General features: G+C 37.3%; 1 protein-coding gene across 1 annotated transcript; it reads left to right on the forward strand.

Annotated features, from left to right (window-relative positions):
• Positions 1–2995: 2995 nt before the first annotated feature.
• Positions 2996–35546, forward strand: LOC131069428 (eukaryotic translation initiation factor 3 subunit C). Its single transcript, XM_058004850.2, has 4 exons — positions 2996–3204; positions 3757–4549; positions 4759–5840; positions 34328–35546. The coding sequence occupies exons 1-4, from the start codon at positions 3181–3183 to the stop codon at positions 35357–35359; spliced, it is 2931 nt and encodes a 976-aa protein (XP_057860833.2). The 5' UTR covers positions 2996–3180; the 3' UTR covers positions 35360–35546.
• The last annotated feature ends 36543 nt before the right edge of the window (positions 35547–72089 follow it).

The raw sequence follows: 72089 nt of genomic DNA on the forward strand, positions 1-72089 counted from the left end.
TTTCATTCATTTATATTTATGCATGCTAAAGATTTTTTAAATCTGAACCAAGAAGAAATGATGAAAGAGTGAATACACATAAATGCCGCATAATACAATTGTGGAGAGCAAATATAGATTGACAACTTGTTCTTTCCAAACATGTAGTAATCAAATATATTGCAAAGTATGCAACACAATAAGAAAAAACACATAAACATACAACCAGATGTCAATGCACTTTTCAAACATCAAAAACCCTGATAATTTGGTTGCATGAGCATATAGAAGGCTTTTAATAGAGACGGTTATATAAAAAGACATTGGAGCTCAAGAAACATGTCACATGCTATTGGAGCTTCCATTAGTAGAAAGATGGATATAATATTTGTTAATCTAAATGTTTCACGTGAAGTATTCAAACTTGTAGCTTTACAAATTGAAGAGAACAATGAAGAATAAACAATATCTCTCATCGATGGATATAAAACAAGTTTATTCTATGAAAGATTTCTAATTTATTGATGTAGCTAGATCATGGATATATAATCCTAAACGAAGAAGAGAACAAACGAGAGCCAAAGAAAAATGCATCTATTGTTAGAGTTTTCCCTAGGTTTGTATCCATTCCTCCACGTGAGTCAGATAAATGGATTGAAACTTGTCTATTAGAGTTATTATTATACAAACCATTCTATGACATAGGAAAGGATATTGGTCATAATAATGACTCCATTATAGCAAAGTGAGAACTATTAAACTACGATCCTTAACATGTGGTACAAACAATGGTTGTAGAAAATGTTGTAAATACCAAAGATTTTGAAATTGAAGATGATTAACCTGTTCAAAGAAATGCCATAGAGCATGAATGAGAGATTATATCTGGAGTGCATTATAGTCAAAATATACAAGTTTCTGAAATAGATATGTTGGGTAGAAGAGATATATATATATATATATATATATATATATATATACATATATATATATATATATATATACATATATATATATATATATATATACATATATATATATATATATATATATATATATATATATATATATATATATATATATATATATATATATATATATATATATATATATATATATATATACATATTGATCTCATAAATATCAAGGTGAAGAGTATATAATTAGAGCAATTAATTTCATAAGAAAAATGAGAGATCATGGATGTCTTAGGCATGATAATGTACCACAATCCATCAACTACACAAACCTCGGTGCTAAACAAAGAAAAGAAATCAACATAATTATGACACACTACCATACAAATCAAAATGGAGAGCCATTATTCATGATAATATAAGGAACAATAGGAACTGAAAAGTCATATTTAATTGGCGCCATTAGTCAAACTGTCAAAATGCAGCAATCCCATGTCGTTCTCCCCTTCTACTACTTGCACCAATAGGAGTTACAACATTCAATTTAGGAGCCTATACAATTCATTAAAAATTAAAAATCATAATATGAGATTTCGCTCGTCCAGAAGAAACAAGACTCACAATTTTTCAAGAAGAAATAACATACATCAAATATATTTTGATTGATGAAATGAGCTTCATTGATAAAAACATGTTGGAAAACATAGATTCTCGATTCCAATAAACATTGCCACAAAATGTAAATAGAAGTTTTGTAGGTACACCTTTCATTATGACTAATGAAAACAACTATTTTATATAATATCTAATGTAATTCATATCTATAAAATTTCTATAATATTACTTTATAGTTTCAAAGATATTTTTTGTCAATTATCTTTCAAGAATATTTATGATTTTGGTTGGAGTTTTGGGCAAGTTGTCTCCAGTCAATGATAGGCTGGTCTATGATAGGAACAGATGGGCAAAGTTACTGTAGGATGAATTCAAAACTGTGATTACGTTAGATAAAAAAATTCACACAAGATGGAGAAAACATGTACAATAACAAAGATTTTATTAACTTTTGGCAAATCTAAGAGATGCAAATCCAAAAATTGATGACTGAAGGTTGCTTATTACAAGAACCCCTTTTAGCATAGATGTTGCAAGTAATGTTGAGTTTAACAATACTATCTTTTTGTTCTCCACAAATGAAAATGTTCATAATCATAACAAGAAAATGTTATGTTCATTGAAGCATCTTGATGCAACAAAAGTAGGAAGTGCACATCCAACAAAAGATTGCTCAAATGATGAACTTGATCTAGAGATATTGATCAATAAGAATTAAAGGCTCATGTTGACTTTGAATCTTTGGATAAAAGGAGGACTTGTAAATGAAGGTCTCAGATATATTTGAAATATCATCTACAAACTAGGAGGTTCCCCACTTGAACCACCAACACATGTGATGATTGAGTTTGACAATTATTCAGGAATACCATTTGAAGATAACTATCCAAGTACAATTCCAATAATAGCAATACAAAGGGGAAAAACACATCAATTACCATAAAGATTGACACATGTATTGACAATACATAAATCTTGAGGATTGACTCTTTCAAAAACCATAATTCATATAGGACCAAGAGAAAGAACGAGATTGACATTTGTGGCAATATCTTTGGTAAAGTTTCTAAAAGGTCTAAGAATAATGTCGACATTCACATACAACCACTATGAAAAAATGAAAAAGGATAGATAGCTTGTCAAGTGAAAAATTGAAGAAAACAAATTGAAATTTTTAGAAGATAACTGATTAATATATTTTTCTCCAGATTTCCATCATAACTTAAGTTTTTAAATATAACATATTATACCTAATAACACCCTCTCAAAATATCTTTGGATCTTATACTTTATCATTGAATTTATAAATATTGTATATTTTCAAACTTGATATCTCTCCATATAATTTATGTTACTTAGATTTTTTTTAAAATATAAATATACTAATTATTTTTACCATTGCAATTATTTTAAAAATTTAATATCTTTAATATTCCCGATTCTTTAAAGTATTTTATTTCATCACAACTAAGAAAGGGTCGCTTAGCATAAAATGTGAAAAAATGTATGATGCGGTGTAAAAAAATAACTCTACCCTAAAAACCCTTGTGCTCTATTTTTGGTACTCATTCACTTCCATCGTTGCAGAGCTCTTATTTGCAGTTGTATACCCAAACCAGGCAAAGCGAATTTCCACAGGCATCTCGCAGGTTTTCAAATAAAGTTTACAATGGCTTCTCGTTTTTGGACGCAGGTAAGACCTGGTTTTATTTCCTCTTCCGTCCCTTTTTTTAGTAATGGAATCGATCGGTTTGTTTCGAACGGTCTTTGAAAGTTGAGGGTTTTGGAGTTTTACAGGCCATTACAAGCCATTTTGACCGAAAGGAAAGCCAAAATGGGCTTTAGATTTAGTATGTAAATTTAATGTCTTTTAGGGCAAACGGAGCTATAGAACTTCACGACTTAGAAAATGTTTAGAGGATTGTTTTCCATTTTGGCTTAAAGGGTTATAAATCTCTACAACAGTCCTGTAGGTCAAAATGGTTCGCAGAACTCATCATGCTAGAGAAGTGTATATTTACCTATTTAGGAATTTGTTTCACTCTGTGGTGAGGTCTGTAAATCTTTAACCCTGGCTAAAATTGTTTGTAGATAAAGCAAGTAAATGGTGAAACGGTCTTTAGTATTTATCGAAGCAGAAAATTGCATCTTTCGCTGGTTATTAGAATTGTAGTTTGGCCAAAAGGTCTGAAATTCATTTTATCATCTCATCTGCAAAATCGTATTTTTCTTTTAATGTTTTTAGGGCGATAGTGAATCTGAAGAGGAAGAGAGTGAAATTGAAGAGGAAGAGAATGAAGTTGAGGCAGGGGATAGAGATGGCGGCGATACTGCAGCTAGATCCAAGTATCTGTCAAAAACTGCAAGTGATAGCGATGAGTCTGATGATCAGCGGAGGGTTGTTAGGTCTGCAAAAGACAAGAGGTTTGAGGAAATGAGTCTTACTGTTGATCAGATAAAGAATGCCATGAAGATTAATGATTGGGTTAGCTTACAGGAGAGTTTTGATAAGCTTAACAAGCAACTGGAGAAGGTGATCCGAGTCACAGAGTCTGTCCAGGTCCCGAGGCTTTATATTAAGGCTCTTGTGATGCTAGAGGAATTTCTGGCGCAAGCCCTGGCTAACAAGGAGGCCAAGAAAAAGATGAGCAGTAGCAATGCCAAAGCCCAAAATACTATGAAGCAAAAGCTCAAGAAAAATAATAAACTCTATGAAGTTGATATTGAGAGATATAGAGCCAGTCCTGTGTCAGAAGACGATGTGGATAAGTCTGATGAGGATGATGACGAGGACGAGGATTCTGAAGTGGATGTTGAGGAGGACCCTGCCAAATTAGCTGCTTCATATAACACAGAGTCTGATGAAGATGAAGATGAAGAGGAAGGTCAAGATGAAGAGGGTGGTTGGGAGAAGAAGAAGAGTAAGAGGGATAAGTTGATGGATAAACAGTTTATGCGAGATCCAAGTGAGATTACATGGGAAATGGTGGACAAGAAGCTTAAAGAAATAATTGCTGCTCGTGGAAGAAAAGGAACAGGTATGTGTTAACTATTGTACTTAGAAGTGAAGATTTGTCTCAATTACTATGAATAAATTTGTTTTGCTGTGAACTAACTTAACTTTCTTTGGTTTAACCCATACAAAATCTTACGGGAACTGGAAACTTCTACCGTTATCCAAAAAGAATTTCTAGAGTCTAGACTTGTACTTCTAAAACTGTGTGCTTCTTTTGATTTCTCCTAACAGGTAGGGTTGAGCAAGTGGAACAACTCACATATTTAACAAGGGTGGCAAAGACCCCTGCACAAAAACTAGAGGTATTGGTAAATGTTGTTTCTGCACAGTTTGATGTGAACCCCAGCCTCAGCACCCATATGCCGATTCCAGTGTGGAAGAAATGCGTCCAGAATATTCTTGTAATGCTAGATATTCTGGCTCAGTACCCGAACATTGTCATTGATGATTCTGTAGAGCCTGATGAAAATGAAACCCAGAAAGGGGCAGATCACGAGGGAACAATCCGAGTTTGGGGTAATATTCTTGCATTTCTTGAACGAATTGATAATGAACTCTTCAAAAGTTTACAATGCATTGATCCTCACACAAAGGAGTATGTTGAGCGCCTGCAAGATGAGCCACTGTTTATGGCACTTGCGCAGAATGTTCAGGATTATGTTGAACGGATGCAAGATATGAAGGCAGCAGCAAAGGTTGCCTTAAAACGTGTAGAACTTATATACTATAAGCCTCAGGAGGTCTATGAGGCCATGAGAAAACTGGCTGAGATGCAAACCATGACAGATGCTGCTGCATTTGAAGCTGATTTAAATGGAGGTGAAAATGGAGACATGGAGGATGATTATGATAGCAAAGCTGCTAATGTAGAACCTAAGCCAAGTGAAGATTTTAGAGGGCCTCCAGCATTCATTGTTACTCCAGAGATTGTACCGCGTAGGCCAACATTTCCAGAGCATAGCAGGACCCTGATGGACATTCTGGTTTCTCTTATCTACAAGCATGGTGATGAACGGACAAAAGCAAGGGCCATGCTTTGTGATATCTATCACTTTGCTCTATTAGATGATTTTTCAGTTGCTCGAGATTTGTTGCTTATGAGTCACTTGCAGGATGGCGTGCAACACATGGATATTTCTACACAGATACTTTTTAATCGAGCTATGGCACAACTTGGTCTTTGTGCTTTTCGAGCTTCTTTAATCTCAGAAGCCCATGGGTGTCTTTCTGAACTCTATGCAGGTGGGAGGGTGAAAGAACTACTAGCCCAAGGAGTTTCACAAAGTCGATATCATGAAAAGACTCCAGAGCAGGTTTGCATTCTTCGGGACTGATGCCTTTGTAGGAGTCTCAAATGGTTTGATTTTATGAATTTGATGCATTTTATAGCAATTTGGAAATCCGGCTAATAGTTGCTAAGTTATTGGTTTGTTTGTTTTCAGATACCTTGATTTTGGTCATCTTTCTTTATACATATGCACGAACATTATCATGTATACTATGTTTTGTACCACATATATATAACTTTACTGTATATAACAATATGGATGCACAGATTTAAAATCTAATTTTTATATATCTTGTTGTATTACAATTTTTTTGGTCACCAAATGGAAGGTTCTAACCGTGATCCTCATTGAGTCACAATATAAAGTAGCTTACCACCCAGATGCTTATTTGTAACCTCAGTTTGCCCGTTGAACTGAAGGTGAGAATTGGTGTTAGTAATCAACATTATACTTGTATTTCTGAAAAACACCTTTGGTAATAAATTTTTCGGCCGTTAAAGATCATCTTGGGAAACCCAAGGAGTTGATAGGTTTTTTGCATAAGTAAATCTATTCAGCTCATTGCTTCATAAAACCTGGAATGAGTTACATACAAATAGATTAGCACTCTTATCGTGTGTTATATATATGCATGCCTATTTTTTAATTTTACTGAATTTAACAACACAAACTTAAATTGCACTATGGAAGGCTTGGAATTTATCTATGCTTTCCATAATTTTCTGTTTTGGGGATGACAGGGTATAACAGGATTTGTTTCTGGGACAGGTTTTTTGGGAGGCCATTTTTAAGGGATGACAAGGGATGGCTAATAAAAAGACGGAGAAAATTTTAAAATATAAGGAAATTTCAAATGTTCATTTGATATATTGATAAAGCATTCATCATAGAAATTATAGAACCTTAATACATAACATTGAACTTGAATTGACAAAATTTAGTTGCTTTTAGTTTTATTGTTAATGTGCATATATATTAAATAAGAACTATGTTATTGGTTCTGGTTTGGGTCTTTGTTTGGGTTTGTGAATTCGTTTTGTTGCTCAAGCAATTTATATAGGGTTTGGGTTCATTTATACAACAAATATGTAAAATTCATATATATATATATATATATATATATATATATATATATGTATGTATGTATGTATACACATACATATGCATATATGTATATATATGTATGTATAATATATATACATATACATAACTATTAGAATATTTAATTATATTTTAGTCACCTATATTGAGTTCCTTGTTTAATGGTCATTTAGCTTTTTAGTTAATTAGCTTTTAAGCTTTATTTAGCATTTAGCTTTTTCTTTTTAGTTAATTAGCTTTTAAGCTTAATTTAGCTTTTAGCTCTTTAATCTTTTACTTTAACGTTATGTTCTAATTATAGAACATCGTCTTGTAACCTCTATATATACGTGTGTATATCGTTCAATGTAATCATCCGATTATTGAATCATTCATTCAATTTATTTTTAATGGTATCAGAGCGGGTCGATGGGACTTTTAAAGTTTGGCGAATTTTTTAATAAAAATTCATACCCTTTTTTCTGGAATATTTTCCAATTTTTTTTTTAATTGTTTTTTAATTAAAAAACGATTTTGCTTTTTTAATTGGTTTTTGAGGGTTTCGAGGGTTTTTGCTTCGTGGGCGAATTTCTTTGTGCTGGGCAGCAGTTCATGTTTTTATTTAGCGTTCTGGAGATTTTCGGGCCTTCAACCTGGAGTTTTTTTTGCAGATTGAAAATTTTCCTAGGGTTTCTGCAATTTTCGACTAAGGTTTTGAACCTCTAGTTCAAGTCAAAATTTTGTTTTGTTTGCAGATTCTTGGTGGGTTTTTCGAGACCTCAACTGGGTCGTCGTAAGATTTTTCTAGTTGCATCGTTTTCCGTGCCTCAATTTTTGAGCCGTCGAATCTGCATTTTGATTTCAGATTCTTGGTGGGTTTTTCGAGAGCTTTTCTGGGTTGGTCTCAAATTTTTCTGGGTGCCTCGTTTTCTGCACCTCGAATTTTGTGCCAGCAAATTTGCCTTGGAATTTAAAAACAGTTCACAATTTCTGCTATTTCTGTGGATGTTTGGATTTTTGCTGTTTTTTTTGGGCACCATTTATGCTATTTTAAGTTTGCAGAAATTTTTTAATTTCTAAATTTCTTCCAAACCTCGAAATTTGCACTTTGGAATTTGTGCCAGAATTCTCCTCCAGGGTTTCAGATATTTTTGTGCAGTTGCTTCTATTCTGATTTTTTGAATCAGATTCTTCTGTCTCATGCTTTCACTAGGTTGACCTTGTTCAACCTCCCTTTTTGTGATGGCATCTTTGACCAATATCATGTTGGAACACAGTCAAAAGTTCAACAACTGCAACAACACCTGGAAACAGTGCATATTCATGATATCTGAATATCATTGCCTAGATCAGATTGATTTAGGCCAGACCTCGTCCTACAAGTCCCAGGGTTTTCACAAATTTTTCCTGAAAAATTGTCTGTCGGTTTTTTGATTTTTTCCACAAAAAATCATGGGAGGGTTTTCACGATTTTTTCCTCAAAAATTGTTCGCAGGGTTTATAATTTTCCCTAAAAAATTATCTCATTTGTAATCCGTGATATTCGCGTAAGATTTTAGTTATCTGGGTTTTACCCTTTTTTTCCACAAAAATGATTATTTGTAATCTCAGATTTCTTGGTTTTTCGATTTTCTCCTCAAAATCGTAAATACTCTTTTCAAGGGTTCCCATTTCAGGGTTTAACGGTTTTTTCCTCAAAAATCGTGCTTTGTTGGAGCACCTGCCAGGGCGAACATCTGCAACCATGGTATCTTGCAATCAGTTTTGGAGTTGGTACTCTTTTGCGAAAGGGTTTGCTGATTTTTTCCTCAAAATCATTGTTTCAGGCTTCAGTAATTCATGTGCTAGATCTCTAATTCGCGTGTGAAGGCTACATTAGCTTGGATGGCTTTTGGTATTCTTGGTCATTAACACTTTTCGGATCCAAGGAGGGTCTCCACCACAGCAGAGTGTTCTTTTCATTTGTGATCAAAAGACCTGCAGTGTCTTCTGTAGGGCAGTTAGTAGATAGAATGACCATTAAGGGAGGGTATTAGAATATTTAATTATATTTTAGTCACCTATATTTAGTTCCTTGTTTAATGGTCATTTAGCTTTTTAGTTAATTAACTTTTAAGCTTTATTTAGCATTTAGCTTTTTCTTTTTAGTTAATTAGCTTTTAAGCTTAATTTAGCTTTTAGCTCTTTAATCTTTTACTTTAACGTTATGTTCTAATTATAGAACATCGTCTTGTAACCTCTATATATACGTGTGTATATCGTTCAATGTAATCATCCTATTATTGAATCATTCATTCAATTTATTTTTCACTACATGTATATACAAAAAATTGTAAAAATCATACATATACAACACACACACACATGTATATATATGTATTTGTGTCTATATTTATTTATGCATGTGTGATTGTGTATATGTATATGCATATGTGTATATATGTGTATTTGTGTATATATATGTGTGTGTGTGTGTATGTATGTGTGTATATATGTGTGTGTGTGTGTATGAATGTGTGTATATGTATATGTATGTATGTGTGTGTATATATATGAATGTATGTGTGTGCATATATATGAATGTATGTGTGTGTGTATATACATATATACCGTGTCACAGGATTCGCCGAACTTCAACCATGGAATTTGAATTTTTACGGCCTCATATTCGTACAAAAAAACACATCGGCCTTTCTCATTTAAGTATATTTTTTTTAATAGTGTTTTTTAAGGTTTTCAAAACATTTTCTAGGGTTTTCGACCTATCTTTTAAACAATACTGCTCACAGGTCACTAGAAATGCACATGAATCTTCTGCCTTTGGAAGTCGGTTGACTCTTAAAAATTCTTCTGCATTTGGAAGTCTATGGTGGTTTCATTGAATCACGTTAACGACCAATCTTTTTCATAATGCATTGTTGATTTTATACTTTCAGATTAATGTAAAACTTAGAAATCAGAATTTAGTTTCTAATTAAATTGTTTGTTGTAAAACTTTAGAGATTTCTAGATTTAGGCATAGCATAGAAATGAACAAATAAGAACAAAAGACAATTATCTTGGGAAAACCTCCTAGGAAGAAAAACCCAGCAAGAAAAGATCCTCAGATCTGATTATGGATTATATTCATATAATGGTTACAACACTTATCTCAAGTACATGAAGAAATCACCAACAGGTCTGCACTTTCATGAGCATCAGGTCTGCCCTTTAAACACACCAACCAGCACTCAGGCTCATGCCCTAGATTTGCACTTTTAGTGCATCTTAGGTTTGTACTTATGCCTAAAACTGATCAGTAACCCTAGCACCTTGATTCTGGGACAGTTCGCACTTCTTTGTGACAGTATGAACTTGATGTTTGCTCCTTTAATGGCAGGTATGATTCGCATAAGTTCCTTCTTCAGCCTTGACATTAACCAAATCTATACTTCGCATCATTAGGCATATGTGTATTTCGCATCATTAGCAGATGGATATTTCGCATGAAGGATGTATTGATTGTATATATAATGAGGTGAAGATGCCCTTTATTTATATGGAGTGCAAAGACTAATTGAGTTGACTTTTACTTAATTGGTGGCTTTTAATTATTAATATTTCCTTTTACCGAAATGCCTTGTTAGAATAGGGTCGGCCCTATTTGTGGGAGCACGCTATCTTGGGTGTGGCGTGAAGATTTATTAAGTGCCGTGAGAGAGGGCCCAACCCTACACGCTGAAGGAGGGGCTAGACCTTTGGGCGGATTCCAATGTTGCCTAAGGCAATTGGAATCCGCCATTCCTACCTAATTATAATCAACATGCATTGCACCGGGTGTATATCCGTCGCTGCTATCTATCCACAACTCCAATGTGCTTAGGCCTCACACATCATTCACTTCCCGCACGCCATCCTTTCCTACATTGTTGTGCTTCAATTTGTGCAAAGTTGGAGAGTGGAGTGGGCAAAGTTGCAGTTGTTTCTGCCGCGTTCGTTCCTTATGTTGTGTTTGTTTTTATTCGTTTGTTTCTAGGGTTTTTTAATCTATACAATTTTGATATAGTTTACATACTATATTTATTAATACATGTTATAATAATATGTTGCCTTGATTTATGAAGCAAAAAAAAAAATATCGCATCTCAAGGCAATTTCTAATGTTTATCTTTATAAGACCCTGGCCAAAGTCCTAACTTTTGTGTTGAAAAGCTCGAAATCTTAACTTTTGCACTTTTGGAACTTCAAACTCCCAACTTTTGGGTTTATTTCTCCAAAACCTTAACTTTTGCGTGAATTTTTTGAAAACCTTAACTTTGCGCGCCTTTTTGCCCCAAACTATAAATTTCATGTTTTGAGAAGTCCAAACCTTAACTTTTCATGCGCTTGCATCTAAAACACAAAATTTAGCACTTTGAATCCTCCGAACGGAAACTCTTACATCATGCCCATCCCCAACTCGAAATTTTGCGTCCATTACTCCAAATTGCTAACTTCCAAATCTTTGTTTCAAGAATTCGTAACTGTTTTTCAAGAACCTTAAAAGAACTGAAAACTAAGGTGGTTGTGAGTACGTATTCTCTCGGAACCTGCAAATTGTACATTCCAATACCATTTTATTTTGCAAATGCTCTAGGAGATGTGCATGCTAATATGGAAAAATATAGAAGATGCATGAACTGGTTGACAATTTCCTGAAAGAGATGTCATCTCAAGGAGTGGAGTTCAGAGATTACAGAATCTGTGCATAATGGATTTCTTGAAAAGGCTTTAAAACTTTCAAGCAAATGCAATTGGCAGTAGTAAAACCAAATTCCACGTCCTATACCAGCATCTTGTGCGTATGGTAAAATGGAAAACAAAAATGCAAAGTGTGGAACCCGAGAAAGGTACAAACTTTTTAAAAGAAAGCCTCACACATCTCGTGAAATGTAAACTTGCAAGTTCTGCAAAAAAAATCTTTGTAAGCTTTCTATCCAAGTCTTTATATGCTTTCTATCAAAATGTTATTGAGCAAGCATGGTAAAGTTGGACAGACGGTATGGATAGTGTTTGAAGTGTATTCGCAGGTTTTGTCACATGTAATTGTGGAAGCCAATACAATGCATTCAAACTGTTTGTCAAAATGCCTCAAGGAGGCGTCATCTCAAGGAATGAAATGCAGTGATTGCAGGTTATAAGTAAAGTGAATTTGTTGAAAGGCTTTAGAAGCCTTTGAGCCAAGGCAGACGCACCATAATGTGAAGCCACAAATTCTATAAGTGAACGGTTTACAAAAATGCTTAAAAAAATGTGCTTTCATGAATGCAATTTGCACAATAGATCTTTTGTAATGTCTTGAGAAACTTTCAAACATATGCAATTGACAGGTGTAAAGCTGAATTCAATAACCTTTGTCATTATCCTCTCTACACAAAGTTGGGGAAAATTTGCTTGAGGACAGAATGCAGGTAAAGGTGTGCAAATTGTTTGACAAATTGCTTCAAAGAAATGTCATCATATGGAATGTGATTATTGCGCAGATAGTACACAAAATGGATAACTTGAAAAGGTTTTAGAAACTTCAAACAAGTGCAACTGGTAGAACATTGGAACAGAGTAAGGACGCTCATAGTGTCAAAGAAATTTTTGCCAGATATCATGATTGGAAATGCTTTGATAGGCATGTATGCATAATGCAAAAGTATAAACAAAAAGCACGTGAGCTGCTGAACAAAATGTCTCAAAGAAGTGTCTTTTCATCGAGTGTAGTCATTGCATGCTGCTCACAAATTGGATGTATTGAAAAGAGCTTTAGAGACTTTCGAGCAAAGACAATTCGACACAAGAAGAATATGGACGAATTATAGGTGCAAACTGTTGAGACATGGACCAGCTAGGACTCAAACCTAGGACCTTCCATATGTTGCTGGAGTGCTCTACCACTGAGCTACTGGCCCCTCTTGGACCAGTCCATTGCCGGTCCGGGTGTGGCTTATTTTCAACACCAACACCCCCTTAAGCCACACCTCTCGTGTGCTTGGGGTTCCTAGCCTGGACCTGGCTCTGATACCACTTGTTACAAGCTAGGGTTGCCGTTGCACCAAAAGATTGACCTGTCAATGCTCGATACAACCACTAGACTTATAGAATCCACAGGAGGTTGTTAAACCATGTCACGAGTCCTCGTGAGGGATGTTGGCTCACTGCCAACAATCCCCCTCCCAGTGTCACTCGCCGCGGCCTGCGTGATTCGAACCTATGACCAAGCTCTGATACCATGTTGATTCTAGGCAATCATTACTTAAATTATAAACTAACTTAGAATAAGCAAAAATAATAATAAAAGCACACAACACAAGATACAAGTACCCTGGGAAAACCTCCCTCTTGGAGGAAAAACCCATCATCAAAGATTTAGATCAGTTCCATTATTCATAAGCAGATTACATGAATCAGATTACTTATCTGATTGAGTTCCAATCTAGGGCATACTGAACCTAGTATATGCAGTTGTAGTATGTCTTCAGAGAGAGCAAAATATCAACACCACTTGAAGAAGGAGATCACTGAAGTGTAGAGCACCACCTTGCCCAGCAAGTTGTGCAATGGATTCGCTCAAGGATCAGATAGACTTGCAATAGCATGAAGATATGGATCGCTACCCCTAAGTTCGTTGACTGAATTTGCATAAGGCTAACGACACTTGATAAAGATATTTGTTGTGTAGAATGAATCTTGTTTATATGCAACATTCATGTTCAAGTTTTCCAAGTCGGCTTTAACCAAATTTCCTTTCTTTTACATATTTTAATTTGCACTTTTGGCGCCCAATTTGGGGCCTACATGACTTGTAAGTTGTGACACGTTTCCTTTTGGGCCCAGCCCTATTAGACATGAATTGCTTAACCACATGTTACATTTGGGCCCAGCCCTATTTGACATAAATCGCTTAACCTTATTACAATAAGATAATATTTTAATTGCCACAAGGCAACATTAAAATATGATCTGAACTAGCTAACCATTTCAACACTCCCTCTTAGCTAGAGAGGATTCTATGAATAATCAAGTCTCAAAGTGGCTACCACCATGGCTACTCCCATGGATGAAACACATATGTTCACAATAGCTACTCCCAGAGGGTGAATGAACTCATCATGGAATTTCTTCCATGATACCCACCATACCTACTCGCAGAGGGTGGGACCACCATGCCTACTCGCAGAGGGTGGAACGAAAACTATTACACAAAAGATGAGGCTTCCTCTGAAGCTGAAAGAAACTGGCTCCCTATGAGCTTGACAAGCTCCCTCTGAAGCTAAAGATGTCAAGCTCCCTCTAACATTTCCTCCTTTTAGAAAAGGAAGTCTTCATTTGACCTTTGCTCCTCCTGAGATGTCCCTATGCCAACTTCTGCAGAGGAAGCAAGAGGAGTGGACCTGAATTTGCAATCTCGAGCAAAATGACCATTTTTGTCACACTTAAAGCACTGGGTGTGAGATAAGTCCTTCTTCCTTTTTGATTTAGGGGCAGGATTTGAATCTCTGTCTCTATCCCACTTCCTTCCTTTGCCTTTAACCATATGCGAAGCAAGGATTTGATTGTCTACATCATAATGATCACGCTCAATTCCTCTTGCTATCAATTGTGACTCTTCTTGTATGCAATCTGCTCTCAAACGATCGAACTTGGGAAGATTTGGTCTTGCACTAATTCCTTGAATGTAAGACTCCCAAGATGCCGGAAGACCATTGAGAGCAAGCATGGTCAAGTCACTGTCATCAACAACCTTCCCAATGGATGAGAGCTGATCTCTCAAATCAGAAATCCTCATGAAGTATGCTATGACAGATTCACCTTTCATCATCTTGATGTGATGAAGCTACTGCTTCAAAGCTAGGGCACGACTGGTGTTGTTGATTTCGTACATCTCTTCCAATGTCTTGAACATTTCGTTGGCAGTCTTCAGCTTAGAGATGATAGGTACAATATGATCCTTCACGGAGTCAACCAGCATTCTCCGAGGTTGAAAATCTTTCTTCCTCCATGAAGTCTTTTCCTCTTCTGCCTCAGTCTTCAGCTTAGAGAAGTTGGATGCACCATCCAATCTATCTTCAACCCTGAGACAGTTCAACATTTCGAATGAAGTAATAAGAGCAAATTGAAAAGAGGAGGAACAACTACAATCAATCTGATTACCCCTAATTCGAACTTGGCTCTGATACCATGTTGAGACATGGAACAGCTAGGACTCGAACCTAGGACCTTCCATATGCTGCTGGAGTGCTTTACCACTGAGCTACTGGCCCCTCTTGGACTAGTACTAGTCCATCGTCGGTCCGGGTGTGGCTTATTTCCAACACCAACAAATCAGATTGGCATAATGTCTTAAAAGGTGAGGCTCCATGAAATGCAATGAATGCAAATATAGAAGATAAAACACGGTAAGTGAATTATTTGGCAAGGTCCCTCAATGTACCAAATTGGCGGCCTCGGGAGGATATACAAAACAGTTGATTTGTTTGACAGAATACCTCACAAATATACGCCTTCATGGCATGTTGCGACTACAAGATGTACATAAAAAAAATGGATTTGTTGAATCCGGTTTAGACAATTTCAAGCAAACGCAATTGGCAAGCATAAAGCCAAATTCCCCATGCCTTTGCCAACTCCTTGCCAACGCAAAATTGGGAGTTTTAGAACAGGTTATGGACATCCTTCAAAGCACGATGTAGGGATTTTTGTCAGATATATTTTTTGAAATACTAAGATAGACGTGCTTGCAAAATGTGGAAGCGTATACAAGTCTTGTCAATGGTTCTTGATAGAAATCCTCAAAGTTATGTCATCTCGTGAAATTCAAAGATATATATTGATTCAAATCCGTATCCAAAAATGTTAGCCAACACAGATAAAGATGTGAACGGTTTGAAATAACATGGTATATCGTGGCTTAAGATATGTGCAAAATTGATTGGCTGATAAGGATTTTAACAGTTTCAATTAAATGTAATTAGAGGCGTTGGTATGCCACGACAGGATGTTCTTTTACATCACAATCTCAATCATTTGTTGCAAGGCCATTATTGAGATTGTCTTATAGTTTTATATTTGGGTCTACAACCAGATTCACAGATATGCATGTCCAACATATTTCTCCTACAAAGGATGTTGCAGTTAAAAAGATTGAGAATATATATATATATATTCTCAGGTCTGCAAGACACATCAACCAAAGCCAAGCAATGGAACCTTTTTTCTTGGTTGCAAATGGTATCAAAATGCCTTCGATCTTAATAAATGTATTTGAAGATATTTTGTAGGATGTTGTTTGGCCTTTTCCTTCAAATGGAACTTGTAGAGTTGGATTGACAAAGTGTTCTTTTGCTCAACATCATGTTCACTATATGGGCACAACAAGAAAACTCATATGCCATAAGAGTTTGGGAGACCATCTCCATTATGATGCTCTACAAAACCGTATAAATGTTACATTTTTGACTTTGCTCGAGATGGGGACATTGTATGTCATTTAGGTGACAGAGATGTATTCTTATAGTTTCATGTAGTTTCATGGGAAGAAAAGGATGTTTAGCAAACTCAATTGGAGTATATTTACTTGAAGATCAAATTGACAATGAAGTGATTGATGAATTGGAGGAAGATACAATTTCCACCTCGCAAAGATGATGACTTACTCCAACTATCTTTCAATTACCTTTGGGAAGAAGTGACATGTCACATATTCGTAATATATATACCTAATTAATTATATATATATATATATATATATATATATATATATATATATATATATATTCAGAATTATGGTTTACAAATGACATTATATTTTATTTAGTTATTTTGTAGATATATTAGGGGAAGGGTACCAGTAGTGGACATATATATATATATACAAAATTATGGTTTATAAATTACTTTATTTAGTTATTTTGTAGATATATTAGGGGAAGGGTACCGGTAGTGGACATAGCTAACTTTGCACACATAGAACTCTCAAACCGTACGTCGAATTTCAATTTTTTTTGTTTTTCGTTGTCTCCGTATATGACTTAATTGCTTATAACTAAGGATCCGGCTTCTGGGTAGTGACGATGCACGTTGTGGAAATCGTTATGTGCGGAAAGGTCAAAAAGTGGTCATTGCAAAGTGTCTACCCATACATGAATTCCTTTGCGCCAATAGTAGATAACTCATAATTTCCGGTAGTAATGGACAAATGCCCCAATAGTTTTGCATAAATGTCCAGTAGTGGTGCACAAATGAGCTAATAAAGGGCAAAAAAATTGAAAAATTATCCAGTATTGGTACATGTGATATTGACTACTGGTGCACTATTGTTACATTTTTTGGGCTCCTTTACAATCTACTATTGGGGGGTTGGGTTGACAAAAAGGTGTCCACTATTGGAACTATGTCCACTACTGGTACCCTTCCCCTATTTATATTTTTAAAAATTAAATTAAATATAAGGTGAATTTAGTGTTGAATTTTTTACCTTGTCGAACTTATCCAAATTTTATTGTTGTCGAATTTGAATTTGAACCTTGTGACTTAGCATATATACATGCATGTATACACATACACATATATACACACACATACATATATATACACAAACATGTATATGTATGTTGGTGTATATATATAGGTATGTGTGTGTGTATGTATGCACGTATGTGTGTATGTACACACACACACACATACACATATATAAATTAAGAATACCACATAGTATCATATAATCAACGAAATCACCATAAACTCCAATGTCATTTAAAACATAAGTGATTATTTAAATATTCATTGTTCAAGCTTCAGGTTCAATATTAAAATAATAATATGATGCAGTCAAGTTCGAGGGGTCTTATCAAACTACCCAATCTTGCAGCCTTATCATATCATCCAATTCGCCTTATAGAAATAAAATCTGAAGCATATCTTTATTGGAACTTTCAATTGTACATTCATACAATAAAATTCCTCAAGAACAATAACATATATGAAGGATTTCAACAATACACAAACTTCAGAAATTTTACAAGGTTTCTAGGCAGATCCTTCTTGTTAGTCTTCAAAACCTTTCGTCTTCACACCTTATTGGCTTCAATCATCTTTGGAATCCTGATTTCTCCCTTCATCTTACAGCTCTCATGGCTGCTTTGAACAACTCCAACACACCTGCAAATTCTTCTTTTTCTTCTATCTTTCTCCTCTTGGCAAGCTAATTGTCTTAACTTTTCCCTATGCAATTCTTTGGAGCAACCTGCAAGTTCTTTATCCAACCTTGCTGCTCTTGATTGCTGCTTCTAAACACCATTGAAAGCTGCAATTTATAGAGATTAGAACCCTTGTGAGGCATCACAAAGAGGCACCCAAATCTTCCTCTTTGATTTCTCTCCAATTGTCTTTTGAAATTCTTCATTAAGTCCTTCCAAATATGAAACCTACCCAAGATTGCTAAACTACATCCAATGACTTGATGTTGTAAATGCCTTTTAAAATGAATAAAAACAGGAACCAAGTTGTACTCTTTGGGAAATTGAAGTGTCTTTTATTATTTCCTAAAAAATCACTAGTTTTCCCCTCCATTTTAGGCACCTTTAATGAAAGAATAAAACAAGAATGGAAAGCCAATGGCCATTTGCCTTATGATCACTTCCCTAGGCATCCAAATTAATTATTTTCAGTTTATTTTCCTTTGCAAGTTTCTTCTACCATGCCAATGGACTCCTTCAAACCTTGAAACCTTGAAATTGTGTAATATAATCACCTTAATCAATCTAGTGGGCTTTGATCTTTGAAATGGAAGCCAAGTCCTGATGAATGAAGATTTTATCCTTTCAAAACTTGACAAGATGCTCTTGAAGCCACAACTTACACCAAAAATTAAAAAATTTAACCAACAAAAGGAAAATGCCTTTTTTTGTTGATGCATGATTGCTTGTGAGTCTGGATGCTTATGCATCAATGCATCATAATATTAAGTTCAACAATCAGTTTTCAGTGTCATAGTGATTGTCTAAATCTTTAAATTTATCATCAAAGTTGACATTGGATGATGTAGGAACATTTGAAGAACCACAAGTGCTGCCAAAGTCACTTGCACTCAATGTGTACTCATTTTCAGTATGCTTTGGCTCCATATCCCACAAGTTTGCAGGGGGTCGGGTCTGGGGTTGGAACCCTTGGCACGTTCCCTGTCATGATACAGGGCAGGGGTGAGGGGTGGAACCAATGCTACCAAGGTCCAATGTAGACCTTCATAGTGCACACCTTTTTTTCAAAAGGCAAAGTTATAGGTGAAAAAAAGCAAGAAAATCAACGGGTTGAGCTGGGTCCCCTTGGAGCTTCCCCAGGTTTGTCTTAGACAAATGTACCTCCACAGGCCTATGTCTTATGCCTATCTGCAGGCAGACTGAACTTGATTGTGGATCTGGTTAGAAATGGACCTTGCAACATGGTATAAAATGTACAACAAAATGCACAAAGGCTGCAAATTTCAACTACAGAATGACAAAATCATAGAAAATATGCATCTGTTCTGAATCTGCAACTGGTAACAGTGCAATTTTGGCTCCATACAGCTGGGCTGAACCATCAACCTTTAGCCTGAAAATGTATTGAGTTTCTGGCTCTAGTTGTTTAGTCATATGGATGTAATATCAGCTTCATGGACCGACGATATCAGTAACATGAAAAATGCCATCTAGTGCTTAATAGTTAATTCTCTCTTATTTGAACACTTTGTCAGGAAAAAGCCCACGTTAGCTGCAACAGTTCTGATACCAAACTTGATCTAAGGTTTTTCCTCTCCAAGCTGGATTTTATAGACCTGTGATGGCAGTTGTACAGACCGATGACATGAGCATCCAGAAGTTATCTTTTGATGTGAATTTTTCCTACTTAACTGGCCCTAAGATCTATTAATTTAAAAATGATAGCAGCTGTACAGACTGATGACATGAACATTTTGAAGTTATAATTTGATGTATGTTTTTGAATTTTCCGTCCTAACCTGGCCCTAAAATCTGTTATTATTAATAAAAAGGTGTTCATTTATTTAATTATTTCCTACATTAATGATTTTTTATTGCTGATATACATGCTGCTGTAGAAAATTAGTATAACTAGGTTGATCCTACAATCATCCCTCTTAATGCAAGAAGTGAGGTTTTCCATTACCGAGGTGTACTCTACAGGAATGCGATATCACCTGCATGGACTGAGATGTCAATAACATGTGAAGTCATGTCTTCTAGGCTTTAACTCTCTCACACCAGGACAGCGGTGCTACTAAATTCGATTAAAGTGATTCCATATCCTAGCAGTACCATATCTTTTTTGTGTATTCCTCCCTGATACAACAGCCATCAAATCTGTCATATGAAAAAAAGGTATGTATTTACATTCAATGCCGAACTTTGATGGATCATGACAGTTTTATGGAGTCAAAAAAGTGACTGAATACATGCCTGAGCCATAGGGAGGGCTAGCTGTGCCCCTAGCCATCCCTTATGTACCCAAGGTTTTACATAAAAAATACAAGTACCCAGAACATTTCATGTTTTTCTGAAAATATGGGGACAGGGTGGGGATCAAATTTGGCAGGGATGCATCTTTGGGGAGCATAGGAATTTATGGACGTGTGGAACATTGTCTTGAAAATTATTCTTGGTTGCTAAATGGTGCACTTAAATTATACCAAGAGTTATGTTGTTGAACGTTTGAAATTGATGCATGCGTAGAACATGTTCTTATAAGTATTCTTGGTTGCCAAATGGAAGCATTTCAATTCTGATCTCAATTAATGAATTGCAACTCTTTAGTAACACAATAGTTATTTCTAGCCTTGGTGTGTTTGTTGACTTAAATGGGTGATAATTTACCATAGCAGTCAATCTTGTGCTTAACGTGCTAAAAAGCAGTTTATAACATTTGTTTATAAACCTTGAAATTTGTTAACATCAATGTGTGAAAGCCATGGAGTTTACAGATTTTTTTTACATCTAAATCAATCTTTGTACTAGTCAGGAAATCAGTGTTGAAGTCCACCCAGTTAGATAACACTTCTAACTGGCTATTAAAAGTGGCTTTTGTAGTTGATGACTATACCTGTTGCTTTGTCAAGTCTCACAAGGTATGGTCATGGCTTCAGCAATCATGGGTGTTTATAGTTTCAAGAACAAGCTACTATATTTTAGGTTTCTTCAAAAAATTTAGTTAATTTCCTCCAGGTCTCAAAGGAAACCTACCTGTTGTCACAGTGGAACTGGAGAAGGATGTCCCTCTATGCAAATGTATTTAGTAATCACTGTACTGGGACAATATGCAAGAATGTTCTATAAAACATTTTCATTTTTATTACTAGCAGCTCACTTATCTTTAAACAGATTATTATTAATTTTATTACTGGCAGCTCACTTATCTTTAAACAGATTATTTATATTGTCATGCTTTCGACATGGGAGAAGAATGTACATCAACATATTCTATGGGGCTTTCGATAAAGAGTTCTTTTATTGTAGACAAATGCAAGATGGACTGTGTAAATCCTTTGGATGCAAAGGATGCAATAAAGGTCAATTAAAGAATTTCGATGTTAATAGATTGGTAAGATAACTGCAAACACAAATTAGGTCAAATTTGATGTCAAGGACAGGAAGAAGGTTGCAACCCTGTGAAGGTGTACCTACTGAAAAGCAATTCTGGGCATTGTTTTCTTAGTTAATTCCCTAAGTTACCGGATTCGTGGCTGTAGGGCAGGGTGTGGGGCTGGGTTCAAGCCAGGTCTGGCCCTGGGTTCACTGCTGGTTCAGCCCCATCAGAAACTGGTAGTCTTCTTATGTCGTCCGTCGGTCCTGCAATCTGCTAGTTGTTTATCCGGTAGTTCGAGTGTTTAAGCCATCGCTGTTGAAAGGAAGGGCTCAGACACAACTTTTTCGACTATTCAAGTTTTTTTGTTTTAAAAGTTTTTCAATGCAGAGTTTATTAATTATATTATTTTAGAGTTTATTGATTTTAAAGTTTTTAATAAATCTATATATAATATATATTATATTATTTTATTAATATATTAATATATTATATATAATAAATATTAATATATATTATATAATACATCAATTTATATTTATTTTTAAAGTTTTTAATGTAGAGTTTGTTAGTTATATTGATCAGTTATATATGCACGGACGTACCCATACCTGAGGAATTTTTTTTGCCGTACCTTTACCTGAATTGATAACTTAGTTAATAAATCCCACCATAAAATGTTGAGAAAATATTTTTTGTCTTCCAAAACTTGTTTAGTGTTAGGAACTTTTGGAAGGTGTAATGTCCCTAGTCGGTCGATCTAGAGATTTGACAAATTTTCTAATTATGTGTGCAAACTGAAATAATAGATGAATACCAAGATAGGTTTCAAAACCCACTGAAAGGAATGTCGTTGCCAACTCTATCATTGATAATTCTAACAGAATGCAACTCATGATCTAAAGCTCTGATCAGCAGTTATTTGAATTCACCCATTTCTCATGCAGGGTGGGTGGGAGATATAGTGTTGATTAGTTGTGGGCCCTACGCCATGCCATTATTCTTCCTCAAATTGATAGATGTGGTTGTTCCATCTGCCCCGACTCCCTTACAGAGGTGTAATGTCTCCCAGCCCCATGTACCCATCCTTCGGACCATAGAAAGGAGGCCCCCCCCACTGCCAAGCAGTGTGGGGTACTCCTCCTGCTGTAGAAACTGTCAGCTATAGTAGTGGTGGGCCCTCCTATCTATACTTAGGGGTAGGCCCGAAATGGATCTTGTCAAATATTCAACATTTCCTATGATCATTCCCCTCTCGGGTAATCGGGGAATCTTTGCAAATAGACGAAATATTACTACCATGTTAGCATTATTAATGGTATAGTTGGCAACGGCATTCCTTTCAGCAGGATTTGACACCTATCTTGGTTTTCATCTATTATTTCAGTTTGCATGCATAATTAGAAAATTTGTCAAATCTCTAGATTGATCGACTGGGACGTTACAACTACCAAAAGTTCGTTTAGTGTATAGCATTATCAATGATAGAATTGGCAACAACATTCATTTCAATGGGATTTGACACCCATCTTGGTATTCATCTATTATTTCAGTTTGCATACATAATTATAAAATTTGTCAAATCTCTAGATTGACCAACTGGGGAGATTACACCTTCCAAAAGTTCTTTTCTAACAGTGAACAAGTTTTGGAAGACAAAAAATATCTTCTAACTTTTTATGGTGGGAATTAACTAAAAAACAATCCCCAGCATTGGTTTTCAGTAGGTACACTCTCACAAGGGTGACAACCTTTTCCTTGACCTTGACATATTCATGGGTTGATGTAAACAGCAATATGCCCAATCAAATAATATTCAGCTGGGGGCACTGCTTACTATTATATTGCTGCAAACAGTATAGAATGAATACTACTATCAACCCCTTAATACCACAGATAATTAGCAGTATAATATGCAGCTGGATGGTCTTATAAGCCCTTAACTCCAGCTGTGGTGGTGATGAAAAAAGTAATGTAAATGTAGAAACAGCATATATTGATAATGAGCAGTAATATATAACTCACAAGAATGTTAGTAGCAGCCTGGAATGACACAACAACCTGAATCAATTTGTATGGCACTATTCCCTTTGGACGGCACCCTCCTATCGTAGACTATGTTTTATGTAATATAAAAAAGGAGTTTAATAACTTTATAAGGCAACGTTCATCAAGTTAAAGTGCGAAGGGAGCACCAAACCTTTATGGCATCATTAAACCTTCAATATCCTGTGGCTGGGACCCTCTTCATATTATATTGCTTGCCAAAATACAAATGGTACAGCAGATAAAGTATTTCCCAAGGCTGCGATTCATCAAGATCATTAATTATGATATATATTTTCTATTTAGAACATTAACAGCAGTTAGAAGAAACTCTCCAAGCTGATTAACATAATAAATCTAAGAAAACAGTTATTCCTGCATCAGAAATTGTCTCCTCTAAGCATGGGGGTTCCCTTATGAAAGTGTACGGATGGCAATTCAGGGAAACAATGCACCAATCAATACTGATCTTTCATTTGAGCATATGTATTAATATCAAACTGCAGTGATAACTTAATAAAAGCTCATATATTAGGAAATAATATTCTCAAACGAGTCGCTGTAAGATATAATGGAATAATATATTATCAAAAGAAAAACATCATGGGATATAATGTATCATCTGCATAAGCAACTCTGATAAATATATATCTGAATACATCCTTGAAGACTGAATTCTATAAATTTATACATACAATGACCAACTGAAATTCAGAATTCTTTAACTACAACACCAATATGGAAATTTGCTTGCATCTCACACTAGGCAACCGCTATGCTTGTAACCCTGAAAATCTGCAACAACCTGAATTGGAAACAATGGTTTTTGTCCTTGTTCCAATGTGATGGATCCCAAGAGGATTTTCATAAGGTTTGAACATGCTAATTGTTTTCATCCTTGGATTTTCACAAGGTTTGAACATGCAGAATATTGTTGTAGGTTGTCCAAATCTGATTTTGATTCCTTCGAATCACTCCTTTAAAATGGTCTCCAAAACATGATAAGAATAGGCAGCTCTGAATTGATGTGCTAGGGCATCATAGACCAAAGCCCTTCCATCTAAACACACCCTATTGACAAGGGGGAGCTTGTATGGCTCATCTAATCTAGGGATACTCACGGGTTTTAAGTCTCAAGCCCAAAGATTGCAGCAGCAATACAGAAAAGTCTCACGGGTTTCAAGTCTCAAGCCAAAAGATTGCAGCAGCAATACAGAAAAGTCTGATAGCATAATGAGCTGCAAGAGAACCCTAAATATATTATATAATGACTTCCAAAAGAATGACTTAATTTCAACCTTAGATCCATTGCAAGCCATATATTATATAATGACTTAGTTTCAGCCATGGATACATTGCAAGCCCAATCCAATTCTCCAAAAAAAACCCTAAAAAATGAGCCAATAGGCTCCTTATTTTCCAATGCCTCCTTGACCTTTTTGGCACATGCTTAATAAAAATCACTTAAAGTACATGTCTCATAAGTCATTAAACTCGGAAGGGGAAAATATTAAGTCTTTAGGTTAAGAGTCACTCGAGTTGCATAAAATCATTGAAGTTGCATCAGGGGAGGTGCCCACAACTTAAGAATAGAATCGAGAACAAGCAAAAGACTCTAACACTTACCCAATGATCCTCTAAGTCCTCTTTGTCTTGGGTAACCTAAGGAAAGGACAGCCAAAGCATAGTTAAGCCTCATGGCTTGAGTTGGGGACATTATAGTCCCCCCCCACCCAAAGAATGCTTGTCCTCAAGCATTTGTAGACTAGGATGCGTAAGAATCTCCTCTCTTTCCCACGTCGCATCCTCCAAAGGCAAGTTTTTCCACTCGATGAGATATTCAAAAAGGAATGAGTATCAACTTACCTTCTTCATCCATAGGGAGGTGATTCTGTAGAAGGAATTACTTGCTGTCCAAGAGCTTTTTTGAGGCATGACACATGTAACACAATGTGCATTTTGCTTGTATATGGAAGGTCCAAATTATGTGCCACTTCATCAATTCTCTTAATTACCTTGAAAAGCTCATAAAATTTTGGTTTAAGCTTTTCCGCTCCACTTATTTTGAACTATGTTATTGATTTTGGTATGGGTATGGGTATGACAATTTTTTTCCCTTGGGTACGAGTATGTCCATACACACATATAATTGCCAAAACATTAGAATATTTAGATACCATATTCATAATTTGCAAAAATGAAAATACTCAAGTCTCAAAATGTCATTACACAATGAAAATTCAATCAATATTTAAGATTCATGTTCTTCATCAGAAGCACAAAGTCAATCAACATTTGGTTCAATTTCATTTGAACCACATCAATTGGATTGCCACTACCACTAGCTGTGTCAAGTGTAAAAGCTGGTTCAATTCCATTTTTTTGAACATTTGACAAAATGCAAATCATTAACAACACAAGGAAAGTGATTTCACAAAACATAAGCAAATAGCTGCTACACATTTATAATGTAAATCAACTGAAATCAATCTCATTACTGCTGATATAAAGTCTACTAGCCCTGTGTTCATAGATATAGCTCACAAATGCAACTGAGATGATATTTAATTGCTTGCTTGCTTGGCTATTCTGATTAAAAGCTGTCACAAAGTTATGAAGAGTGAAACTGACATTTTAATGTATCAAAGTACACTTGGGTATGGTTTGGGTTCATCTTGGAGCCAAATGGTACCCGTACTAGGCCTGGGCTTTACTAGCAGTACCTGGCAACTTAGATTTTTAACAAGGATTGTCTAGTTGGTTGAAGATGGAAAAATACCATGTTTCCCACCTCAAAGACCTATCAACTTGATGGTGATAAGCATGTCTTTTGCTGTTTTTGTGCAATCTGAATATTTTCCTCGAGTGCCTTAAGGATATTTTGATTCTCTTTGGCCTACTCAAGAGTGTTTGGAGCCCTAGAATAATAAAAAAACCAAGTCCACAAATGTAGAAGATTCATAACCATACAAAGCTTTGAAAGCTCATATGGTATGTAGTGTTGTAACTATGCTCATATGGTATGTAGTGTTGTAACTATGCTCATATGATATGTAGTGTTGTAACAGAATTCTGCCTTTGCCTTTTGCTGCCCTTGAAACATAGCTTCTCAAGTACCCTTCAGGCCATTTGTTCTAACGATCGAGTTCTGTTCCAGCCAATTTCATTGACTCACCAAAAAGTGCACACCCTGAAGTCTAAACACTTGTTCAAAAAACAGACCATCAACTTGTTTGCTTTAAACTCAAAAGACATCAACATTAAGTGAGCATATTTAGTGTCTCTATCCACCACAACAAAAATACTATTTTTACCATTGATCTTGGGTGGCCCAGTAATGAAATTCCTTGATATTTGTTCCCACTTTTGATCAGGAATAGAAAGTGCTTGTAGCAGCCTTGCTGGAAAAGAAACTTTAGCTTTATTCCTTTGGCTTTCCATGCATTCTCTTACATCATCTTTTATACCTTTCCATGAAAATCCTTTATGGATACACGGTTACACCTATATGTCTTCAAATAACCCGGATGACCAGCAAGCTGTTTGTTATGGACAGCAATAAGAATATTATGTTATAACTTACTCTCTGGTACAAAATAGATTATATCCTTATAATAGATGATGCCATTCAACACTTTATACCTTTCACCATTGATTTTACTATCCAGAATCTCACAAGCATACTGATTTTTGTAATATTCTACAAACAGATGATCCTTCCAAATGGCTGAAATTTCTGGAAGTGAGCAAAATTAAGGGTTTCTAGATAATGCATTAGCAACAACATTATTTTTCCCTTTGACAAATCCAATATCAAATTCATATCCTTGAAGTTTTCTGAGCCAATGTTGTTGTCTATTATTTAATCCCTTTTGTTTCATCAAATACTTGAGGCTATTATGGTCAGTCCTCACTATAAACTTGCCACCCACAAGATATTGACGGAATTTTTCAAGTGCATGCATGATTGCGAACATTTCCTTATCATATGTAGAGAACCTCTTTTCAACCTCATTCAGTTTTCAACTCTCATGGGCAATTGGGTGCTTGTTTTGCATCAAAACAGCCCTAATGCCAATACTGGATGCATCACACTCAAGCACAAAAGGTTTAGAGAAATCTGGTAAAACAAAATAGGACAAGTACTCGTTACCTTCTTAAGATGGTCCATGATCTTTTGATTCTCATCTTGTCCAAACAAAAGGCTCTGACATGTGCATCAATTGCCCCAACGCGTCTCAACTAAGCCAACTCTCTAGAGTGTGCTTTTGAATCCTTGTGGTCAAACTGCTCTATCAATGTAGTGCAAAACTGATCATAAGAAACTATCGCACCATGACCTTGTATCACTAAATCATGATGTCACCACTCATGTGCCACTCCTTAAAGGTGAAGGGTAGCAAACTTGATGGCCTCGTTCTCCTTTATCTGATTCAGGGCGAGGTAAGTATCCAACTTCTAAATCCAAGCTCTAGCTGTACCCTTGGATGATCCTTCAAACTTGGCATGTATAGATGACCTAACCTTTTTTGTAGCCCATAATTTTGCTTTCCTTGAATCCATTGATTTTGTGCGTTTGGTGACCTCCAAATAATCTCTAAAAGAGATAGCTGACTGGAAATCAGTCCCAAAAGCTTGATACTTAGCCAAAATATCAACATCCTCATTGTTCTCCATGGTTTCCTCTTGTATAGGCTCATCCTCTTTTAGAAAGGTAGGCATGAAAGGTCTGGATTATGATGAACCCGGAGGTTTGCTGGTAGAATGTTCATTGTTTTCTGTAGCTTTGCTACTTCCACTCTCTCCACATGCACCATATCTCTTCCATTCACTTCGTTATGAGCCAACTGACTCAAATAGAGATTGGTGTTTTGTAACTGTTCTCTCATTTTGACAAACATTTGTTTTGCTTCCTCTTCACCTGATATAGGTGGTTGAACACTGATATCCACTATTCCTTTCGTTTTTTTTTCAATGTTATGCCACCATTTCCATGCATACAACCAACTCAGACAGGCTGCCAAGACTTGCACCTCTAATACCTCTGTAATATCCCCAAATAGAGATAATGGAAAGACCACAATATTTGTAAAAGATGCAATTGAAAGTTTTGAAATTTTATTTGCAAATAGATAAACCTTCAACAAACACAGATCTACACAGAATATTTTTCTGTGAATTTATAGAAATTTCTGAATATTTCAGAGTACCAAAAATTTACAGGAAACACACATAAAACTGCCCAGAATTTTCAGAAATAGCTGATATTAATTTTCTAGAGATGAATGTTATCAGCAGTGCACAGTATAGTGTTCAACTACCTCAGAAAATGCTTTCAAATACCCTAGCCACCATTGTCAAAACTCTCAGAAAATCAGTGCTGGGTCTCACCAAGACGACACACTTGTTCTTGCTGATGTTAGCTTCAATGATGCTAAAGTACATGCAAGAATATTTCTGTAAGTTGTTCAAGTCTGATTCCCAAATTGGTCTCCAAAACCTGATAAGAATATGCAGCTCTGAAAATGATGTGCTAGGGCATCACAAACCAAAGCCCTTCTACTGAAACACAGTCTAAAATTATGTTCAATGCAAATCTTTGTTTTGTCTTATCTTTTTTTTCTCATTAAAAAAAAGTTATAACCTATATTTAGGTTAAGTGGCTTGAGGTAATTAAACCCTACGTCACAAGGTTCGGATTCAAGTTCAAGTCAAATGAAGTTTGGCAGGGGTAAAAAATTCGACATTAAATTCACCTTATTTAAATGTGTTAAATTTAAAATAATTGTTAAATTTACTTTAAATTTGTTAAATTCTTTTTTTTTTGATTGGTAATTTTGTAGTATATTGAATCAGAAAAAAGGTATACAACCATCCAAGGCCACGCTAATGATATAAACATCGGCCCAAAATTTCACAGTCCTGACCTACTCTGAAGACATTCGAAGCTAAAACAAGGAAATAAAACCCGTTCTGTGCATCTATGCACCAACATATTACAGACATGCCTAAAAAGTCTTTTCATAACAGAAGTGAAAGAAAATGTAAATGAACAATGGCCCCATGGCTGCTCACTCGCTATCGCTCTGGTTCACGTTCTCCTCGTCCGCGATATCTGCCAAAGCTTTTCCCTTTGCAGCTTCACTCTTCATCTTCGGGATGCATTCCAAGCATCCGAAATGGGGTCTCCTTCCAGACTTGCTAGCAATTGGACCGCCCGCCCTTCCTCGAATCCATCTCGCAGATCTCTCCCGACCTCCATTCGCGCCACCACCTTGAGAGCCTTCAATACTTCATCTGTCCTAATTATTTTGACACAGAGCTTCATGGCTTCCCAACCAATGCGAGCTCGCTCACAGCATTGTTCCTTAATGTGGTTTTCCGGACCTCGAACAAACGGCAGTAGCTCCTCCTTATCGTCTCCCTCCCTAATGCGAATGCCTGTCTGAGGCACTACCACTCCAGAATGGAGTCAAGGTTGATTAGGTACTCCCCATCTATCAATTTTGTGAAGGTGAGCCTGATTTTCTCCACCTCCGGCTCGAACTCGCATGCCCATGCCATAATCAGGGAGTACACCTCCATGTTCGTCCAATAGCGAAAATGGATGTGCGACACCTCCTCTCCTAGCATCAGATGCGCCGCACTCCACAATTTCTCCTCTTTGTACCTGAAAAACCCCTGCATTCTCTTCTCCGATACAATCCCCAGGAATGGAGCCAATTTCTTCTCGGTTCGCAAAGTGAAATTTGCTTCCATTAGACCTGCACAAATTATTAACTCCAGCCTCTACAATGCAAATGACATGATACCATTTATCAATCAAAATAAATACAAACTCAATAACCAGCTCACAAACCAAAGGAATTAAATTCCTCCACTGTCGTTTGAGACAGGTCATAAATGTAGGCGCAATGTCATAAAAGGAATAAAATTTCACAGCAGATTTGCTGCACTCCGCCATCATCTCTAACAAGTACTATCCGCACTCGGCAACTGTCACTTTAATTGCAATGTCTTCGAAAGGATGTACTTGTCATTTCGGGCTTCCTTGCGCGAATGTTGTTTGCTTCGTGCTTCTAGGACTGCATTTAAGACCACTTCCACACTCTACCATCTCCCTTCCACCACTTGGCCATTTGGCTAGTCATGTCGCATCCAATGTTGGAGAGTAGATCTGCCACTGCATTGGCACCTCGCCTGACGTGGGATACCCGAAATTCCTCAAAAAGATTGAGTTTCTCTCGGATGATCGCCACCCAATGAGATAATTTCCATGATGGAGTATTGCCCTTAGTGATTGCATTGATGACCACCTAGGAATCTCCTTCCAGATGCAACCGTTGGACTTTCATGTTTAAGGCCAACTCGGTTGCCAGAAGTGCCGCTTGAACCTCTGCTTCGTTGTTTGTTCCATCTTGCAATCGACGTGCTCCTTTGAAGAGGATAGATCCTTTGTCATTTCTCGCAACTACCCCTACACTTGATGTTCTCGGGTTTCCTCTAGATGCCCCATTGAAATTTATTTTTATCCATTCCTTGGTAGGCGGCTCCCATTTAATCTTCTCTTTTTCTAATGTGGGATTAGCCCTCAGAGACCCATTAACGGGTAAATATGTTAAAATCCTAAATCTATTTGTTAAAATTTAATTTAATACTTCAAATTTGTTAAATGTTATATATAAATACTTAAAAATCTAAATTGACCACTTTAAAATAAGACAATTTAATGTATTAAATGTTAATATTAAAAAATAAAAACTATAAATATAAACTATCTCATCATTAAATTTAATTATAGTAAATGATACATTTTTAAATAGTAGTTTAATTTAACCAAAACAATAGTTGACATTTGTGGTGTTATAAACATATATTATTAAAAAATTATAATACATCATTAAATTTTATTGATGAAAAATAAAAAAAACTTGAAAAAAATAATGTAAGAGATAAATGTTAAATAAATAAAATTTGACATTATGAACATCTATCGTTACAAATTCAAATACTTGATATAGATGAAAGAAAAACCATGAAAGAAATAAATAATTGGAAAAAAAAACCCTAAAATAAAATCTACGACCTGCTTGGATGCCTAATGGCTACAGAAAAGGTCACGACTCGAGAGAACTAGAAGAAAAGGCATGCAAGAGTCAAAGGACCAATGCGGAAGGATTTGGATGGCCACTGGCAACGGCTCGATCTCTGTTCCTAAAAAATTGAAACATGCCCTTTCTACCTTCAACTCAAAGATATCTGCATTCCAGAAATATGCTCACGATTCATTTGGAATGAATTAAAAAGCACTGCAATTTTGAACAAAGCTCTCCATGCCTTCCGTTTTTATTTGTTGTGAATCTGTATTCTTTTATCAGAAAAATAACTTGAAACTTGAAAAACGCTTTCTGAAAACCCTAAAAAATGCTTTCCAAATATATATTTTAATACAAAACATACCGGACTTTTTATGGTACAAATACTAAGCGAATTTTAATGAGTTTTACACAAAAGTTTGAAGTTCGCCAAAATTCGAATTCCCCTGTGATATAGATTGAACCTATGTTACACCAAGTTTCCAGGAGGGGGAGGAGGGGGGGGGGGGATGTGTTTACATGGTTGATTTTTTGGGAGGTCCTTTTTGAAGGACAGATATTAAAAAAAAGGGAAATTATAAAAATATAGGAAATTTCAAATGTTCATACAATATCACTGATAAGGCGTTCATCATATACATTATAGAACCTTAATGCATAAGTTTGGAGCTAAATGACAATTTCACAGAGTCGACTCACAAATCAACAAAATTTCATTACTTTCATTTTCAAGATGCGTATATATTAATCCACATAAATAAACTGGCATCTATATATATTAAATTGAACGTGCTTACCACTAAGAACATTTCGAATTTGTTCCTCTGTCCAATAGGGGATGGGGTCTTAAAACACGGGATGCATCCCCAGGGGCCTGAAAACAGGGGATGCATCATCAGGTTACTTAGGTTAAATAGGAGTACAATCATATATTATGTGCAATGTTTTCGGGCAGATATTGACACAACCCTCCGAATTGGATTGTCTTTTGTTCTTGTTAAGTCTTGAATTACCTTGCATGTCCTCACCAAGGAGCAGATTCTCCTCTTTGAGATTTTTATCCTTATTCTCCTTAAAAATAGGGCTGATGTAAAGGATGAAAGTTGCATAGCCTGTAGTTACCAGCGGATTTTTCAATTGTAACCATGTGAAAGGCCAGCTTGCTTGGTGTCATTTGTGCTTCAAATGGGAATGTTAAGGATGGGCTTCACAAGTGGATTCACAAAGCATTGAATGAGGTGTAAGGGGAACAGGCAAATCACCAGAGGTATGGGGAGAGCTGTGACATTATCTGTTTGCCATAAATCTATCAGCTACTAGAGCTTTTTAAACTTTGCATCTGCAATTTTATTAATTGTGAATGCACACTTTTAGCCAACTACTTGGTGAAGTTTCATATTGTGACTACTTGATGGCAATAATCGAAAAGGACACTAAAACCCCTCAATTGAGTATAACTTTTGTAGTTTGTGTACCCCTTGATGACAATTGCTGCAAACGACAAGAAAACCCTAATTTGAGTTTGAACTCTTGGACAAGTCTCATTTGGATTTATTTAGTTTCACAACACCACAAACCACAGAGCCCATGTGTAGCAGTGTTTCCATGATAAATTTACTCATTTATAAAGTAGCAGAAAAGAGGTTAGGTTTTAATAATGTCTAGATGGTTATTATCAAACACAAGTACAGGCTTTAGAAGTATCGGAAATTTTGGTTGATAGAAGGTATAAAGGGGCCATTGAAGGATTCTGATCGATGAGTTATGTTATGATGTGTATGCTTATCTGGTAATACCTTGCATCAATCCTTGAACTGTTGCACTTTGTGACTCATTTACCAATTTGTCCTTTGTTCTTGATTGGCTGTTGATTCAAGATTCACTAATCTATATGCAGCTGTGATTAACCATTTCCTGGTTTAAACAAAATTTTGTCGAAATGAACATTGAAAGGATCATATCATTAAGCTTTTTGACCTCACTTACAACTTCAAAACACCTAGTTACTTGCACATAGTTATTGGAATTGGTTGACTGCTGCATTTTGACACATGGATCTCTCTCGAGGGGAGATGAACTGGCACAACAGATAGGGGTTGAAACTGTCAAATAATATTTTGCATCTTGTATTTGACAAAGATGAGATACACTTTCCAGAAGTTCACAATAATATCTCTTAACAGAAAATTTAATATTGAAATAAAGAGTACAATGAGCTGGGAATGAGTTTGCTTTAGAGAAAGACGTTAATTGTGAAAGAAATCTGCATCTGTTTTCGCTTTAGATAAAGATGAAAAATAATCTGCATCTGATTTTGCTTTAGAGAAAGATGTTAATTGTGAAAAATTTCTGTCTTGTCATTCAACCATAATAAAGAATTGATATCACGTGGTTCATAAATTCCATGGGCTGCTGAGTTATTTGTTTGCTTACAACAAATGCAGTTTGGTTTGATTGCACCATTTTGAAGATAGTTGTGCCCTATGTTCTAGCAAATGGGTATGCTAATTTTGTAAAATATCCTCTTTTCTTGTCAATTTGTCTGTTCTTTTCTTTGACCTGTTTTCCATTTAATGTGGCGTGTCATGCATTTTTCTAATAATATCCTTCTATTGTATTTTCGTATGTTGTGATTTCTTTTTCTTATGGTGTTATTAGGATTGACATGAGTATTTTGTAGACTAATCTGTCGCCTCTGAAAACTTTCAGGAAAAACTTGAGCGGCGGAGGCAAATGCCTTACCACATGCATATTAATCTTGAATTACTTGAAGCTGTTCATCTGATTTGTGCCATGCTTTTGGAGGTGCCAAATATGGCTGCAAATGGACATGATGTTAGAAGAAAGGTGATAAGTAAGCCATTCCGGCGTATATTGGAAATAAATGAGAAGCAAACATTCACTGGTCCTCCTGAGAATGTCCGTGATCATGTTATGGCTGCAACCCGAGCATTGAGCAAGGGCGATTGGGAAAAAGCATACAAAGTTATTGAAAGTCTTGATGCTTGGAAGCTTCTTCGAGAAAGGGATAATGTGCTAGATATGCTGAAGTTAAAAATTCGTGAAGAAGCTCTGAGAACCTACTTATTCACCTATTCCTCATGTTATGGTTCGCTGAGTTTAGATCAGCTTACAACCATGTTTGAGCTTTCTGAATCACAAGTACATAGCATGGTGAGTAAGATGATGATTGCAGAAGAGCTTCATGCAAGTTGGGACCAGCCTACAAGGTGCATTGTTACTCATAATGTGGAGCCTACTAGATTACAAGCCTTGGCGGTACAGTTTGCTGAGAAATTGTCAGTTCTCATTGATAGTAATGAGAGAGCTTTTGATGCTCGAACAGGAGGTGGATTAGACGGACCTCTGGCAACAAGGAGGAGAGACACGCAAGACTATGCTGGTGCTGCTTCTGGTCGGTGGCAGAATGATTTTTCTAATGCACAAGGCAGGCAGGGTGGTTTTTCTGCTCGGCCAAACTATACAGGTGCACGGAATGCAGGTGGCCAGGCACGCACTGGTGCTTCTGGAGCCACGTTTCCAAAAGATCGATTTGGTCAAGGTGGTCGGGCCGGAGCTGCATATTCTTCAGGTTATCAAAGCACACGCTACCAAGATGCATATAGTAGTGTTGGGAGAACTCCTTACCAAACAGGCTCAGCATCTTCTGCTGGTGTCAGAAGTACGCAGCCTGATGGAGCAGCTCGGATGGTGAGCTTAACAAGATCGGGCAGGTTTTAGTGGCTTACTCATCATTATGCATATCTATAAGCTAATCTATATTTAGTCATTGTCCAGTCTAATCAAAGCTATGTTCGATCGTAAGTTAGGTTTGTAGTTTCAAGGTCAATCAAAGACATGAACTTGATTTAAAAAAAAATTGTGTATCAAAATTCAATTTTGATTAAGCAAGCTACTTTACTTTTGATTTCTGAAGCCCAATAAATTCACGTTTATGATGCCATGTGCTAGTATTCAAAGATTTTTATTTCTTCCTCATCTCTTATCCATACATCAAGATATCTCCTTGCATTCATCCCATTTTTTTTTTCAATTAGTTGAATCAATCAACATTTAAAATTCAAAATTTTGAGAAAAAAATCTATAATCTATAGATATTTATGTTATATTTTACTTAATTAAAAAATTTCATTTATTTTTATTTTTATTTTTATTGTTATTGGTTCATATTAAAAACAGTACATACAAAATTTAGTTTTTTTGGTATAAAATAATGTATTTATTACATTAATAACATTGTACTCAAAGAGACCCACCATTTTGTACAACTTCCATTTACCACTGTTTTATCCACTATCCCCAACATATTTCCTTTACAAATCTGTGTATCACAAAATTTCATTTATTTTTATTGTTATTGTTATTGGTTCATATTAAAAACAGTACGTAAAAAAAATAATTTTTTTGTTATAAAATAATGTATTTATCACATTAATAACATTGTACTCAAAGAGACCCACCATTTTGTACAACTTCCATTTACCACTGTTTTATCCACTATCCCCAACATATTTCCTTTACAAATCTGTGTATCACAATTAGACATATTAATGTGGCGAATTGGCATACCACTATGTTTAAAATTTTAATACTTTGGTATTTAAATGTTTTCAAATTTAAATAAAAGGTAAGATTTTAGTTAACATACTCACTTTTACCAACATCATGTTTTTTGGTGTTGCTGTTTTATGTTGATAGTTTTTGACTATGTTAAGGGTCAGCACTCTAATTAACGCTGCTTTACTAATCAAAAGCATACTCACTTTTACACTTAAACCACTTCTTGTCATTGTAGAATGCCTCTAGATCCCTGCTATTTTGAAGGGCTAGCAATTAATTGACTAGGGGATACTACCCCAGTTGAGCTCTAGTCAAGATTCCAGCGTACTCTAGACCCCTACTATTCGCTTTCTCACAGGTTTAATAGGATAAGTCCGGGTGTGTGGATATATATATATATATATATATATATATATTCTAGAACATTAAAGAACAATAAATAGTTACACATCTGTAGTTGGTACTCCAAAAGAACAATAAGTAGAGTGGTAACAAGATGTGGAGCGAAAAAAATATGAATGCATTAACAATTATGAACGAGGTGCAAGGGTTACACTGGTAAAGTTATATGTAACTTAACATGCTAAAAGGATATATTAGACATGATTTATACGACATCAAAATGGGTTGACAGTTAAAACTATATAAAATTTTAGAATTAAAATCTCGTTTATTTATTAGACTTTTAATTCTCATTAAATAATTGAATAGATTTACACAGGTCAATAATAAGTTGATGTTAAAAACACAAACTTCAATTCATTCAAAAAATCATTATAGGTAAGTGAGATTATGATCAAAATCATTCAAAAATCATTATAAGTGTAAGTGAGATCATGATCAAAATTAAGAACAAGATCACATGATAAATAAAATTTAAATAGTATAGAGGTGGCTTGCTGGAGTGGTAGATACTCAAAGCCGAACGAGCAAGGATGGCGAGTAGTAGGAAGAAAACGCAGATCATTTCGGCCTCTTGAAACTCCCCACAAACAAGACCCCCCAAAAAATAGTGGTTCGGGTTTCCAAAAGGGTTTCGTGGGTAGACATCGCTGGTCAAAGGCTCAGAATGGCTTCCTGGAGTATAGCAGATACTCAAAGCCGAATGAGCAAGGATGGCGAGTAGTAGGAAGAAAACGCAGATCATTTCGGCCTCTTCAAGCTCCCCACAAACATCACCCCCAGGAAAATAATTGTTCGGGTTTCCAAAAGGGTTTCGTGGGTAGACATCGCTGGTCAAAGGCTCAGAATGCCTCAGCTTTGTTTGACCCATGCTCCTTCCCAAATACATACCCATCTTCCCTCTAGGGTACTCAAGGAAGCCCATTAACCCGCCATTACCTAAGAAGGCACGGACCCAGGAACATTGGCAAACATCGACAACTAGAAACAAAATTATTCAAGACCAGGAGTCCAAAGGTTGGAGGCTTCCTAGTTATTCTGCCAAGCATCAACGTATGCTACCTCAGGATGCCTTGCGAGGAGTCATTCCTACCTCCAGTTTCCTCCCTTCTTTCCCAAACAACATTCCCAATTTTCAGTAGAGGTTTTCTCAGAGCTTTTCAGACAAGGGTAATTTCAGAAGTGGGAAAAATCTCCATCCAAACAGGTACTTCAAAGCAGGAATGGACCCTCAGATACTTGGGAGGTTCTTTCATAATCATTTCAGACATCAAGGGAAGTAGGCCAAGAGGCTAGCAACCACATTTATCCTCAGGAAAAAGGAGGGAAAGCTAGTCAAACAAACCAAGTCAGGGCAGCAGAGCAAAATGTAGAAGATCAAATAACTTCCGCTGTTAAAGAGCTGCGAGAAATCAGTATTGAAGATATGGTCAAAGAAATGGAAGCAAAAGGATCAGAGGCTTCGTCATCACATTCTCTCTCAGAAAGTTTGGGATGGGAGAAAACAAAAGAATATGACCTCCAGATCAGGGAGAAAGAAAATGATGTGAATGTTACCTTTTCAGAATAATCTCTCTTCTCAAATTTTAGAATATCATCATAAAGCTATCATTTGTAAATTGGACGGGTTAATGAGGTCATTTTGATTGATAATGAGAACGATTTTTTCATTACTATATTTGATTCTAAAGTAGATAGAGATCATGTCTTCAAGGTTAAATCGTGGTGTTTCGAGTCCTCATGATTATTCATGGAGAATTGGTTTTCAAATTTTAACCCCCTCTCAACTCCCATTAAATCTGTTCCCTTCTGGATACATCTACAACATTTACCATTGGAATACAGGGAGTTAGAGATCATAGAGATTTTGGGTAACTCTTTGGGCATTTTTCTCAAAATAGATGTGAACTTTTTCGAAAACCCTAACTTGCCTGTTAGGTTTTGCCTTCTCATGGATACTTCCAAAAGTTTGCCCTCTCATATTCATATCACTTCCAAAAATGGCATGTGGTCTCAAAAGAGTTTTTATGAAGGACCAGATTCTGTTTGTAATATTTGCCACCTCTCAAACCATTGAGGTGTAGATTGCCAGATGCAGAGCATTTATTGAATTCAGAGCTTCCTCTCGACACCCCCGCGGATTGCTATCAAGTCTCATTCTTGCCACCTATATACTTTAGGTCTCAACCCTCAGACCTTTTTCCTGAGATCTCCTCAATGATGACTCATTTAGCCTCCTTGGTAGATGAGGACAATAACAGTTTCCAAGGAAGTGATTCCCCTCCTTGAGACATTGAGGAAACTCTTCAATCATGGATTGAAGAAACTCAAGGAAAGATGATAGAAGAAATAGCAGTTGAAATTCTAGGTAAATCACATAAGGGCTCGAAATCAGGAAACAAAGTGGTTTGCAACTCTGTTGGGAGGATAGAGGTGTGGGATCAAGCTTTCTATTCCTCAAGTTCACAGTCTCAACTGATTAGCCCCAGAAAGAGTAGGGGACAAAAGTACTTCTTCATACCAAAAAAGCTCTTTAAAAAAATCTTCCCCTTGGCTTCATCTCCTATCGAGATTGGGAGATCTTTCTTGGAGGAGCTTATGTCATACACTTATGAGACACTAATGAAGAGTGAGCTTTCCAAAACAGATAATATAAACTTTGTTCATATGTTTAGCATAAAGGGTTCTCAGGATTTAAGTGATGAAGTCAGGTTCAAACATAGCTTCTTATATTAGATAAAGGAATTAACATGATGTTTTTTCTTGAACCTTCCTAAGTATGGAGAATAGATTCTTCAGAAATTCCAAAAGGATATGGAAGTTAGACAAATAATACTCTGGTTTTGGCACTTGATGAAGAGCAAAAAAAATAAAAATCAATTAAGGGTAGAAGTAGACAAGGATGCCTCAATGGTTCTATCTTCCCCTCCTTTAAGTTCTCTCGACTTAAGCTCCTTTCCTAGCTTGGAGGCAGTGGATATTCCTACTCTAATTCCAAAGAGAGGGAGATCATTGGGAAGCTCCAAGATCTGTAAGGCTAAAAACAAGGAGGAGGTGATGTATCCTCAAATGGAGGCTTCAAGCCTCAAAATGGCAAAGAGAAGATCTATGAGAATCTCGGGGAAAAAGAATATGAAGGGATCTCAATCTTTGCCCCCGAAATCCTCTTCTTCCAAGCACCCAAATCCTTTTATGGAAACAGTTAGTCCTTCCAAGGATCCTTAAGACAGTATTGAATCTCATGAGGACCTTCTTCCCTTGCCGAGTCCTCCAAACCGAAACTCAGTCAAGGAAAACCAAGTCTTTTCCTCTCCCCTCACTAGAGAGATGGCAATAGTATGTATTTTTTTAGGCATCTCTTCCCCACAAATAGGGGAATCAGAGGATTCATGGCATCAGAAACAAGAGCTTATCAAGAAAATTTTGGATATGGATGAGTCAATTGAGGTGAAGTCAGAGTTAAATTCAACAAATAAGTGGCAAAAGTAGACAATCCAGAGCTAAGCGTTATGGAATCATTTGGCATCATGCAACATGAATCCATGAAAAAGAAACCAGAGTGTGGCCAATCCCCAAAGATAAGAAGAGGTAGGAAATCTCAGGGAACTCTTAGATCTTTGGATGGGGAAGAGTGGAATCAATTAAAAATATCAGACCTTTGGAGCAAAGTAAAAGGGAACTCCCTTTTTCCTTAAAAAATGAAGATTTTCTCTTGGAATGTAAGGGGTTTGAATGCCCCTTTAAAACAACGAATAGTTAGGAGCAGTATTAAAAAGTATAAGCCCGAGGTGATACTATTGCAGGAGACAAAAGTATATAAAGATCAAATTTCCTCATTCACATAAAAACTAGGGTATTCAGAAGAGGCATTAGTGGAAGCCACATGAGCTTCGGGAGGAATGGCTTTATTGTGGAATCCTAGGAAAATATCCTTTTAGCTTATCTCTTCTGAAAAAAACTGGATATATGGAAGTCTTTCCAACTTCTAGGAAAACATTATGGGCCAATCCTAAACAACATGAAATTTGCTCTTTGGGTGGGGATTTTAATGCAATACTAAATCTCTCTGAAAAGTTTGGAGGCATTTAGAAGGAGTCCCAATCCCAAATTGATTTCAAAGATTGGGCAAATAGAAATTACCTCTTGGACATTGAGACAGAAAATGAAATTTATACTTGGAATAACAAAAGACTAGGCTTTAGCTATATAGCAGAGAGGTTGGATAGATTCTTCTTCAAAGGAGACCTTTTTAATGCTTCTTTTACAATGAAAGCAACTATATTGCCTGTCTCAGGTTTAGATCATTACCCTATCCAACTCTTGATTGGAGGTGATAAGAAACCTATTAATTGCCCATTCAAATTTGAAAAATTGTGGATGAGAGATCATGCTTTCAATTCATTGATTAAAAATTGGTAGACTGAAGAGAGTTATGAAGGATCTAAACTCTTTTGCTTTATCTCAAAATTGAAGAAGATTAAACAAAAGCTCCTTCTTTGGAATAAGGAATTTTTTCTAAACATTTTTCAAGTAAAACTTAGAGTGGAAAAATAATTGGAGCTCTTGAATTCAGAAGTTTTAGTTTCAGGGATGGATAAAATTAGATTTCTCAAGGAGAGGAACTATTACAAGAGTATGAAGAAATCTTAGCAAAACAATAAATCTTTTGGAAGCAAAAATCAAGAGATGTATGACTAAAAGAAGGGGACAATAATTCAATTTTTTTTTTCATAATAGCACCAAACAGAGAAGGGCAGTCAACAAAATATTGAGAATAGAAGATGATCACAGAGTAAGTTTTGAGGACCCCGAGGAAATTTCTAAAAAAGCAATATCTTTTTTCTTAGAAATTCTAAACAATTGGGAAGGTTCGACTCTTGGCCTCCAAATAGAATTCTTGAGCAATATCCCTAAGACCATCACAGATGAAGATAAATCCAAGCTTAACAAAAGGACAACACCTTAGGAAGTTGAGAAATCTTTAAACCAGATACACCTAGATAAATCTCCAAGGCCAGATGGCTTCCCGACATGCTTCTTTCAAAAATGTTGGCTGATCATTGGACAAGAGCTCACAAAAGCATTAGAAGCTGCAAGAAACTCAGGTAGGATTTTGAAAGAAATCAATAACACTTTCAAAGCATTGATTCCAAAAAAGGATAAGGCCTCAAAATTTGGATACTTTAGGCCCATTTCCTTGTGTAATTTCCTTTACAACATTTTTTCAAATCTTTTAGCAAATAGACTTAAGGAAGTTCTTCCAAAGATCGTTTTAGACGAACAAACTGGGTTTGTTCCAGGGAGATCCATTTTGGATGGAGGTACAATAGCACAAGAAGCTATTCATTCCCTACAAGTTAACAAACACCCAAGTATGTTGATAAAGTTAGACATTAGTAAGGCATATGGCAAAGTGGATTGGAGATTTTTATGCAAATGCTAAGAAGCATTCGACTTTTCAAAAAGTTGGATAAACTTAATTTACTATTGTATCTCCACTCCTCGCTTCTCAGTTCTGATGAACGGATCTCCGCATGGTTTATTTGAATCTTCGAGAGGGATTAGGCAGGGAGATCCAATCTCTCCTTTTATTTTTATCATTTTAGCAAAATCTTTGGGCAGAGCTTTTCTCATAGCGCAACATCAAGGAAGAATTAAAGGTGTTAGGATTACTAATGCAGTGGAGGCAATCACTCACCAACAATTTGCAGATGACTTAATGTTGTTTGGTATAGCAACAAAGAGAGAATCAATCAACATTAAGATCATTATGAGGGCTTATGCAACTAAATCAGGGTAGGTGATCAACAAAGAGAAATAAAAAATATTTTTCTTCAATGTAAAAAAAGAAATTGAAATTCAGATGCTTGCCCATCTTTACTTCAAAAAGGGGAAATTGCCTTGTATTTATCTTGGCTTACCAATAGATAAAGGCATCCGAACCACTAAAGTCTGGGACCCGCTAAGACAAAGGATGGAAATCAAAATGGAGTCTTGGAAATCAAAATGGCTCTCATGGGCTAGCAGAATAATCGTGCTAAATACTGTCCTTTCTTCTATTCATATCTACCTAATGTGATGCTTATCTTTGTCAATCAGAGCAAATGATAATTTAGTCAAGAAAATGAGATCTTTCTTTTGGCAAGGGGTAGCTGAAAAAAGGAAAATGATTTCGATAGCATGGGACAAAATTTGCAGACCCAAAAATCAAGGAGGTGTAGATCTGAGGAATCAAATATGGTAGAATAAAGCTCTAGGTGCAAAATTTTCATAGACGATATATGGTGATCCAAACAAGAAATGGGTAAGGATTCTTAAAGGGAAATACTTAGAAGATATGATCCTAGAAGGTATTTTTCGAACAAGTAATCTCCAAAAGGTTCAAGAGTCCGAAATTTCATCATAAGTTGCAGAAATCTAATTTCGGATAAAATCTCTTGGAATGTAAGAGATGAGAGCAAAGTAAGGTTTTGGTTGGATTCTTGAGGTGGTATCCAATCTAAAAGAAATTGCAGAAATCAGCTGGGGTGTTCATTTTAAAGACTACATTGTCAAGGGTGAGGAGAACCTAGCAATAGGTTGGAAATGGAAAGACTTTGATGACTTGCAAGCAAATAAGGAGGAGACCTTTGCTTTAAAGGTTTTCCTTAATCAAAGATCATCAACTTTGAAAGAAGGATTGGATTCCATTATTTGGCTTGGGGAAAATTCAGGCAATTACAACTCAAAAGATGGCTATAAAATCATTGTCCAAAATCAAAACTTTGAAAAAACCAAGATCCTTGTTTCCTTGTGTTGGGACAAAAGACGTCTTCCAAAATTTCTTTGCATGGGCAGCTCTACAAGGCAGAATTCTATCAACAGAATGGTTCACAAAAAATGGATTTGTAGGGCCTTCAAAATGTGTTCTTTGTGAACAAGATGAAGAATCCATTAATCACATCCTTCTAAATTGCCCCTTTGCAGTTAAATGTTGGCAATAGTTGTGTGTTAAATTAGGTTGGCTGACTGCTCTTCCAAATGATATTTTGAGTGTATTTAAAAGTTGGCCAAAACTACATTCATCTAGCCTCTTCCATTCTTTATGGATTTCTTCACCCTCCCTAACCGTTTGGGAAATTTGGAAAGAAATGAATAGAAGAATTTTCAGAGGGGAAAAACTCTCTTGGGAATGGTTGATTAACAGATTGGAAGTTGCTAATAGTGGTCACTCCACCCATCAAGCTAAAAACTCCCAATATTCATGGTGGGATATTAAGATGTCTATTAACTGGTATGGACTAATGATACCTCCCTTTGTAAGGATGTGGGGAGCGAAGTCTTCAAATCTTAGAAAGACAATAGTGTGGAGCCTTCTGATAGCAGATTGGGATAAACTTAACTTTGATGGTGCTTCCAGAGGCAACCCAGACATCTCTAGAATTGATTGCATCATTCACTCCTCAACATGCATTGGGTATGTGTAAGATCATGGTGGGCCAAAACTGAAGAAGTTGAGGAAATACAACTTCAGATATCCCAAGAATACCTGCATGCAAATACCTGTCACAAGAGAAGAATGGAGGCACATAAAGCAAAAAAACATATACGCTTTGAAGAAGAAAAATTATCATTCAGAAAGGGAATCAATTTTTGGAAAAAGTACAATACAATCCTTATAAAAGAATAATAGAAACCCTAAAGGTATGCAACCCTAAAGAAACCCTAAAGGGATAATGTGTATTTAATAATTAGATTAAATACCTACAATATTTATTAAATGCCTAAGTTTAGCTTAAGCGTAGAGTTTAATAGACTAATAATTAAATAAATAATTATTAGCTAATACAAGAAAACTCACCTCCCCTTAAGATGAACTTAGGGAGTAGCTAAAAAACTAAATGCATGAAGCAAAAAATGCAACTACATGATGAAGGCAAATTTGGGTCCCGGTAACAAGGCCTAATGAGGTACCCAATCACAACCAAATCTCTATGAACTGGAGAAATAGAGAAAACCACATGGGAAAAAACTCTACTCCAAAAAGAGATGGAAAAGCAAGAAGAACACCATTGAAGTAGGAAATAGCTGCAAACACTGCCGAAGAGTAACTACTGATCTGAAGAACCTCCACTGAAATAGAACATGACCGGGTAGAGAAGATTGTAATCTGCATGAGTGCTCTCAAATGACACTACTCGACTCAGATGGCAAACAAAGACAAACAACTGAACTCGAAGATACAGATGGCATAAGACACCAAAGCCTGAAGAGCTGATCAATCGAACCAAGGAAGCATTGGAACCAACATGACAAACTTCCCCATAATGCTGAAAAGGGAGAGGGACAGATACACTGAAAAGAACGACCAACAAGAACTGCATGACGAAGAACCAGGAACATCGAAGGTGCAGAGAAAGTACATGGTGTCGTGGAAGGAACACTCACTTGACACACATCATGAGGCGAATGTCGTGGAAGGAACACTCATTGGACAACGGTAGATGGCAAACAAGGCAAACATCAACCCCCCCATGGCACTTTATAAGTAGTGCATGTACAATAAGACACAAGAGATGCAAGATTCCATGTAAACAATGTATGATGACACTTTATCTCAGTGCGTTTGCATAAATACAAGCTACAATGATAAGAAGACTGGAAATAGAAACGAGAACCAAAATAGAGACATCCTACCTAGAGAAGAGATCCCAGGACCTGAAACAACCAAGATATCCACTAGAGTGCTGAATAAAATATGCATGGACAAGAATATGGAATTAAAACTCATATGGCTGGAAAGTAAACAACACACGCTTTCTGAAAATATAAATTTTTCGAAAAACGGAGGTCGGATGCTCATTCTATGGCTCCCGGAGTGCAAAAACAAGACCTCACTTTGACTAGAAAAAAACATAGTCAAACAGATCCGTTTGCCTAAGTTATGGCTAAAAGAAAAAACCCCTCTTTTTGGGCATAAAAAGGGTTAAAAAAAAATAAAAAAAATAATTATTATTTATTTTTTTTGACAAAAATTTTTTGACGCATTTGCAGGTACAGCCGTACGGATTTTTGTGCTTCGTAAAGCGTGCCAATAAAAAAATCATGGCCTAGATGCACTTGTCACCGAAATAGGTCGAATTATATATCAAAATGAATGGAAACGCCCTTCGGAAGCCAACGGTGAAATCTGTTTTGGCCCAAACTGCTCTGATTTTTTTAATGATTTTTTTGATGAATTTCTCAAAATTCGTGCCAAAAAAAGGCAAAAACCAAAGAAAAAATTTCAGAACCCAAATTTGTCAAAAATTGACAAATTTTATATGGAAATGGGGGTTTTGGTGTGTTCTGAGCTCAACACTGAGGTTAGTTTGAGCCCAAAATGATCAAAAACAAAACAAGTACCCCAGATCCAATAAAAAACTCTGAAAAAACTTGAAACCTTCCAAAAAATCTTTTGAAAAATCAGGAACAAGCAGTAGCAGATGTAGGCTCTGATACCATGAAGATGTTGAGGAAATACAACTTCAGATATCCCAAGAACACCTGCATGCAAATACCTGTCACAAGAGAAGAATGGAGGCACATAAAGCAAAAAAGCATAAATGCTCTGAAGAAGAAAAATTATCATTCAAAAAGGGAATCAGTTTTTGAAAAAAGTACAATACAATCCTTATAAAAGGATAATAGAAACCCTAAAGGTATGCAACCCTAAAGAAACCCTAAAGGGATAATGTGTATTTAATAATTAAATACCTACAATATTTATTAAATGCCTAAGTTTAGCTTAAGCATAGAGTTTAATAGACTAATAATTAAATAAATAATTATTAGCTAATACAAGATAACTCTAACAAAAACAAGCCCTTAAGTGGAAATGAAATTTCAGAAAATCAAAGTTATGCAATTTGACATGAAAATTTGAATAAGTTATGAACATTATTTTAAAAATATGTAAGAAAAGAATCTGTAGAAAATTGAATGTAGTTTCTAAGCTACTAGTTTTTTTTTGGAAAAAAAAAATTGGATTTGACAAAAAATTGAAATTTGAATGCAGTAGTACTAAAATTTCAAGAAAAAGATAAGAACCCTAACCATAATCAAATCATAATATTTTTTATAAGATTCTTAATATAAGTAGTAAACTCATGTCCCGATGTGATACATATTTTTTTGTAATTTTTTTTATAGTAAATAATTAATTATGAATTTTTTACTACAACTTTTCAGAAATTCAAAAACTCGTACGTCTGACCACCTTAACTTGGTCTAAACTTTATGAAATTCATTTTTTTAATTCTATAGTAGATGAAACATAGAATGTGACCCATGTTTCGGATTCAAAAAATGTGATAGCTTTTGAAAGTTATGAGTGTTTTTCAATTAGCCTATCAATCAAGACTTTAGTTAGAATTCAATTAAAAATTAAATAATAATAATTTATTAAAATCAAAATAAGGCAAACCTTGTATTGTTGGAAATTTGAGAATGTCCTTAAAAATCCCTTTTCGTTTTATCAAATTTGGCTTAAAAAAAGTCGTCAACCACCAAGGCAAAGTTTGGAAAAACAAGGAATACTCAAAAACATGTTTTTTCTGTTAACTTTCTAGGCTTTGGCATTTCCTAGCCAAATCCCAAAGCAATTCTGAACCAAATTTCAAGATTTCAAATTTTTGTCAAAGAAATCGGATATCCAATTTTAATAAGTTTTTATTATGAATAAAATTAATAATATTTTGTATGTTAATATATTAATATATATTAATGTATTAATATATATTAATGTATTAATATATATTAATGTATTAATATATATTAATGTATTAATATTCAATATATTAATGTATTAATATATTAATATATAATAAACATGTTATATATTAATACTATAATATATAAATCTATATATTAAAATATATTATTAATATTTTCGTTATGGGTCATATGGTGTTCTGAGGGGTCACATGGTGTCGTTAGGTGTCATATGGGGTCATAAGGGACAATGCATGTGTTAGAACATCATATGACCCCTTAGAACACCGTATGCACATCATATGGTCCTAAAGGGTCATATGGAGTCCTGAGGGGCCATATGGTGTTGTTAGGGGTCAAATGGTGTTGTTAGCTGTCATATGGGGTCCTAAGGGCCCACGCATGTGTTAGAACACCATATGACCCCTTAGGACACCATATGACTCATTAGGACATCATATTGTCCTAAGGGGTCATATGGTGTCATGAGTGGTCATGTCGTGTACTAGGATGTTAAAAGGGGTCATATGGTGTCTTAAGGGGTCATTAGGACATCATATTGTCCTAAGGGGCCATATGGTGTCATAAGGGGTCATGTCATGTACTAGGATGTTAAAAGGGGCCATATGGTGTCCTAAGGGGTCATACGGTGTCATTAGGGGTCATATGAGGTCGTTAAGGGTCATATGGGGTCATTAGGAGTCATATGGGTTCCTAATAACCCACACATGTGTTAGAACACCACATGACCCCTTACGACACCATATGACCCCTTACGACACCATATGACCAATTATAACATCATATTGTCCTAAGGGGTCATATGGTGTCATAAAGAGGTTAAGTCGTGTATTAGGATGTTAAAATGGGTCATCTGGTTTCCTAAGGGGTCATACAGTGTCGTTAGGGGTCATATGGTGTCCTAGGGGCCCACATATGTATTAGAATAGCTTACGACACCATATGGTGTTGTTAGGGGTCATATGGTGTCCTATGACCCCTTAAGACACCATATGACCCTATGTGATGTCAAAAAGGGTCATATATGGTGTCGCAAGGGGTCATGTTATGTACTAGGATGTTAAAAGGGGTCATATGGTGTCTGAAGGGGTCATAGGACACCATATGACCCCTTAGGACACCATATGATCTCTAACGACACCATATGGTGTCCTAAGAGGTCATATGGTGTTACACGAGATTATGTCGTGTACTAGGATGTTAAAAGGGGTCATATGGTGTCCTAAGGGGTCATAGAACACCATATGACCCCTTAGGACACCATATGACTCCTAATGACTCCATATGGTTCCCTAAGGGGTCATAGGATACCATATGGCCCCTTAGGACACCATATGACCCCTAACAACTCCATATGGTGCCCTAAGGGGTCATAGGATACCATATGATCCCTTATAAAACCATATGACCCCTACCAACACCATATGGTGTCCTAAGAGGTCATATGGTGTCACAAGGGGTCATGTCATGCATTAGGATGTTAAGAGGAGTCATAGGACACCATATGACTCCTAACAACACCATATGGTGTCCTAAGGGGTCATAGAACACCATATGACCACTTAGGACACCATATGACCCCTATCGACTCCATATGATGTTCTAAGGGTTCATATGGTGTCATAAGGGGCTATGTCGTATACTAGGATGTTAAAAGGGGTCATATGGTGTCCTAAGGGGTTATATAGCACCATATGACCCCTAACGACACTATATGGTATCCTAAGGGGTCATATGGTGTCATAAGGGGTGATGTTGTGTACTAGGATGTTAAAAGGGGTCATATGGTGTCCTAAGGGATCATATGGTGTCACAAGGGGTCCTGTCGTGTACTAAGATGTTTAAAGGGGTAATATGTTGTAGAAAACCATATGACCCCTTAGGACACCATATGACCCCATCATATGGTGTCCTAAGGGGTCATATGCTGTCACAAAGGGTCATGTTGTGTACTAGGATGTTAGAAGGGGTCATATGGCTTTCTAAGGGGTCATAGAACACCATATGACCCCTAGTGAAACCATATGGTGTCCTAAGGGCTCATATGGTGTCATAATGGGTCATGTCGTGTACTAGGATGTTAAAAGGGGTCATATGGTGTCCTAAGGGGTCATAGAACACCATATGACCCCTAATGGCACCATAAAATGTCTTAAGGGCTCATATGGTGTCACAAGGGGCCATGTCATGTACTAGGATGGTAAAATGGGTCATATGGTGTCCTTAGGGGTCATACAGTGTCGTTAGGGGTCATATGGTATCCTAAGGGCCCACACATGTGTTAGAACACCATATGACCCCCCAGGACACCATATGACCCTTTAGAATACCATATGATCCATTAGGACATCATATTGTCCTAAGGGGTCATATGGTGTTATAAGTGGTCATGTCGTGTACTAGGATGTTAAAAGGGGTCATATGGTGTCCTAAGGGGTCATTAGGACATCATAATGTTCTAAGGGGCCATATGGTGTCACAAGGGGTTATGTCATGTACTAGGATGTTAAATGGGGTCATATGGTGTCCTAAGGGGTCATATGGTGTCGTTAGGGGTCATATGGGGTCGTTAGGGGTCATACAGGATCCTAAGGGCCCACACATGTGTTAGAAAACAATGTGACCCCTTAGGACACCATATGACACCTTACGACACCATATGACCCATTAGAATATCATATTGTCCTAAGGGTCATATGGTGTCATAAGGGATCATGTCATGTACTAGGACATTAGAATGGGTCATGTGGTGTCATTAGGGGTCATATGGTGTCCTAGGGGCCCACACATGTGTAAGAACACCATATGACTCCTTAGGACACCATATGGTGTCGTTAGGGGTCATATGGTGTTGTAAGGGGTCATATGGTATCCTATGACCCCTTAGGACACCATATGACGCCATATGATGTTAAAAGGGGTCATGGAACACCATATGACCCCTAACGATACTATATGGTGTCCTAATGGGTCGTATGGTGTCACAAGGGCTCATGTCGTGTACTAGGATGTTAAAAGGGGTCATATGGTGTCCTAAGGGGTCATTGAACACCATATGACCCCTAACGACACCATATGGTATCTTAAGGGGTCATATGGTGTTACAAGGTATCATGTCATGTACTAGGATGTTAAAAGGGGTCATATGGTGTCCAAAGGGGTCATAAAACACCATATGACCCCTTAGGACACCATATGACCCCTAACAACTCCATATGGTGTCTTAAGGGGTCATAGAACACCATATGACCCCTAAAAACACCATATGGTATCCTAAGGGGTCATATGGTGTCACAAGGGGTCATGTCATGTACTAGGATGTTAAAAGGAGTCATATGGTGTCCTAAGGGTTCATAGGACACCATATGACCCCTTAAGACACCATATGACCCATAACAACACCATATGGTGTCCTAAGGGGTCTTATGGTGTTACAAGGGATCATGTCGTGTACTAGGATGTTAAAAATGGTCATATGGTGTCCTAAGGGGTCATAGAACACCATATGACCCCTTAGGACACCATATGACCCTTTAGGACACCATATGACCCCTAACAACACCATATTGTGTCCTAAGGAGTCAAATGGTTTCACAAGGGGTCATGTCATGTACTAATTTGTTAAAAGAGGTCATAGGACACCATATGACCCTTTAGGATACCATATGATCCCTAACGAAACCATATGGTGTCCTAAGGGGTCATATGGTGTCATAAGGGGTCATGTCATGTACTGTGAGTTTAAAAGGGGTCATATGGTGTCCTAAGGGGTCATAGGACACCATATGATCCCTAACGACTCCATATGGTGTTATAAAGGGGTCATATGGTGTCACAAGGGGTCATGTCATGTACTAGGATGTTGAAAGGGGTCATATGGTGTCACAAGGGGTCATGTTGTGTATGTTGGCATTGTGTTGTCATTGATGTCAACCGGTATAGGATGTTATCGGTATCACTGACATTGATGTCAACTAGTGAACAAGAGGCTATTGGCATTAGAGTTTGATGTCAGCCGGAATAGAAGATGGACCGGTATGGGAGAAGAGTTGATGTGTTGTCATTGGTGACAACCAAGTGACCATCTTCATGCAAAAGGAAGAACCGTTGTGTACCGGTATGCTAGAGGTGTAGTAAAGTGACCACTCAGTAAAAGGGTTGCTGATATGGTGTTGCATACAACCAAAATGAAGAGATTGCATGATGGGTTGTTGACAGTGATGAGGAGGTGAAGTATGAGTAGACCACCAGATTGCTAGTGTAAGGTTAACTAGCAGGACTCCCAATGGATGAAGAAGATATCACAAGCTAGGTGATAGGTTGACAGAGTGTACTACCTCTGAGTGCAGGTTGACTTATGGAAAACCACTGGGACATATGTCAAGCTGGGGATACATTTGCATAATGGCAACTATGCCATGATTGTGCAATATCGGATGTAGAAGGCAAGTGAGTGAATGAACATACCAGATGATCTAGCGGTAGATGAGAATGTTTCTAGAGTTTGAGATCAGTTAAGCCTCCAGATATTGTGATCAGAGATACACACCAAATAAGCATGTGAAGATGACATGTGTTACCAGGATGGTGAAGGAAGATTTGAAGTGAAGGGTTTTGTCACTATGGAAAACCGGAAGAGAGATGAACTGGACAAATGATGCTATGTTTGCAGCTGCACACAAAATAGAGCTACCGAAATAAAGAAGGTGTGTTGTGTTGCCATCGGTGCAGATCTAATGGAGGATGATGAAATTAGTCATTGAGGTAGTTACTGGTAAACAAGGATACCGGTATGCAGCTGAGTGAGCCGAATGCAAAGAAGTGAAAGACCTTCATCAGATGAAGTTATACATGTTGAGTTACTCTTGATGGCTGCGGAGGAAAAGCATGGTTGATGCCTAGTTGATGTGTTACACCAACAAGATTAAATTGGTGTTGGTATGAAGGCTTACCATCAAGGGTTGTGTCGGTATATGCAAACCGGTAAGGATTGGTTCCGGTAAGGGTTTGTCGGATGTGCAAGCATGAACTGACTCTATGTCGGTGAGATTGGATGCATGAGAATGTGATGCCATGCAGAGCTGAGGTGACGAATATGCAGAGGTTGGTGATGTCCGTTGTCAAAGAGGTAGTTGTGTTTGGTCGACATTAAATGTTGATTGCGACAATCACGAAGGAGTTGTAGAGTGTGTGGATCGATGAAAGATGAATGACAAAGGAAGATTAGAGATCTGCTGGCGCCATGATCAATGCTTGATATCCGACTGTAGATTGACCTCAAAAAGAAAACAGTTGGATCATAAATGTGTCATTTTGAGGTTGAAGAACAAGGTTAGATTTTTTATTTTTAGCAAATATGCATTGGATGATGGAAAACATGTACAGATGCATTCCTCCAATGCAGGTGATCGATCCAAGGTAGATTGGATCGGATCTGATGAAGATTTGTTCGGTGGAAGAAACCCTAACTGACTAAAATTTGAATTGGTTTTTGACAGGAAAACTTGTTTATAGATACGCAAGCCAAAATCGATGTAGTGTGCTGGTTGAATGATGCTGCAGGAGAAGACTATGCCGAACAGAGTGTTGATATACCTCTATGAGTAATGAAATTAGCCTGTTTGATTGGGGAAGATCATAAGTGTCTGAATATTAGGATAACCGGTAAGAGGGTTTAGTTGGTAAGGTCAAGGCTACCAGTGAGAAGGCGGTAGAGAGTGAATGTAAGTTGAATGAAGAACCAGAGGAACCCATTCAAGTAAGAAGGAATGGTAGAGAATCAACAATGATAGATAGCTATGGACAAGATAGAGGTAAACCAAAAGAGGAGAGGTAGTGTGCCGAGTGAAGGAGGAACCGATAAGTAGCAATGAGAAGAAGAGAGCAGAGAGTGATAGAAGATATCCAACAAGATAGTGGCTGAGTTACTAAAGATTCAGTAGAGAACCGGTAAGGCAGAGGACGTATCTTCCCGACAGGAAGGATTGTATTGAGAGGTTACAAGACTCACTTGTAGCTAGATTACTACCTTTGTATTTGAAGATAATGTATGGTGATCATTGAGTTGTAGCTCGGTGCAGGGGTTGTAGCTCCTTTGGGTTGTAGCCCATAAACAAGTTAGGGTTTGGTGCCCTAAAATTAGGGGTTGCTGCTCCTTGGGTTGGTGCCCTAAATTAGGGGCTGTAGCTCCTTGGGTTGGTGTGATAAACATTGTAACAAATTTCATTGTGAGGCTGGATTGGAGTAGTAGATTCCAACAACATTACTCACCGAGGTTTTTCCCTTCTTGGGTTTTCCTCGTACATGCTAGTGTTATGTGATATCCCTTTGTGTGTGATTGCATTGGTGATTAAGTCTCTCCACTAACCGGTAAGTCTGCATTGTTTCTAGATCTCATAACTGGTATACACACATAAGTTAGTTAAAGAGAAAAAGTTGAGAACTGTTGATTCCCCTTCTCAGTAGTGCATTGTGTTTGACAATTGGTATCAAAGCCTAGGTACCCTGTTTTTCAAGCTTTCTCTCACTTGGGTAGATTTTGGCTTATGGACACAATGGTCTGTTTTGTGTCAATCCTTGTTCTTGTCTTTGATGGTTCAAACTATTCCATTTGGAGTTGCAGAATGGAAGTCTACCTGTCCTCCCTAGGTTATGATGTTTGGATGACAGTTGTTAATGGTCTTCCTAGGAATGTCTGTCCTCCCACCGTCTCTGAAGATGAAATAAGATGCAAGTGCAATGAAGAAGCCATGAAGGCTATGTTCAGTGGACTAACCGGTGGTGTTTATTCACAAGTGGATAAATGCAGATCAACAAAGAGTCTATGGGATAGACTAAAGAAGTTCTATGGAAATGAACCCTGCATTGCTAGATCAGTTTTTGGAAGTGAGAAGAACATTGCTGCAGACACCTGTGCAGATGACAGAGGCAGAATAGATTGTTTCCACAACATTAGTGAAGAGGAAACTCATCTCTTCATGGACCATGAGACAAAATGTGAGGAGCTCACATCAAGAAGTGATAATGCAGACAAATCCCATCAACAAGATCTATGTGGGAGTGATGAAGAAGATGAAGAGGAAGAAGAAGAAGGAGGAGAAGTTGATATTGAGGCAGAGCTCGTAGGTGCTCTTGAGAAACTTCAAAAAACAAGAAGAGAACTAAAAAGGGTTAAGAAAACTGCTGCTGAAGAACAAGACCGATTAAGCAAAATTCTAAAGGAATGTGTTGCAGATTTGAGAACACACCTGGAAGAGGCTAAGAAGATGAATGAAAAGAATATTTCAGACCTTGAAGGTGAAGTCAAGGATCTTAGCAGAGTAAGAAATGAATACAAGTTGTTCAAGAATGTTGTGGTTGTTGAGTAGAACCGATTGGCCAAATGCCTTGAAGAATATGAGAAATGTATCTCAGAGTTAAAGACTCAACAAAAAGACACCAAGGAGTGCAGGTGCAAAGATCTAGAGGCTGAGCTAGAGACACAGGATAAAGAGCATCAACAAATATTAGGTGAAATGAAGTCCCTCAGGAAAGAACTTGATAAATGTCAAGATGAGCTCAAACTGAGAAAGAAGTATGATGGTGGCACTAAAGCCTTGGATAAGATGTTAAGCTAGCAGAAACATTCCAAGGACAATGGAGGATTAGGATGTGGTACCAATGAATTCTCCACTATCAAGGAGACTTCTCAAGAAGACATTTGGTTTATCTCCTCAAATGGAAATGGAAAAGGAAAAAGACAAAACTTCACAGTCCGATATGCTGCAAGAAGGGATCATACAAATCCTAAAAGAAAAGGGAAGCTAGGATAAGATAGATTCATCGGCAACAAGAGCAAGAGAAGGCAACCTAGAAGACCTTCCACCGGTAGAAGACAAATAAATATTGCAGCCCATCAGTCAAGTCAAGTGTGGAAGAAGAAGGGAGTTGATGGAAGAACTGCACAAAGTGGTCATCCAAGGAACCTTCCTCGGAGAAGCGAAAATGGAGATGCAAAACCGGTAAGATCTCCCCATGCATGGCAAAAAAATGTTTGTAAGTAACAAATCTTCATTCTTCAGTTATTGCTTTGCATGTAATGGCTATGGCCATAGAGCAGAAGAATGTAGAAAGGGATCTAGAAGAAACTATCTAAGTTCTCATAAAAATCATGCATATGAGCATAATGCATCTAGGGGCAGAAGCATGCATATCCCCTCTCTCGGTTTTGCTAATGTTGTATTTTATAACTTCAATAGACCCGACCATAGAAGTTATGATTGCAGGAGGAAGAACTTGAAGTCCTACAACAACCGGTGGAACAATCATGATCAACATGGAAGTAGTTATAGAAGATATGGGCAACATAGACCTTCTTGGAATGAGAGGAGAAATGTTCCTGCACATTCAAGGAATTCAAGGAAACTGGTAACCAACCAAAATGGCATGGTCAGAAAAGGAAGGGAAAACCGGTATGTTAGAAGGTTCCTCAATCGTGAGATTGGCTTGGACGTTGTGTGCTACTACAACACTACTTCTTGTCTTGGTGTTGAATCCAGAAGTATAAGGATCAATCAACAGGAGAAGATGAAACCTGCTCCCCTAACTGAAAAGGGGAAGAAAAGTGAGACCAATCAGACATGGAGGAAGAAGTAGGAAAATAGGACCATGGATTGATACTGTGCACTCAATGCACAAGTGATATCTCCTATGGCTTAAAGGAGTTGCAGGACTCAGGGGGAGTTCCATATTGACTAGATCATTCACCCCTTAGTTGAAAGTGGACAAGGAGATGAACAAGCTGCTACTGGTAAGAGGAAGAAAATGAGATGGCAGTGTGTGTGTAGTTATCGCCTTGACTACACATGGAAGATGGTTTGTTGCTACAGGTGAAATGAATAGTAGCAGAGGTAATTGGAACCGAGGGATAAAGGTAAAGAGGAAAGTGTATAGTAGCGGAGGTAATTGGAACCGAGAGATAAAAGGTAAAGAGGAATGTGTCGCGAGGTAGAGATAAGAGACCAGTATGTGCAGCATGTTACCGACACAAATGTTGATCAATGTTGCAGGTTATGTAAGTCAATGAGTTGAGGGATCACTGCAGTGACTCTGATAGCCTGGATGGATGTGGTTATGTCTCAGGTTTTATTGGAAAGGACCCGAATGCCATGTATTGGTTCGGTAGCTGAACTTATATGCATACATATTTTTGGGTCAATTAGTTGGATATGTGACCCCCAGTTGGCATTGTGGTCATGATGGTAGATGTTATAGGTATAGATGTGAGTCCCAGTTTAGGACTAGACATAATAAGAAGAAGATCAAAGGTCTGTGTTTCAGGGGGAGTTCAGGGCCATATCTTTTGATTAATATCAAACATGCTGAACTTAGTAGCTGTTTTGGCATTTGTTTGACAACACAGGTGTGTTTGTAAATTTTGTATGTTTGTATTAAATTTGTCCATCTATCAAAGTCACCATCTATTGTCCCAATGAAGAAAATAATAGGAAGAAGATGTGCCTATCATCGGGTGAAAGGGAGAAGAATTTGGTTAAATGGTAGATCTACCTGCACATAAGAGATGTGATTTTAATAGTACAATCACATTTAATTCCTACCAACTTTAGCATCAACAATTGGTACTGTCAAATGGTCAAAGTAGGAGAAATAGGCTGTAGTCCTGCTGCACGTCTTATGTCAGGGCAATCCCCATAGAGGAAAAACTTACCACTGGTTGTTGCATTATTTAGAACAATCATTTTTTTATCAACAATTGGTATCAGACTGGTGTGTGCAGCTAAGGTATTGTGGTTTCTAAGTCTTCCATCTCATGTGTTGCTGATTGAGATGGTGTACAAAATAGGGGGAGAAATAGATTGCAAAGATAATAATGTAGAGCATAGATTGGTATCAATTGGTAGCTGACCTAGGTTCCCTGTGTGTTGCCCAAAAGGAGAGAGTGCTTGCAGTGTCCTGGATGGAATGACCCTTTGCCATTGTTGTCAAAGGGGAAGAAATATTTTGTAGTACTGTGTGGGAGAAAAAGCGAGACTAAGCAAACATGCCCTAATCTCACTTTCAATCACACATTTGTGGAATACGAAAGAGCCTAGAGGTATCACACAATTGGCTACTTCTTTTTGTGGAAGAGAGAGCCACGGGCTACCTATTAGGATTTCTATTCCTTTGTTGTAATTGAAAGATGAAATGATGCAAGTTCAATCCCTAACCCCAAAGTGCAAGTATGAACTAATAACAAGATTACAAAATTGAACTTAAATGATGGAAAGCTGTAAACACAAGGACAAGACAAGAATGCAAATGCGTACCCGGAGTTAAAATTTGACTGAAAATGTTCGGGACGGGGGCGCGGGCGCCACTGTCCTGATTCTGCCCCTGAAACTGCTCTGGAAACTGCTGTTTTTGCACTCTGGAAAAGCTATCAAAAATGTTGAAAATGCTGTCTGTCAGGAGGACCAGGGCGCCCAGCGCCCCTGTCACAGGGACCAGGGTGCCCAACGCCCCTGTCCTGGCAGGACCAGGGCGCCCCACGCCCCTGTCCTGGTCTTTTGCTCTGAAATTTGGTGGGAAGGTCGGTCTCAGTCTACTTCTCCCGGATCTGCAACTTGCGGCGTCGTCCGAGTCCCGAAACCTGCACTTATATCTGAAAAGGTGTTGTGGGCGGCTATATAGGGTTTTGCCTTAGTCAAACCCCCACTTCAGTGATTTCCACCTCCACGAATAGCCAATTTGTATTGTAAAATGTATTGTGTGTGCAAACCTAGTGTGTGTGCAAGGTCCTAAAATGCAAGAAAGCAAACTAGAGCAACCTAGAAAGTAAACCCTAATTGCTTGTAAATGATAATGTAAATGCTCTAAATCAAGATGCAAAGTGATCTAAAGCATGAATAAAGGATATATTGAAGCTTATGCAAAGACATGAAAACAACATGAAATCATACCCAACCCTCAAGGGAGGAGTACAAGCCAATCTTCAGTTGGTAATCTCCTATTGTTCTTCAATGTCTTCCAAGCCCTAAATGGATGAATGAAATTGATAAATGCTTGATAGAAGGATGTTGAATGTTGTTGAAGTCTTCAAAGATCTGCTCTTTCGCTGCATAGAAGGTCCCTGAAAGCCAAAAATCCCCTCCCTTCAAATGAGGAAAGAGAGCTTTTATGTATGAAACCCTAGGTCGCAAATTCGTATTTTGGCCGACCTAGAGATTGAATATCCCGCCAATTTCTTGGGGTTAAGCTTTATTTTATGATTGGATCGCGCTCCTAAAATTTTGGGAAAAATGTCCGGGACCATGTTGCACTCCGGGCGCCATGGTCCCGACAACTTTTCACCAAATTTTCAGGGCTGTCGGATATGATGATTTTAGAGAGAATCCCGAAGTTACAGGTGATTTCGAGATGTTTTGACCCCCCGAAATCAACCCCCAAGTTCAAAATAGGACCTAATTAGGGTTTTTGATTAAATGATGTACAGGAGGAATAAAATGAAAAGGGCACACTTTAATGAAAAGGGCCCAACTTTATGATATGGGAGATGATAAAATAGAACCTTAGACCTAATTAATTTAATTAATTAAGTACTAAAGGGGAAATGCAATGCAAAATGCAAAATGCGCCAAGGCGGGTGCTAAACTAGGTGTGAAATTGTACTGCGTACAATTTACGACGCTACAAGTACACCAGATACTACATGTGTTGACATCAATGCCAAAGGGGGATATTGTTGTCATTGTGTTGTCATTGATGTCAACCAGTATAGGATGTTACCGGTATCACTGACATTGATGTCAACTAGTGAACAAGAGGTTCTAGGCATTAGAGTTTGATGTCAACCGGAACAGAAGATGGAACAGTATGGGAGAAGAGTTAATGTGTTGTCATTGGTGACAACCAGGTGACCATCTTCATGCAAAAGGAAGAACCAATGTGTACCGGTATGCTAGAGGTGAAGTAAAGTGCCCACTTAGTAAAAGGGTTGCTGATATGGTGTTGCATACAACCAAAATGAAGAGACTGCATGATGGGTTGTTGACTGTGATGAAGAGGTGAAGTATGAGTAGGCCACTAGATTGCTAGTGTAAGGTTAACTAGCAAGACTCCCACCAGATGGAGAAGCTATCACAGGCTAGGTGATAGGTTGAAAAAGTGTACTGCCTCTGAGTGTAGGTTGAATTTTGGAAAACCACCAGGACATATGTCAAGCTGGAGATACATCTGCATAATGACAACTATGTCATGATTATGCAATATCGGATGCAGAAGGCAAGTGAGTGAATGAACAGACTGGATGATCAAGCGGAAGATGAGAATGCTTCTAGAGTCTGAGATCAGTTAAGCCTCCAAAGAGTGTGGTCAAAGATACACACTGGATAAGCATGTGAAGAAAAGATGTGTTACCAGGATGGTGAAGGAAGATTTGAAGTGAAGGGTTTTGCCACTATGGCAAACCGAATGAGAGATGAATTGGATAAATGATGCTATGTCTGCAGATGCACATAAAATATAGTTACCAGAATAAAGGTGTGTTGTGTTTCCACTGGTGCAGATCTAATGGAGGATGATGAAATTGAGTCATCGAGGTAGTTATCAGTAAACAAGGATATCAGTATGCAGTTGAGTGAGCCTAATGCAAAGAAGTGAGAGACCTTTATCAGATGAAGTTATACATTTTGAGTTACTCCTGATGGCTATTGAGGACAAGCATGGTTGATGTCCGGTTGATGTGTTACACCAACAAGATTAAGCTAGTATTGGTATGAAGGCTTACCGGCAAGGGTTGTGTCGGTATATGCAAACTGATAAGGATTGGTTCCAGTAAGGGTTTGCCGGATGTGAAAGCATGAACCAACTCTATGTTGCTGAGATTGGATGCATGAGAATGTGATGCCATGTGGAGATGAGGTGGCGAATATGCAGAGGTCGGTGATGTCTAGTGTCAAAGAGGTAGTTGTGTTTGGTCGACATTAAATGATAATTGTGACAATCACAGAGGAGTTGCAAAGTTTGCGACTCGATGAAAGATGAATGACAGAGGAAGATTAGAGATCTGCTGGCACCATGATCGATGCTTGACATCCGACTACAGATTAACCTCGAGAAGGAAACAACTGGATCATAAATGTGTTGACCTATTTCAAGGCTGAAGAAGAGGGTTAGATTTTTTATTTTTAGCAAATATGCATTGGATGATGGAAAACGTGTACAAATGCATTCCTCCAAAGCAGGTGATCGATCCAAGGAAGATTGGATTGAATCTGATGAAGATTTGTTCGATGGAAGAAACCATAACCGACTGAAATTTGAATTGGTTTTTGGCGGGAAAACTTGTTTATAGATATGCAAGCCAAAATCAATGTAGTGTGCTGGTTGAATGATCTTTCATGAGAAGACTATGCTGAACAGAGTGTTGATATACCTCTGTGAGTAATGAAATCAGCCTATTTGATTGGGGAAGATCATAAGTGTCTGAATATTAGGAGAACCGGTAAGAGGGTTTAATCTGTAAGGTCAAGGCTACCTATGAGAAGGTGGTAGAGAGTGAATGCAAGTTGAATGAAGAGCCAGAGGAACCCAGTCATGTAAGAAGGAATGATAGAGAATCGACAGTGACAGATAACTGTGGACAAGATAGAGGTAAACCGAAAGAGGAGAGACAATGTGCTGAGTGAAGGAGGAACTGGTAAGTAGCAATGAGAAGAAGAGACCAGAGAGTGATAGAAGAGATCCAACAAGATAGTGGTTGAGTTACTAAAGATTTAGTAGAGAACCGGTAAGGCAGAGGAGGTATCTTACCGACAAGAAGGATTGTATTGAGAGGTTACAAGACTCACTTGTAGCTAGATTACTACCTTTGTATTTGAAGATAATGTATGGTGATCATTGAGTTGTAGCTCGGTGCAAGGGTTGTAGCTCATAAAAAATTTAGGGGTTGGTGTTCCTTGGGTTGGTGCCCTTAAATCAGGGGTTGGTGCTCCTTGGGTTGGTGACCTAAATTAGGGGTTGTAGCTCCTTGTGTTGGTGCACTAAACATTGTTAAAAATTTCATTGTGAGGCTAGATTGGAGGAGTAGACTCCAACAAATTACTCACCGAGGTTTTTCCCATCTTGGGTTTTCCTCGTACATGCTAGTGTTATGTAATGTCCCTTTATGGGTGATTGCATTTGTGATTAAGTCTCCACTAACCGGTAAGTTTGCATTGTGTTAGATCTCATAACTGGTATACACACATAAGTTAGTTAAAGAGAAAAAGTTGAGAACCACTGATTCACCCCCCTCTCAGTTGTGCATTGTCTCTAACAATTTACTAGGATGTTAAAAGGGTTCATATGGTGTCTTTGTCCCTCTCCCTCTCCTCTTATTTCTCTCCTCCCTCTCTCTCTCTCTACCCTTCTCTGTCTCTTTGTCTTTGTCTCTATCTCTCTGTCTCTGTCTCTCTCTCTTTGAAGTAATCAAGGTAGGGAGATCCAATGAAGGACAACCCATCCTTCTACCCTAACACAAAAACCATGCAAGCTATACCAGTAACCAGTAACACAATGCCAGAAATAGCAGAAAGAACAACCGATAACAACACAAAATACATAGCTAGTAACTAGTATGAATAAATATTATTACAGTTTAAAGAATTACATATGCCACATGTTGGACCGCAGCCCATGATTACAAAACAACTCTTACAACTCAGATCTATGATCCACAAATCATCTTCTCAACAATTTATCATCAAGTAACAACTTCCACTATTCTGCATTGATGCGCTCCTCAGCCATCCCGACTTCAATCTCCCCTGACCAGAATCTCTCCAGAATCAATATACAAATATAAGATCCGCAGATCTTTTGCTCGATGAATGGGTCTCTAGTAATAGTCTGCACTGTTCTGCACTAATCCGGACTTCAGCCATCCCAACTTCCGTCTCCCCGGACCAGAATCTCTCCAGAAACTACATCTTCGCTCGATCTCGAACTTCAGTCTTCTATGTTCTATCTTTTGTCTTCCATTTTCTGTCCTCTCAAATGATTCACAAACTTCCATTTATACCGTTTGCAAATAATAACAACTTAATCAAGTCAGCCCAAAGACCAACTAGTTCATGAAACGTGTAACAGTAACATGTCGGCTCAAATCACTAAGAACAACTTCCAAAATGCATAAAACAATGCGTGGTCCTCTGAGAACATCGAACATAACACAAGAAACATAACTCCACGATCCACAAGTCATAGAGATCAAACACAACCTGATTGAACTTCGCTCAACACACTGCCATACTAACCAGTAAGAACATATCAACCGGGCCAATACCAGAATCCATATCTCATCGGAAACAAATCCAAATGCCATGAAACTCGAACACGACAAAGATCACGAACACAAGGGGATAAATCAAAATCCACAACGCTAAAATCTCAAACATGAAAAAATGCCATGATCTCAAGCAATTCCACTGCAAACTGCCTCAATCGGTAAGAACTACACCAGTGCTCTTGCATCACTCTCTCTCTCTCTCACTATTCCTCTCCCTATCTCCCTCAAGTATCTCTCTCTCACTTTGCCTATATGTAAACAATCCGATTTATTTCCATTAGGGCGCCAATGTTCAAAAAAAGGGACACCAATGGGAATTTTGGGTAGCATAGAAAAAATATGTATAAAAAACGGATATCCGATTTTTGCACCACATAAAATAGGTTTTTGGGTCATTTTGTGCATTCCAATGGCACACACATTTCTGTTGCAGGCGACAATCATGGCTTTTCAGACAGACAATGACAAAATTTTTCTTTTGAGAAGAGACTCTTGTAGACAAATTTGTCATTGTCAATCATTTAGGAGCATCTTTGTGGAGGTATAATGGAGAGCAACAATTGTCGAAAGCATAAACGTAAAAGAAAGTAGTCAAATGAGCGAATTGAAGTATATAGACAAAGAGATAGAGAAGGTCATAGGAGGAGAAGACAAGGTATGCCAAATATTGGTGAAACCTTTGCAAATGTTACTTCAAGTGAAAAGGAAATTGAATTTGAAAATGTTGAGCAAGTTATTGAAAATGAAAATGAAAATGTAGATTTTGATATTGGAAATGTTGAACATGATATTCAAATTGGGAATGACAATGTTGAAATAGATATTGAAAATGTTCAACATGATATTGAATTTATGAATGAAAATGTGGGAATTGAAAGTGAAAATGTGGGAATTGACAGTAAAGGTGAAAATTTGGGTGTTGACATTGAAGGTGAAAATGGACGAATTGACATTGGAGGTGAAAATTTGGTAAATTTTGACATTGAAGTTGGAATTGTTCAACCAAGTGAATAATATGTAACACCGAATCACGTGAGAAATGAAGACCTTCTCAAGGAAAAAAGACAAATTCCAAATTCAAGACCTTCAAGAACCCCAAAATGGTTACTTGAAATTGATAAGAACATTATTTCCAATCTTGAAGGTAAGAGGTCAACACGAAACGTTTGATTGTGGGCTACACAACTTTTCAACCAATATTTTAGCAATAAGACATTGATCGAGCAATGCCAAATTTTTGTTCAATTGCTAAAGATGCAAAATATGAGACCATTGCTAGCCAACTTGAAGATTCGTATGAACAAGAAGATGGAGAAAATTTCTATTATTGTCAAAAATCTTTTTAATGCTCTCAATTCTATTGGAAAGAATAACAAGTAAAAAGATAAGAGAGGTGCTCTAAGAGTGATTACAACCTCCTTAGTAAGCCATCATTTGAGGAAGGCTTGCTTTGTGAGACAAACTTGTGTTGATTTGAACATAAATCATAAAACTTTGGATAAAGCACTTGCAAGAAGAGAAAGACTCGATGATTCCCTTCAACATGATACGTGGGATTTTGGTGGGAGTTTTCCACATGTTGATAAGAAGTTGACTGACTATGTGAAGGAGGAAATTCAACAATTTTGGCACTCTAATTCTAGAGTATCACCTAATGTAAATGATGTTTTGAAGTTAAGAATCGGCAACCGAGACACACACTGCATCCCAAACATTTCTTGGAATCAAGCCAAACAATGTTCTACAAAAAAATTTGTGAAACACATCCAACTTTGCAAATATCACAAAGGGCCTTTGAATCTTTGAAGCCATTTTATTGTGTAGCACTTAAGATTCGTAATACTTGTTGTTGCAAATACCATGTGGATTTTTCAATGTACCATGAAATTTTATGCTATATTCATTCTACGATGCATACTAATGATAAGTTACAGGAGTGCAATGTAATGCAATTTCCGATATCATCAAGAGACTTGATAGATCTATTTTATGTCCTAGAGATGATGAATGTTTTTTCTATATAAATGATTGTTTGAATGAGAAGTGCTCACAATGTGGTGGGTTGTCAAGGTTTGTTTCATGTTTTCTTGAGGGCAACGAACATGTGATTGGGAAGAATATTGTTGAGAAAAAAAAGATATGAGAGAGTGAAATATACTTTGAAGAGTGGAGGTGAAGGTTCTAAATGCGAGTTGGTCTCTAAAGAAGTTAGTGTTGCTGAATTTATTTTGGATTTTAAGGAAAATATTTTCTACAAGTATGCAAGGCACACCCATAGGTCTTAGTGGTTGGATCAACATTTCAGGATATGTAATAACTCTTTCCCGATTGGCACTATTATATTAGTGGTTGATTTTGCATAAAACTATACATTGTAACCACAAAAAGAGGTACAGGCTCAATATTACAATTCAATTCAGATTTCTCTTTTTGTTCACATAACATAAAAATATGCCCCTAATAGTACAGAAGAGGACAAGAAGATAATTAGAGAGTATCATTTTTATATGGGTGATTATAGATCTGACTCCTTCGAGTATGTGCAACATTGTTTCAAGAATTTTTTTGAGTTCTTACAGGAGAAAGGTATTGCAATAGATTGACATCTCATATGGTTAGATGAATGCACGGGTCAATTCAACAATGCTCGTATGTTTTATTGGTTAAGTAGAATGCATATAGAGATGTGTGTACCTCATATTTGGAGTTTTTTTGAAGCAAGGCATAGGAAGGGGGAGCATGATGGAGTAGGCGCATGTTTGAAGAGAGCTCTTGTTAAGGAGCAATTAAGGATTTCAAGTGTAAAATTCCTTGATGCGCGTTCTATTGTTGATTGGTGTAGTTCAACAATTTCACAAGAAGGGACTCTTGATTCAGCAATGCACAAATTCTTTTGGTTGGTTGAGGAGGGAACAATGGGAGACAGATTGGATTGTCAAACAATTAGAGATTCTTCAAAGATGCATTCATTTCGTATCTTAGATGCAAGTACATGGATCATTTGGACACAAGAATTGGCTTGTTTTTGTTAGAGTTGTGTTCAGAGTGACTGGGATCAATGCGAGTCAAGTGAGAGGGTTGATACTTGGGTTCCAAAATATCTAACTCCTTTATCTCAAACAATATCCATGTCAAATGATGACATGGAAAGTTTAGTTGAGTATGACCGGCTTTCAGATCTTCTACATCGAGGAAATGTTTTTCTAGTGGTTGCACAACAGGGGAATGAACCGCGATTAGACTATTGGTTGGAACAATGTGTGCATGAAAAGAAAAAGCTAAGACAATTGATGGAAAATGATGATGGGTTCACATATCCTATAGGTTCAATTGTTGTTGGAGTAACTTGGTTGCGAACATACATGATTAGAAAGAATGGCATACTAGCATTTGAAGACTACAAGAGACACAAAACCATTCTCATGTATTCACACCTTATTATAGCTACACATGTCAAGTTGTTTAAGTATCAAGCAAGACCGAGGATAAAATAACTATGGACAATGGCTAGTGATGATCATGAAGCAATACTAGATACTCTTAAGCAAAGAGATGACCCTTCAGGCACACTTGAGTAGCAAGTCTTTATTATCTCTTGTAGTGTCGTAAATTGTACACCCTTGCTAGGGTGGTACAATTTCACACTTAGGTTAGAACCCGCCTTAGTGTGTCTTGCATCTTGCATTTCTAATTTCCTTTTAAGAATTTAATTAATTAATTTAATTAAATCTAAATTCATGTTTCATCACTTCATACACTATAAAATTGGGCCCTTTACCCTAAGTGTGCCCATTTTTATTTTATTTCTCCAATAAATCATTTAATCATAAACCCTAATTATTTCCTATTTCGATCTTTAAGGTTCGATTTCCCATATCAAAACACCTCTAAATCAGCTGTAACTTTGGGATTTTCTCTAATATCATCATATCTAATGGCTCTGGAAATTTGGTGAAAAGTTGGTCGGACCGTGGCAGGAGTGCACATGGTCCTCGACTTTTTTCTCGAAATTTTGGGAGCATAATCCTATGATATTATAATGCTCAATGCCAAAATATTGGTGGGAAATTCAATTCCTAGGTTTGCCTAAAGACAAAATTAAGTTGAAATTAAGATCTAGGGTTTCATACATAAGAGTTGTCTTTCTTCATTTGAAGGGATCTTTCTAAGAATCTAAGGGCAGGTTTTTGGAGCACAAGGAGCCTTCTATGTAGTGAAAGAGAAGCCTATGTGGAGTCTTCAACAACATTCAACAAAATTCATCAAGAATTTTTCAAGCATTCATCATCAATTAGGAGCCTTGAAGACATTGAAGAGTAATAGGAGATCTAGTGGCAATATCTCTCCCTTGGGGATTGGTATGATTTCATGTTATTTTTATGTCTTTGTATGAGATTATTTACATCAAATTTTATATTTACAATCATCCTTTATATCACTTTTAATCATTCATTTAGAGAATTTACTTTGTCAATTACAAGCATTTAGGGTCTACTCTTTAGGGTTGCTCTAGATTGTTTGCTTTCATTTTAGGATCTTGCATACACACAAGGTTCTAGCACACACATTATCAGTACATTATTGACTATTTGTGGAGGTGGAAATCACCAACATAGGGGTTTGACTCAGGCGAAACCCTATATAGCCACCAAACCTTCCCTTTTCAGTAGCAGGTGCAGGAACAGGTACTCGAAGACAGTTTGGGATCTAGAAAAAGCATCAACACCACCCATAAGTCTCAAAAGTGCAAAAAAATGTCAAGGATAGGGGCGTGGTGCCCTGGTCCTACCTAAGAAAGTGGCGTGGTGCCATGGTCCCTCCACTTTCAGGTGAATTTTGACAGGTTGCAGCCTCAGGACCTGTTACCACGTCATTTATCCCTCATGGCAAGAGTGGGTCATCTTTTCCTTTTTATGTTGGAGTCCTAATTCGTGCTATATTACCTTGGTTCAAGTATTTAATGCATCTTCAAATCCTCTTTCTATTCATTTAAGTCAAGTTTAGACAATTGATTGAACTATGTGAACATGTCGAACTGTTTTGAACCAGGTTCAACAGGTTCATTAGGTTCCATAGGTTCCAAGGTGTTCAGAAAAAATTTCTCATACTAACATTTTCTCTAAGTGTTTTGCAGCGGCTCTTCCAAAAGTTCTTCCTATTCGGTAATATAGCATTTGATTTGAACTTATTGAACTGAGTTCAAAGGGTTCAAATATGTTCAACGTGTTCAACACAGCAAGTGGTCAACAGTTTGACACGACATACATCTTGAACTACTTGAACACTCAAGAAGTCGGTTCAATATGTTCATATGGGTTCAATATTGGTGGGTCCCGTGGTTTCTAATGTTTTGGAAAGTGCATTCATTGCTAAATACGGAGAGGCAGAACCATATCTTAAAGTGATTTCATTCTTTGGCTTTTTCGAAGTAAGTAAACATTTCAGGAACTGGTAGTTTCTTAAAGCACGCCACCATGCATTCAATGCATGCGTGCGAGGTCTAATCCATCAACTTGCCGCGTCCAGACTGAAATTGTGAAATCATTGCACTTAATGTATTTGTATCATTACCTTTCTCAATAAGGTATGCGAATTATTTGTGTTCTGCATTTGTTACTTGCTACTGGACCTTTGTATATGTTATCCCTGGATAGGAGTCTTTCTTGCTGCTAGCCATCGTTTGATTATACGACTGTGAAGGTGAGTCTTTCGTTATTTTCTCCAGTGTTTTCCCTTGCATTTTCTCTCATACAGAAGGTTTCACTGCAATCAAATTTAGGTTTCTTGTTTTGAAGTTATGAAGTCCACTCTGCATTTGTTTGGAAATGTCTTTAGCTTGGCATCCACAGAAGCCATTGTTAGTGATACTGACCAGAAAGGAGAGAACCTTGAAGAGTTGAAAGAAAGGGTTTTCAGGGGTATTGATAAGTCTTTTTGTATAGAGATTTTGAGTAGTGGAATTTTAGAAGTCGCAGCCTTTCCTCCAGCAATTCCTTGTCCAGAGTTGGTTCGGGAATGTATTGCTAGATACGACCCAGTATCTGAAACTATTAAGAGAGATAATGGCGAAACCCTTCTTGCCATTAACCGTGAGGTGATTGCTTCAGTTTTCAAGATACCGAATTACCAATTTTCTAATTTTTCTCTTGCCCAATCAATCAGTGAGTTCAATGCAGACAGAGTCGGACACCGAAATAATGTGGCAAAATTCTGGTTGAAGGTCCCTCAGAGAGGTGGTTCTAGGTTACCCAAAAATCCTAACAAGAACCACATGTTGCCACATATCCATGATGTGATGCTTCTATTGCATCGAGCCAGAGGTTCTGCCGAAGCTCATAGCTTTGATGATTGGATTTATTGCTATGTGCAATTAGTTCTGGAGGGAAAACAATATTTGGATTAGGCAGAATTAATTGCTGATTCAATGAGAGAGCAGTTGAGTCTACCCAATCAGTTTCAACAAAACTTCTTCATGTCCTCATATCTCTTGTATTGTCTAGCTTGTGTTAAAGAGTTAACGGGTATACCAAAGCAACTCACTAAGGAGGATGTTCTCGTGTATGAGTTCTATCCTATGCTGCAAAAAGACAAAGCCCTACAAGATTTCAGAAGGATACACAATGCTTTCCTGGGTGATATGTGTTATGAATTAAAGAGTACAAAGGCTAAATGGATTTCGGATGATGCACAGACCTTGATAAAGAAGTTCGGTAGTTTTTACATCCAATTCCCACACTTTTGCTATATACGGGTAGGAGGCTTTGAAGAGGAACCCTTCAAGCTCCCTCACTTCTGTTCTGATTGTTTTGTTCTAGTAGAAGTATGCAGGCAACTGACTTCTATGATCAAAAAGGCACAGCCTAAGGACAAGTGGGAAGGTCATTTTCCCATACAATTGGGAGTGTTGTCTTGTAATTCAATGTCTGATGTACTAAGTATAGGAGCAGACCTTAGGAATTTCAATTTTTCTCTGTTTTCTGAAAGAAAAGGGTTTGATAATAAGGGATTTTCTCGGAGCCTTGGCCTAATGCCTTATCTTCCCATGCCACAGTTAGAAGATTTCTGGGAGGATTGTACATATGAACTTGAGGTTTTCAAAAGGGAAAACATGAGATTGGTGCTAGAACAGGTTGTCTCTTTGCAAATAAAGTTAGACATTAAAGGGCTTGAAGAGGATTATCTTGAATTGTTTGAACCAGGATATTTAGCCCATGCAGAGACTGAAATAATCCCAATTAATTGGGATGAGGAGGAAAATGATGATATACAATTGAGGACCAAATGAGTTCTAGAAAGAATTGTGGCATGGGTGGCTAAAAAGAAAGCAATAAAGTCAGGCGCCAAGTCCCTTTCTGCAAGAAATAATAAGGATCCTCTATCTTCACCAAAACATCCTTCTAACAGTGCTCCTATTCGTGCAGGTAAGGATACCAAGTTGCCTCAGCCTAGACATAGGTCTAGTCCAACTCTGGATTTTAGTACCCCGTGGCATACTCGATCACGAAGTGTCGCCCAGAGGAAGATGGACTAGGTCAAGGATATGGGAGTAAAGGATGTTGTGCTTGAGGCTCAGATTTTTGAAATTGAAGATTTGGATGGTGAAGTTGCTAGTGCTTTGGACTTCCAAACAGTGACTGTAGCTATGACGCCACTACCAAAGATGATTGAAGGAGCTACTCATTCTGTTGTGACTCCTAAATGGTTAACAACCTCAGTGAACAAGAAAAGGAGCTTTCTTCCTGTGACCATTCTGATTCAGGAAATGGTTGCCAAGTACACAGAGAAGAATCCAAAGCTGAAAAGGTTCAAGACCGCTGCTTACCTGAACAATGATGAAGAGACTGGAAAATGGATGGCAAAAATTGCCTCGTACAAACCTGAGGAAAACAGAGAGGCTGGTCCTGATGATTTCGAGATCACAAAGGTAGAGTTGGGAAAAATGAGTAGAGATACAGACAACCATTTTTTCCAAGTGTCAGCAAAGAAAATGCTTACCAGGTCAGAGAAGGATGGACGAGAGAAAAGAGAACTAAAACAACACATAAGTGTTTTGGCTTAGTTCATCGATAATATCGGTTGCCTTGGAGGAATTCCAATATCTCATGCCGCTGAGAAATTCGATCCAACTTCTCCGAAAAACAAGAAGTTAATGAACCAAGTTCAATGGGCTAAGAGTATTGCTGAAGCGGTTGAGAAGTGGATTGAACAAATAATCAAAGATGGTGAGAAGTACATTACTGACTCCCGAAAATTGTGTGATGAAATACAGAGCCTTATTTCTGAAATTCAAAACCAGCTTGTGTCGTGGGAGAAAGAAGAACACAAATGGCAGAATGTCCTACCTCTGTTTACCAAAATAGAAGAATATGGGGCTACTAGGTTTCTAACAGAACATTCAATTAAGCTGGTGGCCGATGAATGTCAGCTTTTTGTGCTGAAGAAAACTATAATGTGGTAGGTGCTTACCTTCCAGTCGGTGATTACGGATGCAAGGACCTCTGTCTATGAACTCCAGGATCTGCAAAGTAGTATAGTTAAGGATAATAAGGTGGTTAATCCCGATCATGACTGGAGTTAGGAATTTGTGGCTCAAGCACACAGGAAGCAATCAAATCTTTCCGGTTGAACATGGAGAAGATCAGAGCCAAGAGTAGCTTCACGCCAGAAGATATAACCAAGGTGGCTAGGATTGAATCTATGATTTTCATTGGGAATGATCAGCTACCGAAACACTCAGAAAAAATGGTGCAACATAGGTGGAATAAAGAGGTGGCAAAGACGAAACTCAATGCAATGAAAGTCCCAAGCCAATCCATTGTTCAAGAACTTACAACTGCTCATGACGCTCGCGAAGACGGAGAAGATGACAATGATTGAATATGACATAATGCATCAATTTAGGACTAGTTTCCTTTATTTTTAAAAAATTTCTCATAGTTATGCAAAAACTTCGTGACATCTGTCCCAAAATACTTCTTGTTGGTTTCGTAACTGTTTTACTGGGGAGTGGTCGAGTTTTCAGGGAGACCTCCCCCGTTTAGACTGTAAATTAAGTAAAACAGATGGTAGAGGGGTTAGATTTTAGTAGCTAATTTTGGTGAGTTTCGACTCAAGTTTTTTTTTGCTTTGGCATTTTTCTGTTTTTAATCAAAGGAAGAATCGGATGGTTGGGACCTGTTATGGAAAAGGATTGGCAGATGTATTTTTTGTGTCATTGTTGCATAAAGATATATATATCAAATCTGATCATTTTGTTTTTGGGGAGAAGGAAAATCTGTGTATTTTGAATCCGAATAGATAGCATGTCTTTGCATATGTTCATCTGATCAAATAACAGTAATTGATCATTCCATTGCAGTATTTCATTATTAATCTGATGTTCTTTCCTTTGAATGTGTTGTTTACTTTAGAAAAGATTCATGATTGATG

This window comes from Cryptomeria japonica, chromosome 10 (genome assembly GCF_030272615.1).
Source record: "Cryptomeria japonica chromosome 10, Sugi_1.0, whole genome shotgun sequence".
In the NCBI taxonomy this organism is placed as follows: Eukaryota; Viridiplantae; Streptophyta; class Pinopsida; order Cupressales; family Cupressaceae; genus Cryptomeria; species Cryptomeria japonica.

Excerpts from the sequence above, each read along its gene's own strand:
- LOC131069428 (XM_058004850.2), top strand. The coding sequence starts at position 3,181 with ATGGCTTCTCGTTTTTGGACGCAG. Across the intron at positions 3,205-3,756 it reads CTTCTCGTTTTTGGACGCAG|GGCGATAGTGAATCTGAAGA; the intron begins GTAAGACCTGGT and ends TAATGTTTTTAG. Across the intron at positions 5,841-34,327 it reads ATGAAAAGACTCCAGAGCAG|GAAAAACTTGAGCGGCGGAG; the intron begins GTTTGCATTCTT and ends GAAAACTTTCAG.